This window comes from Neltuma alba, unplaced genomic scaffold (genome assembly GCF_004799145.2).
Source record: "Neltuma alba isolate B1F8T4 unplaced genomic scaffold, ASM479914v2 tig00011280_pilon, whole genome shotgun sequence".
NCBI classification, from domain to species: domain Eukaryota; kingdom Viridiplantae; phylum Streptophyta; class Magnoliopsida; order Fabales; family Fabaceae; genus Neltuma; species Neltuma alba.
In genome coordinates, this window is record NW_021635989.1 from 1 (window position 1) to 63,846 (window position 63,846).

The 63,846-nt window shown below is 33.0% G+C and overlaps 8 protein-coding genes across 11 annotated transcripts; 4 read left to right on the forward strand and 4 right to left on the reverse strand.

Annotated features, from left to right (window-relative positions):
• The first annotated feature begins 7 nt into the window (after window positions 1–7).
• Window positions 8–6,277, forward strand: LOC114711152 (plasma membrane ATPase 4-like). Its single transcript, XM_028895503.1, has 16 exons — window positions 8–46; window positions 1,674–1,793; window positions 1,897–2,133; window positions 2,376–3,137; window positions 3,221–3,343; window positions 3,426–3,530; window positions 3,635–3,779; window positions 3,870–4,034; window positions 4,126–4,364; window positions 4,450–4,482; window positions 4,581–4,662; window positions 4,781–4,941; window positions 5,037–5,210; window positions 5,306–5,488; window positions 5,572–5,753; window positions 5,889–6,277. Exons 3-16 carry the CDS (start codon window positions 1,927–1,929, stop codon window positions 5,983–5,985), a joined length of 2,658 nt encoding a protein of 885 aa, XP_028751336.1. The 5' UTR covers window positions 8–46; window positions 1,674–1,793; window positions 1,897–1,926; the 3' UTR covers window positions 5,986–6,277.
• A 9,266-nt stretch (window positions 6,278–15,543) lies between these two features.
• Window positions 15,544–16,089, forward strand: LOC114711153 (transcription factor bHLH146-like). Its single transcript, XM_028895504.1, has one exon. The coding sequence runs from the start codon at window positions 15,544–15,546 to the stop codon at window positions 16,087–16,089; it is 546 nt and encodes a 181-aa protein (XP_028751337.1).
• A 2,912-nt stretch (window positions 16,090–19,001) lies between these two features.
• Window positions 19,002–21,129, forward strand: LOC114711151 (uncharacterized). Its single transcript, XM_028895502.1, has 3 exons — window positions 19,002–19,188; window positions 19,536–19,706; window positions 20,720–21,129. Exons 1-3 carry the CDS (start codon window positions 19,058–19,060, stop codon window positions 20,961–20,963), a joined length of 546 nt encoding a protein of 181 aa, XP_028751335.1. The 5' UTR covers window positions 19,002–19,057; the 3' UTR covers window positions 20,964–21,129.
• Window positions 21,130–21,826: 697 nt separating this feature from the next.
• LOC114711149 (nifU-like protein 3, chloroplastic) lies at window positions 21,827–24,307 on the reverse strand. Of its 2 annotated transcripts, none has more exons than XM_028895500.1 (4): window positions 24,088–24,307; window positions 23,894–24,005; window positions 23,253–23,551; window positions 21,827–22,219 (listed from the first exon to the last, which is right to left on the reverse strand). In XM_028895500.1, the coding sequence occupies exons 1-4, from the start codon at window positions 24,208–24,210 to the stop codon at window positions 22,028–22,030; spliced, it is 726 nt and encodes a 241-aa protein (XP_028751333.1). In that variant the 5' UTR covers window positions 24,211–24,307; the 3' UTR covers window positions 21,827–22,027. The 2 variants fall into 2 exon arrangements, with proteins under 2 accessions (XP_028751333.1, XP_028751334.1); XM_028895501.1 differs by having other exon boundaries at window positions 21,877–22,219; window positions 23,253–23,558; window positions 24,088–24,174.
• A 16,404-nt stretch (window positions 24,308–40,711) lies between these two features.
• On the forward strand, window positions 40,712–43,479 carry LOC114711148 (uncharacterized). Its single transcript, XM_028895499.1, has 3 exons — window positions 40,712–41,149; window positions 42,033–42,274; window positions 42,825–43,479. Exons 2-3 carry the CDS (start codon window positions 42,035–42,037, stop codon window positions 43,380–43,382), a joined length of 798 nt encoding a protein of 265 aa, XP_028751332.1. The 5' UTR covers window positions 40,712–41,149; window positions 42,033–42,034; the 3' UTR covers window positions 43,383–43,479.
• Window positions 43,480–45,245: 1,766 nt separating this feature from the next.
• On the reverse strand, window positions 45,246–47,371 carry LOC114711155 (peroxidase 16-like). Its single transcript, XM_028895509.1, has 3 exons — window positions 47,126–47,371; window positions 46,833–47,024; window positions 45,246–45,983 (listed from the first exon to the last, which is right to left on the reverse strand). The coding sequence occupies exons 1-3, from the start codon at window positions 47,333–47,335 to the stop codon at window positions 45,411–45,413; spliced, it is 975 nt and encodes a 324-aa protein (XP_028751342.1). The 5' UTR covers window positions 47,336–47,371; the 3' UTR covers window positions 45,246–45,410.
• A 6,584-nt stretch (window positions 47,372–53,955) lies between these two features.
• Window positions 53,956–54,954, reverse strand: LOC114711156 (uncharacterized). Its single transcript, XM_028895510.1, has 3 exons — window positions 54,799–54,954; window positions 54,516–54,694; window positions 53,956–54,076 (listed from the first exon to the last, which is right to left on the reverse strand). Exons 1-3 carry the CDS (start codon window positions 54,952–54,954, stop codon window positions 53,956–53,958), a joined length of 456 nt encoding a protein of 151 aa, XP_028751343.1.
• Window positions 54,955–55,947: 993 nt separating this feature from the next.
• LOC114711154 (putative glucose-6-phosphate 1-epimerase) lies at window positions 55,948–63,832 on the reverse strand. Of its 3 annotated transcripts, none has more exons than XM_028895508.1 (9): window positions 63,569–63,832; window positions 63,135–63,209; window positions 62,305–62,361; window positions 61,622–61,782; window positions 61,338–61,478; window positions 60,308–60,410; window positions 59,837–59,936; window positions 56,998–57,215; window positions 55,948–56,373 (listed from the first exon to the last, which is right to left on the reverse strand). In XM_028895508.1, the coding sequence occupies exons 1-8, from the start codon at window positions 63,713–63,715 to the stop codon at window positions 57,001–57,003; spliced, it is 999 nt and encodes a 332-aa protein (XP_028751341.1). In that variant the 5' UTR covers window positions 63,716–63,832; the 3' UTR covers window positions 55,948–56,373; window positions 56,998–57,000. The 3 variants fall into 3 exon arrangements, with proteins under 3 accessions (XP_028751341.1, XP_028751340.1, XP_028751339.1); XM_028895507.1 differs by having other exon boundaries at window positions 56,976–57,215; XM_028895506.1 differs by having other exon boundaries at window positions 55,948–56,386; window positions 56,976–57,215.
• Between the last annotated feature and the right edge of the window lie 14 nt (window positions 63,833–63,846).

Genomic DNA, 63,846 nt, shown 5'->3' on the forward strand with positions numbered 1-63,846 from the left:
AAAGGCAATCAGCCTTGACGAGATCAAGAACGAGGCCGTTGATCTGGTATGCCTCTTCCTTCCTTCTTTTCTCTTCTACATCTTTGCTGCTTTCTACTATCTCTTCTCTGCTTTCGTGATCTCTTCAATAACCCTCCTTGGTTGCCTTCGTTGCTTGGTATTTTTCACTTCACTTCTCTTTTTAATCATATCGATCGACACGTTCAGTTAGTTTCAACTGCGTCTCTGTTCTGTTCTCATGGTCTGTTTCTGCAAGCAAAGCCATGCTCTGTCTCGGAAAAATTCTTGCTTTCTTTTTTCTGAATAAATTCTTCCATGGATCTCTCACATTATTTTCTTTGTGGACAAAAAATAAGGAACCCAGTCACATGAAAATCAGCTAAACATGCCTGGACAAAGACAGCTACACATGTTCCACAACTCACAATCCTGACCCATCATTTTCCCTGCCACCAAACATGTTCGTTTCTGTTAATTCCCTGCAAGGTTAAAAAACACAGAGAGAGAGAGAGAGAGAGAGAGTTCAACCAAAAAGAGTTCTAGTCGCTTAATTTTTCTTTCCCCAAGTCGTTGAGGATGAGATTTTAACTTTGGATTCTTCTAATTAACTTTATTACCTGTTGGAGAACGAAATTTGAAGTACTTAAGCCGTGTACGCTGGCTTTTTCATTCCTGGAAAGAGCCACCTGATGAACCGTCCTTTTATGGGAACCCTCACGTTCAACGGTCCTGACTCTGCCTGACACCACAGGGTCCACCGTTTTACTTGTCCGTTTTGCCCTCAGATCTCTGCCTGTTTTCTTGGAGACCCGCCCCAGGGCCAGGCCAACCTAACATTTTCGTCATTCCGTGCCGTGAAGATTATAAATTTAACCAAACGGCTATTATCCAAACCGTGATCGGTTTTGCGCGTGAATTACACGCTCCAATCACATGGAGAGAGAGTGGCTATGTCCCACCCCATACTGCGTGGCCCGATAGTCAACGGCTCGTGATTGGCTGGCTCGTCCTTTTATGGCCGTTGCCCAATACACGCATGCCGTTAATCTAAAGTAGAGTTTTTTTCTTAGAAGAAAAGGGAAATATATTATGTAAGCATACGAGATAATCCCGCCGTCAGAAAGGAAAAGACTGATTTGGGCTGGAAGTGGAAATTTTGTTGTAAACACGACAACAAAATTTAGAAATCAAATCTAGATTTTGGCAATTCCTCCAAAAAAAATAATTTTTGTGCTTCATTAAACAAAATTTTTTTATAATATTTATTTAATTATTACTGTGTAAAGTTACTCAAAATAAGTTATTGGTCGTACCATATTTTTATGCTCATTAGAGCAGACCCAGATGCACTCTTAGTATTATCATTTCCCATACTCTGTATTATGTCTGATTCTGTGATCAGTGGCTTCCTTTATATTACAAGTTCTTGAATGATACTGTCTGTTAGAACCGAAAAATGCAATCTATATCAGAAAGAGAATCGCATCATATACCATGTTATATCAAGTATCAGAAACATATGTGCTGTATCATGTCACATGTTTCCTTCACTCTGATGTTTTGTGTTTGTGTCACTGTCTTTGCGACGCTCTCTCTTGGGGAGGAAGATGCAAATGGAAGTCTTGAAAGGGGACTAGAAATAATCCTATGTTTCTAATGTTACTTGTTTATAGGAACGTATTCCCATAGACGAAGTGTTTGAGCAATTGAAATGTACCAGAGAAGGTTTATCCTCCGAGGAAGGAGCCAACCGGCTTCAGATATTTGGACCCAACAAACTCGAAGAGAAGAAGGTCCGATCAATGGCTAATTACTTCTCCAAAACAGAATTTTTACATATGCCACTGATTTATGATGCTAACTCCTGTTTAAAAAAAAAAAAAAAAACTGTTGCAGGAAAGCAAATTCCTCAAGTTTCTCGGGTTTATGTGGAATCCTCTGTCATGGGTTATGGAAGCTGCTGCAATTATGGCGATTGCCCTGGCAAATGGTGACGGAAGGCCCCCAGATTGGGAGGACTTTGTGGGTATTGTATGTTTGTTGCTGATCAACTCCACTATCAGTTTCATTGAAGAAAACAATGCTGGGAATGCTGCTGCAGCTCTTATGGCTAGCCTTGCTCCTAAGACAAAGGTAATAAAAGTATTTTTATATCATCCCTATGTTGGTCTAGTGTGACTCAAAGTTTCCATGAGAATAACATTTTTGTAGAGAATGATATGAAAATGTTGTGAAGAAGTAGCAGGAAGAAGACTTTTTAGTTCAATTTCCTGACAAGGAAACTGAAGTGTTAACTTTTTAGTTGGGACAAGCATGTATAATGTATTGAATTATTTGAGGAATTGCATGAGATTAATTAAAGTTACTTTTGACAGGTTCTTAGAGATGGGAAATGGACTGAGGAAGAAGCTTCAATTCTGGTTCCTGGAGACATCATAAGTGTTAAACTTGGTGACATTATTCCTGCTGATGCTCGCCTTCTTGAGGGTGACCCGTTGAAGATTGATCAATCTGCTCTGACAGGAGAGTCTCTTCCTGTGACCAAGAACCCTGGAGATGAAGTCTTCTCTGGATCAACTTGCAAACAAGGTGAAATTGAAGCTGTCGTTATTGCTACTGGTGTCCACACATTCTTTGGGAAGGCGGCTCATCTTGTGGACAGCACCAACCAAGTTGGGCATTTCCAGAAGGTTCTCACAGCAATAGGGAACTTCTGCATTTGCTCCATTGCTGTTGGAATGTTGACTGAGATCATAGTCATGTATCCTATCCAACACAGAAAGTACAGAGATGGAGTTGAAAACCTCTTGGTCCTCCTGATTGGAGGAATCCCAATTGCTATGCCTACTGTGTTGTCTGTGACCATGGCCATTGGTTCTCATAAGCTCTCTCAGCAAGGTGCCATCACCAAGCGTATGACTGCCATTGAAGAGATGGCTGGTATGGATGTTCTTTGCAGTGACAAGACCGGGACACTCACCCTTAACAAACTTAGTGTTGATAAGAACTTAATTGAGGTCTTTGTAAAGGGTGTGGACAAGGAACATGTGATGCTTCTTGCTGCAAGGGCCTCTAGAATCGAAAACCAGGACGCCATTGATGCTGCCATTGTCGGAACGCTTGCTGACCCGAAAGAGGTATATTACTTCTCTTCAGCTGATGTAAGAACCATACATGTTTGTGTGAATGATTGTATTTAACATGTCTGAGTAATGTGCAGGCAAGGGCTGGGATCAGAGAGGTGCATTTTTTCCCATTCAATCCTGTTGACAAGAGAACTGCTTTGACTTACATTGAAGCTGATGGAAGTTGGCACCGGGCAAGCAAAGGTGCACCAGAGCAGGTAACCTGATGGTTCAGTTTGTGGTTTGAGAAGAATTATGGTTAAGTAATTGATATCATTAATGTTTTGTTTTGCTCAACAGATCATGAACCTGTGCAACCTAAGGGAAGACGCTAAGAAGAAGGTCCATGCTATTATTGACAAGTTTGCAGAAAGAGGCCTTCGTTCACTTGCTGTTGCAAGACAGGTTCTTATTAGTTTTCATGAAATCAAGTTGAGAGTTTGTCTTGGTATATTTATTTCACTCTACAAAACAAATGCCTTATTGGTTCGCTTGTGTCACTTGTGCAGGAAGTTCCTGAGAGAACGAAAGAAAGCCCTGGTGCTCCATGGCAGTTTGTCGGGGTGTTGTCACTGTTTGACCCTCCTAGGCATGACAGTGCTGAAACCATTCGAAGAGCTCTTAACCTCGGAGTAAATGTCAAGATGATAACTGGTGTGTATCTTCTGTAATGCAGGATGTGCATTTATTTCCATGCTTTCTCAATTCTCAATCTGATATCTTGTATTGCTTTTTGACCTCCAGGTGATCAACTAGCCATAGCAAAAGAGACAGGAAGGAGACTTGGCATGGGAACAAACATGTACCCATCTGCTTCCTTGCTTGGTCAAGATAAAGATGCAAATATTGCATCACTTCCTGTGGAAGAGTTGATTGAGAAGGCAGATGGATTTGCTGGAGTATTTCCAGGTTCATTCTCTTTAACGATTTTGTTTCTGCTTTCACTCAAAACAATTGTGCTAGTCCTGACCTTTATGTTATCTATTGCTGTTCTTCACAGAGCACAAATATGAAATCGTGAGGAAATTGCAAGAGAGGAAGCACATTTGTGGAATGACTGGTGATGGTGTCAATGATGCTCCTGCTTTGAAGAAGGCAGATATCGGTATTGCAGTAGCTGATGCAACCGATGCTGCAAGAGGTGCTTCTGATATTGTCTTGACTGAACCTGGGTTGAGTGTCATCATTAGTGCAGTCTTGACTAGCAGAGCTATTTTTCAAAGAATGAAAAACTACACTGTTAGTTTCTCTTGTCCCTTTCTTCCTCTCTCTCTATCTTGTAAAATCAGCACTATCCTCACACATTATATTACTTGTATTGCAGATCTATGCAGTCTCCATCACTATACGTATAGTGGTAAGCAAAAGCTACAATAAAGACTATAGTTAAGCATAATTCTTTATGATAAGGAACGGATACTCATCAGTTTCCATGGTTTTTGTTTCTTAATGCAGTTTGGCTTCCTGTTCATTGCATTGATATGGAAATTTGACTTCTCTCCTTTCATGGTTTTGATTATTGCCATTCTAAATGACGGTAAAATCCTGAACAAATATGCCTTTGAAATATATAGGCTTCTTCACATTGTGTACCTTATCCCTTTCTTGATTGAAAATGGATATCTAATATATCAACTGTGTGATTCTTCTATCAGGAACAATCATGACAATTTCAAAAGACAGAGTGAAGCCATCTCCCTTGCCTGACAGTTGGAAACTGAAAGAAATTTTTGCCACTGGGGTTGTGCTTGGAGGTTACCTGGCTCTGATGACTGTCATATTTTTCTGGGCAATGAAAGAAACTGACTTCTTCCACGTAAGAAAAAAGATGTTCATATTACTCTACCGGTTCCTAAATTTATAGTTCTTTTGACTCAAATTCTTAACAACACATGTAATTTATCATCCCAGGACAAATTCAAAGTTAGACCTCTGAATGACAGTGAACATGAAATGATGTCTGCTTTGTACCTACAAGTCAGTATAGTGAGCCAGGCTCTTATATTTGTGACCCGTTCTCGTAGTTGGTCCTATGTTGAACGCCCTGGATTGCTTTTAATGAGTGCCTTCATTATTGCTCAGCTGGTAAGGATATGAAGTTAATATAAACTTGCATGTTTCTGTACGGATATGATCAGAGAAGAAGGTTGGAGTAAATTTTGAACTCAATGAACTTGCAGATTGCTACTTTCATAGCAGTATATGCCAACTGGGGATTTGCAAGGATCAAAGGAATTGGGTGGGGTTGGGCGGGAGTGGTCTGGCTCTACAGTATTGTCTTCTATGTTCCACTTGACTTCTTAAAATTCGCTATCCGTTACATCCTAAGTGGCAAGGCATGGAACAACCTACTAGAAAACAAGGTACGTAAATTTTACTTTCTGTCATCCTTAAATGCAATTTTGGTGGCCAGATTTGACTAATTTTTTTCTGAAATGCATCACAGACTGCCTTCACCACCAAGAAAGACTATGGAAAAGAGGAGAGAGAGGCTCAATGGGCACTTGCTCAGAGAACCCTCCATGGACTTCAACCTCCAGAAACTTCTAGCATCTTCAATGATAAGAACAACTACAGAGAGCTCTCTGAGATTGCTGAGCAGGCCAAGAGAAGAGCTGAAGTTGCAAGGTAAACCAACCCCACAACATAAATATGAATAGTATTATGAGATTTTAATCAAATCATAGTTTACTGCCACAACATGAACCCAAAAAAAACACTGTACGAGGTTGATTATAATTGGCTTTGTTCTTGTGATTTCAGGCTTCGCGAGCTTCACACGCTCAAGGGTCATGTTGAATCAGTGGTGAAGCTGAAAGGGCTGGACATTGACACAATCCAGCAGCACTACACTGTGTAAGAAAACAGCTTGATAAGATTTATATGCAGATAGCAAAACGGCCAGAGGTTCAAAGGCAAACCTGAAACGAAGTACAAGGACAAGGCCTACCTACTTCATAGTAGGGAGAGAACGTCTCTGTGTAATAGCTCTCCTAATCTGTTTACCTTTTTTTTTTTCCTTCCCTTTTTTGTTTCTTGTTTCCGCATATGCCTTCGTTTTGCCTTCTCTTCCCAAGTCCTGTGTCTTCTTCGCAATCATATCGAAGATGATGATGAAGAACTTGATGTTAGGATTTTTTTTTGACGTGGGAGAATAAAATTTTATGGAAATTACTTGAGCATCACTGTGTTCGAAAGTTCTCTCTAATTAAATTCTCCTTTATATGCTTGCCTATGCGCAATATTGAAGCCATTTTGTTGGTATTTGCGGTAGAGTAAAGTTCATAGAGCTTCATAAGCTTCATATCTTAATCAAAACTTACAAAAACGTCAGAGATTACCTTGTTTGGAGCCTTTCAAGAGCTAATGGCTATTCCTTTTACCGTCCAAGCATGCCTCACCCAGTTTTTTTCCTTCTTAAAAAATGAAAGTATAAGAAGTACTTGGCTCATAGCCAGTACGTTAATATTTTTGAGGATATTTTTCATGGTTTTGATCACATTAATGGATATCAACTCAAAGTTAAAAAAAATGGTCTTTTTGGTTTTCAAGGCACTGATTCAAAACCAACCAAATAATCTTTTGCTTTCAACAAAGAACACTACAGAAATAAAGCAAATACAGTTGGCTCACGTAAGGGTGGAATTAGATTAGTAGTGGCAAAACTGATTTTTGGTCCAATTGATTTTTGTAAACTTTAAATTAAAGTAAAAATTAGTTAGTGTAATGTGATTTATGTTTATGAAAAGTCAGTTGAAAAAACTGAAACTTGTTTGGATGATTAATAAAAAAAATAAATTTAGATGCAAAATAACTAAAAAGGATATAAACTTTATTAAATAGTAGCGTTCTATATTACATGATATTAATATGATATTTTATTTAGCTTTCTTAATCTCTTCAAATTAGTTTATTGGGGTCTTATATTAAAGAACAAAAGTAGTATATTATATGTATACAATTTGATAAATTTAAGAAAATAATAAATTAAAATAATTAAATTTTATTAGATAATTTTTTCTCCTTAGAAAAAAAATAAGTTATTAAGTCAAAATAGGACCCACTTAAATATCTTTATCTTTCTTCTCATTCTTGTTGTTTTCTCTCTCCTTGTTTTCAATGGAAAAAGCTCAAATTTTGAGTTTTATTTGTAACTGACTTTTGTTCCAAAAGCTCATTTGAAAAAAAGTTAATCGAAACAAGCATCATTTTAAAAATAAGCCACCAACACTAATTGTATACAGTCCCATGCATGTTTGGAGTTGCAAACAGCATTCCAAATACACGCTTAACATATTTGAAGCTAGAAACATTTATTTTCACTATAATTTTTTTTAAGAATTTACATATCTTTAAAAATGATTGGGTTGTTGACAGAGCACGATGGCGTCGTGTGATTCATGCAGCCGACCCCACCTAGTGGGATAAGGCTTGTTGTTTGTTTGTTGAACATATCTTTAAAAATGAAAAAGGTGACATAATGAGTGTGAAGTTGTGTGAGGATACTTTTTAGTCATATTTTTTCAGATTATACTATTTGATAATATTGTGGGTGATGAAAATAATGATAGAGGAAGACGTGGAACAACCAAGGCCTTTCATTTCGCTTTCAGATAGGGATTGAGCTATAATTCTTTACCCTCAATATGTTATATGAATCACATGATGTCATTATATTTTATTAACAATTAAATATTTGAATATATTATTAGTTAGAAAGTCTCATTTAATAACTTTATTGTGTCTTCCAAGGAACAAAAAATCGGACCAGTAACTAAACCGGTCTAGGCAATGGGTCAAGGGTTGCTAGTCGGACCGGAGGTCGGACCGGTCATATTAAAATAATACAATTTAATTCAAGATATATAAATACATTCCTATTATTAGAATAAAACAATCCTAATTTAGCAAACGATTTGACTATTCCAATATTCCTCAACGGCTCAACCTCAAATATGAAATTCATATTTCATATATCAGTCAGTCTCACACAATGGAACAAGAGCATAATTAAATTGACAAATTCAGCTACCTATTTTAGTGTTTATACTTTCATTCAGCCTCAGACAGTTAGACGGGCGAAAAACAAAAAATGGCTCTGATATTGGAGAAAAAGAAAATAGCAAATTGGAACAATTGGCACTGTGAAGAAGAAAAATGACTCTGAAGCTATAGTGCTATACACCATATCTCAACCTCACTCTTCAAAATCGTAACAATCAGCAATCGCACAAAGCATGACCAATGAAGGAAAAAGCAAAGCACATCTAACTGAATGAAAGCAATGAACAAGACAACAAAAGCACAGAAGCTGAAAACAAGTAGAAGTAGAAGTAGAAGGAAGAACCTCCGAGCTGCGATAATGATTCTGCCACCGTGAAGAAGAAGCGACGACGGGAGGCAACCACGATGGCCTGCTGCTTCGACGGTTTGACTTGGAGTCTTGGATGACGTTATGAGAAGATCTGCAACCTTTGACGACAAAGAAAAATCCGACACAATGAGAGTGGATTCAGCTAGGGATTTTCGATTTGGGGAGGAGAGAAAAATGGCGAAAAGGCACAGCAAAACTAAAGCTTGGGGGCGGTGGGAGTTGAACCTCGATTTCGACTTGGGCACCTGGTTTTTTTTTTAAATTTTTCATGTTAAACGACGTCGTTTTCTGGGTTGGAGGTTTAAAAAAAAAAAAGTGCCAAAACCGGGCAACCCATCCAACCACTGGGTTGCCCGGTTCTTACCAGTTTTCCCTGTTTGAACCGATTTAGTACTGGTTCAATAAGGCACAAGTTTTTTTTTATCAAACTAGACCGGACCAACAACCGGTTCACCGGTTTTCCGATTGAGCCGACCGGTCCGATCCGGTTTTTTTTTTCCTTGGTGTCTTCCCTTTCTCTCGGGTATTCATCTATCTATCTCTTTTTCAAATGGCTCCATATTCTTGTTTGATTTAGTCCCCTAACTATCACCTCCAACAACGTTTTTTTGTAATATATTTGAGCCGCTCTAAACAATTTTTTACCATTTTCTTTTCCGTGCATCAACTTATCCTCATATATAATATAAAAACTTGAGCAATTATATTATTTACAAATCATAAACAGTATCATTGATTCCTCAAACTCTATACCATGTACAGAAGTACTCAAGAGTTGCTAAAAGTTCTATATATGTTTGTGAGTATGTATATATCGATGGAGTTAAGGGTATGGGACAAAAGCCAAACCAATCCCCACTTGACTCAACTGTCCCTAAAAATCCAACAATGTCTTCTTCTCTCTGTTTTTTTAATTTTATTTTATTTCTTCCTATTCGCCTTCTTTTAAAATAAATAAAAACATAAATGGAATATTGGAATATATAGTTGAAGTATTAAAATCAGTTTTGAAGTTACACGTGCAATTGTATGGACAACGAGTCAGGCCTGGTCCTCTCCTTGAACTACTACCTCCGAAATATAAGACCTTATTTGATTTTTAGTTTGATCCTAAATATAAGACCTCAATCTATTTTATCTTTCATATTTATACATTTTTTTTAAGATAGTCCTTCTAATAATAGTAGTTCTAAACAATACACTTGACTAGCAAGGATATTTTAGGAAAGACAAAACCTATTTAATATAAATAACTAATTTAACTTATTTTCTTAATATTCTCAAATTAGTCAATTAGCTCTTATAATTAAAACCGGAGGTAGTATAATCAATGGACAGAATGAGTTTTAAAACTTGGTAAATATATAATGCTCATTGCGTGTTCTTGAAGAAAAAAGTAAATTTTATTCATTCTTCAGATTCCACATGCAATACTTCATTCATCATGCAACAAATAGGGATGGCTTGATCTACTAAATCGATTTTACTTTTGTACTTTTTTGTTTATTAAGTCAATATGAATCATCTAGCTAAATTTAATATTTTTTTTATATTCATATGTCAGCTTTTATTTTTATTTTGATAGTTATTTTCATATTATATTTCTCATGCTTTGGATATAAAATAAATACTGAAAATAATTATTATTATATTTGAGCTATTTAAATTTAATACGAACAATTTAAAAACAGGTATGGTGTAAAATAAAGAATAGTAGAGAAACCAATTTTCAAGACTTGTCTTCACTTTAACTGGCACTTGTCAGTTTACGCTATATATGTATTATTACATGAGGTATGCTTACTTTGTAAAAATAATAATATAAGGAGGAAAAATCAAGTGTAGCAACAATGAATATGAGTCCATAGATAATGTGACTTATCAATATTTTATACATTTAATCAATAACAATATAAAAATTTAATATGCATCTTTAATTTGTTGTTGAAATAATTATCAAATAATACATTTTATTAATTTAGTATGCACCTCACCATTTTCTAAGATTGACTATTCCCTCCCTACCTTGGATTATAATAATATTACGCCCATGAATCATAGATATATGGTGGCGAAAATTATAATTCCCATGCCATAGAGTACCCAAGGATATTTGGCTTAGCGGAGGACGAGCTAAATCACCAAATAGACAAACTACTTAATATAAAAACTATATAAGTAATTTAAAAAAATTAAAAAATTAGTTAAGTTAGTTATTTATAATAAATATGTGTTGATTATTTAAAATTATTTTTATTAATTATGTGTATTGAAATTATCTTTCAGGGGTTTGTTTGTTATGAAGAAAATGGAGGGAAAGGAAATGGGAGAAAAAACTTTAATGAACTCAATTTAAAAAATTTAAAGAAGTAGGTTAAAAACTTTTAACTAATTTTGCTTACTTTTTTATTTTATATCTTCTCTTTATCAAAAGTTTATAATACCATTTTTTATAATTTTTTAAATCGAGCTTATTAAAATTTTTCCTCCCCTTACAACAAACAAGTTAGTGAAAACCCTTTAATTAACATATAAAATTGATAGAAATACTTTTAAAAAATTATATATTAAAAAATAAAGTAAATTAAAATATTATATTTAAAACTAAATTTAATCTCAACAAACTCTTATATGTAAAGCTCGGGTTAGCATTGCTGAAAAAAATCTAACAATGGGTGATTCCTAATTCTTTTTTAAAAGAAAAAGAAACCGAAATTCCCTTTAACATTGATATGGCAAGAGATTCAGGCCCCAAAAAAAATGGCAAGAGGACCCCACAATAGGATGGTTACTCATCAAAAATATCTTATGAGAAGCAATGTTTGGGTGGGTTTATTAAAATACACTATTTTTACTCAAAAGTAAATGCTATGTAATTGTCTAAAACTCTTTCAGTCCTATATATAGAATACACTGAATTAATTAGATCAAAAAGTTATTTTCTAAATATACTTTTATTTACAGAGATAAAGAAAGATTAATGAGTAAGAAAAGCGGCATGTGAGAGATAATCAATTTTACGATATAACATGGAATTAATTGGAATGGTTAAAATTTCAGATATCCTTTAAATATGTCTTATAAATTATATTAAAAAAATTCTTATATATAGTACTATGGAATTGTAATGATTAACTGATTTGTGAGGTAAAATAGCATGAACTATGGTAATAAAGAATTAATAAGTGTAGCAGAATGAGAACTAAAATAAATTTTAGACCAAAATAATGATGATGTGAGTTCTGAGATTGAGCACATGCATGGTTGTCCCACTCAAATTTAAAAGTTGGTTTGGCATTTAATTATCTTTGCTTCGCTCTTTGAAGACACAACACGTCCCTACTGCTTTAAAATTAAAGCATTTCGCCTTTTGAGCTTAATATTCTTATTCAGCAACTTCGTTCTTTTTTAAGCTTTAGCAGCCTCAAGAGTTTCTTACGAGAAATTCTCTGTTATTCCTAGTATGCAGTTTTATTTCATTTTATCCTATATTAATTAATTTTATCATATTTTTTTATTGTGTTCTGTATGGAGAATATTCACTGTTTTATATTCGTTCCGTTTGGGGAAAAAGAAAATTGCGGACCCTGATTTAGTTTTTTTGTTTATTTTGAAATGGGACAAACAAAAAAATTGCCTTTTATGAATAATTTTTTTTAAATCATCAATTCATTTATCTACATACTATAAGTGTTAGAAAATAAAAGGAGGAGGAAAAGCAACTTATTTCAGATCCAGGTTTGTTATTGTTGCTCTCACGCAGAATTAAATTAAAGTCTAAGTTAGAGTGCAAATATACAATAAGAGGGGACATTTTTCGTATTCACACAAATTTGAATTTGACATCTCACACATAAGTGACCAAGGTCTCTTTCATCACTAGAATCAATACTTACTGGTTATTCAAACAAATTCTGTTAAACAATAAAGTAAACCAACATTAACAATAACAATAAATAAACTGGAACAATGGTTTAAAGTAAATTATACACATTTTTTCGTATAGTGCATATGAAGTCTAATGAATGAACTATAATGTCTATAATTTGTAAACAGTGAGGCTTACAATAAATTTTGATCAACAATCACCCACATCTTGTCTATACTTAAAAGTTAAAACACATGTTTATATAATACTACCTCCGATCTTTATTATAAAATCTTGTTTGATTTTTATTTTGGTCTTAAATATAAGACTCCAATCCACATTATCTCTTATATTTATATATTCTTTTTTCAAGGTAGTCCTTTTAACAATGATAGTTCTAACCAATACACTTGTTTAGTAGGGATATTTTAAAAAAGACAATACCTATTTATTACAAATAATTAACTTAACTTCTTTTCTTAATCTTTTAAAATTAGTTAACTAACTCTTATAATTAAGATTACAAGTAATATAAGCAATTTAGAATTGAGGGCAAAAAAACAAATGTGGAACAGACATATAAAATTTTGAATAGAAGTGATTTGGTAGCTTTTTGAGAATGGAAGAAAGATTTTGACTTTGGTTTCACGACTGCCAACATTTATCATCATTATTTTTCTCTAATCGTCCGTCTGACTCTGGGTACGCACTGCGCAGGGCCTGTCTGCTTTTTTTTTTTTTTTGGGGGGGGGTGTTTTGCCTGGAGTAAGCATGCATGTGTGTGTCTTTAGTGTGTGTGTCTTTAGTGTGTCAACTGTCAAGATCGGTGGAATTTATGGAAGCGTGCAACTGCGAGGCCAATAATAATAATTGTGCATGTGTGTCTGTCATAGAAATGCGTGGTTGCTAGTGTTCCCTCGAAATGTGATCACCATAAAACCCTAGCCAACCTAAATATATTCTCCTAATAATCATATTTATAAGAAAATTTCAACACGTTTTACTATAATTTAAAAAAAATAAATGTTATTAATGACTTTGATTTAAATTTTAATAAATTTTAATTTATTCTTATTTAATATATATATATACACTTTTTAATAAAATCACAATCACAATAAATTAGAAAAAAGAATGTGCATTAATACTACCTTTGGTCCTATTTATAATAACTCAATTGTAGATTCTAAACAAGATTTTATAAATAGGATCGGAAGTATTATAATAGATTTATGGGTTAATACTGTCTTTAATCTTTGAAAGGTGATCTCATTTTGATTTTAGTTTTTAAAATTTGAAATTAGGACACCCAAAAAAAATACTCTTGGCGACTTGGCCCCAGAATTTGTTCCCTGAACAAGGGTTTTAGGGACCAAAAACACTATTTTAAGAACAAAATTTTTTAATCAAATTAAAATGAGCTCGAATTTTAGGAATCAAAACTATTAATTGGTTTTATATTTTGGATACTAAAATCAAAATGAGATCAAATATTAAAAACTAAAGGCGACAATAGTAATGATCCTGGGTTTAATGAGATGACTTGTATTAGTGAGAAGAGAATTACTATTGCTATCCTGCAAAGGGAACCAGAGGAGTATATATACAGGAAGAGGATGATGAGCTGGTTGATTTGAAATGAATTAGGTGAAAAGCAAAAGAGCAGTGCCACAGATAATAAAAGGGAGAATTGCAATTAGGTCCCACTCAAGGGAATTAAATGTAAAAAGGTTTCTTGAAATCATGAAATTATTCTGAAGTCTTAAGAGATCTTTTTGCAATAAATTTTATTTGTTTAATTACCAAATTACCCTTCTTCTTTTTTTTTTTTAAGTTTGCATTGACAACTGAAAGAGCAGTGGTTGACAACTTAGGGTGCAAGGATTGACAACTATCGCGGCTGGTTTGACAACACATTTTCTCAGCATATCACACCATAAGTTGTCAAATCAGCCGCGATAGTTGTCAATCCTTGCATCCTGAATTGTCAACCACTGCTCTTTCAGTTGTCAATGCAAACTTAAAAAAAAAAAAGAAGGGTAATTTGGTAAGTAAACAAATAAAATTTAATGCAAAAATATTTTTAGGACTTTAAAATAATTTCATGATTTCAAGGGACTTTTTCGTATTTAATTCCCTTGAGTAGGACTTAATTGCCATTTTCCCATAATAAAAAGAGGAAGAAGAACAAATTAAGAGGTGACACAAACAGAAACAGGGACACAGAGAGACACATGCAGAGATGAAAGGAGAACATGTGAAAGGTATTAATGGTGGGGCTAAGGGTGTGCGTTTCTTGGAGGGTAGTGGCACATGCAAGAGGGGCAACCCACATGCGAGCCCATGTGCCCTCTCTTACGCCACCCCCTCCCTTCCAATAGCCTTTCATTTTCCCCTCATCATCTTCTTCCTCCTCCTGCTCATTACGTACCCCATGGATTCACTTCTATACCTTCCTAGCTAGCTAGCCTCGTCACCTTCTTTAATTTTTGTGCGTGTTGTCCGTGCGTGTGTCTGCAAACATGTTCATTATTCAATAATCTAGCTAGCTTCCTAGCTAACTCCTTATCCCCCCCCCCCTCTCTCTAATAATTTGCTGCCTCGGTTGGCCTCCAGGTATATTCATACGTGTTGCAAAGATAATTCTTTTTGCGAGACTATTCCTGTATCAGCATACTCTCCATGAATATTCAAATTGTACTTGTACCTTGTTGGATTAGCAGTGACAATAATGAATGCTTTCTTAATTTGGTTCTTAATTGTCTTTCCTAAAGTGATTAACAGCTAATTAATTTGAATAATTCAAGCCATATTAGGACAATCTTCAACTAAACGCACGCATTTTGCTTTTTGAGGTACATACTGTTTTCATTTAATTAGGTTCATAGAAATATTTATTACTTTTGTTTATTCTCTTTCATCCAAAAATAGACTTAACTAATGAGCCATTATAAATAAGCAGGCTTCATGAGTGTATATATATGTATATATAATACTCTATCCGCCACTGTGTCTTGTGTGATTCAACCGGCAGTCTGCACTCAAAGCTTTGGTTTGCACCCATATCTCCATCCTCTCGTCGCTCACACCTTATATCTCCCACATATTATTCCTTCAACCCCATTTTTAATTCCCCCTCCTCCTCCTTCTCCTTCTTCTTCTTCTTCTTGTGTTTAATGGAGGGTTTGGCAGTTAAACGCAGACGGGTTTACTCTGTGGAACCAAACAGAATAGCCGAAGCAGCGTTTGCGAGGAAGTACGTGAGCTATCTAGTTCCAGCCTTGACGAAGATGAAGGAAAGCACTGAGAGTGATTCAGTCAAGAAGGCTGTGAAGTACGAAGTGGACATGGCTCTGGTTTTGTCAGCTCAGGGTTCTGCATGGAGCCACGCCCTAAAACTCAGTCTCCAGCAACAAAACGTCGTCCTCAATAATGGAGCACTGTCTTCTTCTTCCTCATCAGCATCAACCACAACCAAGAAAGCCGCCATGGTGAACGAGTGTGATCAGAATCTGAGGATGGCAGCGGCTGCAGACCACGACGGAGAAGATGGCGGCGGCGGTGAGGAGAAGGAGGCGATGAGGAGGCTAAGAAGATTGGTCCCAGGAGGAGAAGAGATATGCAATGACCAAGAAATGCTTGCAGAGTTGAAGAGTTATGTCAGGTGTCTGCAAATGCAGGTCAATATTCTGCAGTGTCTGGCCCAGTCTCATTCATTTTAATTTCTTCTTTCTGCTTCTGCTATAGTAGTTATTATTTCACAGAACCATATTTTTTACTTTATCAGGTTAATTATATTACGTTATATTTTGTTCACAACGCCAAAAATTTATATAGCTTTGTTGAATTTCCCCCTCTAAACTATGACTCTAGTTTTTTTCACTGAATCAAAGCTAAGTGTAACGAAGGATCTTCCTTTAAATTTGTCGCAGAGATCCATTGATATGAACAGGTTTTTGTTCTTCATTTAAATTTTTAATGAGCAATAGATGTATGTGCGTAATTATATATACACGCGAGAACATAACATGATGTGAAAGGAACCCATTTTAAAACTTTCCACAGGGTGGGATTTTCGGATGATATGTACATTTACATTGTATAGTTTTTTTTTTATTGTTATTGTTAACATGTGTTTTTAGTTGTTGTTGTTAATTTAGAGGTGATATCACCTTGCATGTGTCTAGCATTTGGGGTACATAATTAAGGCTCTTATTTTAAGTTTTTAGATGATACTCATATATTACAAGCTAAGATAATGTCAAAACAATCATCAAAGTTTATGTGAGAATATATTCTCATCAATTGTTGATAGGGTTCCAAAAGAAAATATATTTATTTACTAACAAGAGTTGGGTTTAGCAGAAGTGGCTAGTCCCTCATAGCATGACAAACTAAGGTTCGAATTTTCACTTAATGATGTGCCCATATTTAGTGTCTAGCAATACTTCAAATAGAATTGTCTCCAACAGGATAATATCTGTGCTTAGCAAAAAAAAATTTACTTTAATTAACTTATAAAGGGTAATATATGTCAATAATTTAACTAACAACTCATATTTCTATAATTCAGTAATTTACTGTGGGGTAATTTTGGCTGTGGTGTAGAAAAGGAAATACAAAAGTATCATACAAGACGAATTGGGCCACATGAGACATACACGGAGAGGTTGGGTCTGTGCTAAAGAAACAACTTTGCCTTGCTAGCCCACAAAGTTTTGTTTTTGTTAATTTTGTACATAAATATCTGATTTTATCATTGAAAAATAAAAAACCAACCATAATTTTTATTTTTCAAATTTTAATATAGGGTAAAAATGCACCCAATAAATTAATCTTATTTTTCATATGCATCGAACAGTTTAACTTTTTAGTAGGACAATATTACTTAGCACTAGGTGATAGGGCTGCTTTATCCTTCTAAATGCCAAATCATACTATTTATAATTTATGAAGTTCATGATGCACCAAATTAAACTCACATCTAGCTGCTGCTGCTGCTGCTAAGGCTCTGTTTGGATAGCACTCCAAACCATGGTTTGGGGAAAATGCTACCCAAACAGCCTCTCCAAAAACCAAAACCATGGTTTTGGGTCAAAACCATGGTTTTGACTCCAAAACCATGGTTTTGGAAAAAGCAAAATTTTTTTGCTTTTGGAGAAAAAAGGGAGAGTGTGAGGGCCTATATGATATGTATCTTGTTATTTTTTTTATAAACATATTTTTTTATAAATATATTTAATCTTATATTTTATAAATATATATAGACATTAATTATTTATTAATTATATTATCTTATGTATTATTAATTATGTTGGTAAAAACATATTATTAACAATTTTATTTCTTCAAATTAAAATATATCATAAAATCTATTTTTTCTGTAATTATCATATTAACTTATGTCTTTTTTTTAGTAATTTGTATATATAAAAAGTGCTTCTGATAACAACTATCCAAACACTCTCACTTCTCAGAATCACTTTTTTACAAAATCTATTCTTCACAGAATCTATTTTTTCCAGAATCTATTCTCCAGAATCACTTTTCCAAACCACGGTTTGGTTTCATCCAAACACACCCTAAGTTAAAAGGAAAGTGTTTTCAAAATTAGTAGAAGCAAAGAGACTGCAAGAAGACAAGAACGTTACAAGGAAGGAAAAAACAGTTGTAAGAACATATATTTACCTTTGTTAACACTGAGTCTTGAGTCTTATATTTAAGATTAGAAGAGTAGAAAACAGAGATTATATCAATACAAATATTGGATCGTGGAGATTACACCACCTTCAGTCATTAATATAAGACTTAGTTAACTAATTTAAAAAGATTAAATAAATTAAATAAATTTTTTTAAAGTATTTATAATTATCATTTTTTTAAATTAATTTGTCTGGCTGATAAATTAATATACACAACATAATGATACATAAAACTATCATAAAGAAATCACATAACATATATTTTACTTAAATAATTTATTTAGGTTTTTAATTTTTTAAATTAATTAACTGAGTCTCATATTAAAAATTGAAAGTAGTACACATATTCATCTGGTTCTATTTATAGGGTATTGAGAGAAATTTTTTATATGGATATACAATTTCACCCTTCATTTATTTTTGTGTTGATTTTGTTTAGATAATATATAATGTATGTTCAATAAAGATAAAGTCAGAAAGTTATTGAATTTTAAATGAGATTTAATAAAATTTAAGATTTTCTTGACCTACGTGAAACATTTTAAAAGCGACTTATAAATAGAATCAGATAAATATATAACAAGGGAGGTTTGTTAAGCGCAGCTGAATGGTTTCCAATGATATGAGCATTAAGAGCAAATTAATTAATTCAGACATTCATTAGTCTTTCTAACCACGTGCCAAAAAATGTCTAATTTCTTCAATTTAGTTAATCAAATAATAAAACCTTGTTTATCTGTGAGATCTCTAGCACTTCAACTGAGTCAAGGGCAAAAAAAAATCTCTGCCTTGTTTGTGTGCGTGCGTGCGTGTGTGTGTGTTTGGACGGAACACGAAATATCGATTCGTCTAATTCTATGGCGCCACGTGGCGACTTGAGGATCAGAAAATGGATTGGCAGTTCAGCTTTAATCCCAGGAAGGCGCACTCATTTTGAACTCGTTCACCGAAGAAACAGAGCAAACCGGAGACTCTGCAACTCGTTGATATGTGGTCTCGCCAAAGCTTCCTCACCAACGCCCTCATTCCCCTTCCCCACAAACCCTACGCCCCACCTCCTACTTCCCATAAATTCATCTCTTGCAGTTATTCTCAACGTGATGGACAAGATTCCCCCAGGTGTCTATCGAATTCCTTCAATTCAATTGGTTCACCGTCTTCTAGATTCAAGGGCTTTTTTTTTTTCCCCCAGAATATGACGCTGCTAAATTTTCGAATGCTCTTTATGTTGTTTAAACTATCTTACACTCAATGCTGTTTCTCGTGATTGTGATTATTCAGCATGCCAATGTTTCCTATTGGGGAAACGTTTGTCGTAAGTGAAGCTACAAATGAGCATTTTTCACTTGAGATTTCATCAAATCATTATTTTAAGTTAAATTACGTGGCAAATTGGCGATATAGAGATAACAGTAGTGCTGGTGTGCTTTGACATGTTGAGTAATTAACGGGGTTGATGTGGTTAGGAAGAAAGAGAATAAGTTGGCCAAGTTAGCACTAGTCGCAGTGGCTGCTGGAGTGTTGACACTGGGGTCAGTTCATGATGCATCAGCTGCCAAGAGTGGGGGTAGAGTTGGTGGCAAGGCCTTCAGATCTTCGGCTCCTCGTTCCTCACCCAGAATCAACAACAACTCCAGGTAAAAAAATTCTTTACAAGTTTCGATGAATAGCTTCGCCAATGTAAAATCTGTCTGTTAATGATCTTCTCTGATGCTTGGACTGCTTGCCTCCCATCCTTTTACCTTTGCCTTCACTTGATCATTTTGTTCGTATCGTGACTGAAGTTGTTAACTGTCCCGGTTCATTGACATTTTATTGGTTAGCTTCTGGGAGTAATGCTACCATGTCCACAAATGAACTGAAGCTATAATTTTTAATTAATTAAATCTACAAAGGTATGGGTACCGTCATGCTAGTTTGGGACACTACATCGTAAGAATTGAAGTGCCATGTATGATATCACAATGTGTGTCGTAATATGTTCTGACATATATCATACACAGTTCAGTGTGTTCATGATTCATGGCCGTGGGTAGATTGAGCGTAATAGTAGCTGGTGTGTGAAATGTTTGTGTACAAAAGTAACTGATGTGTTACGTGTTTTCGTCTTCACATCTCTCTAGCTTTAAAGCAATTGGAGTTTGGGAACCAAGTAGGAATATAGTGAACTCTTTTGGGTATTAGAATGTAATTGAATTCACAAACGCGACACACATAAATCTTATTAATGCAGGACAGTAAAGTTCATTGATCCGTCTTTCTATATTCCAGTAATTTCTGAGAAATATGCTAGTTTGATCATATATGGTCACGTAGATTCTTATTTAGTCATGAAAATGTTGTTTTCCACATCAGATATTGCATGAATTTATGTGGCCTTCTTACGTAGTTGGGTCCAAACTCTTCCATATATGATTTAATCCCATTTTGGCTTATAGTTCATTTTATTTACTCCTTGGAGTATTATTTGAAGACCATATTAGAAGAAGAGGAAAAAACAATAGCCTTATATGTATTATGTCTGAATGATACTTGTTTCTTCCTAGTAATTCCCTATTAAGTTACATATGTGGGCATGAGATCAGGCATTCTGTTTACAGACCTATTTCTGGATAATCTTGTTTCTGAAAAAGAAAACTTGCATTGGCAGGACCAACATCTATGTGAATCCCCCTGTGGCGCCTCCTTTGGTCGGTGGCTATGGCTACGGTTATGGCGTGCCGTTCTATGGTGGGTGGGGCTGGTCTCCATTTTCGTTCTTCGCACCAGGCCCAAGTGTAGCAGTTGGCATTGGAGGTGGGTTTGATGCTATAGTGCTGTTTTTGGTTCTTGGTGCTGCTGCTGCGGTTGTGAGGAGATTCTTTAGGTCAAGAGATGAAGAGGATGACTACTAGCACCAGAAGAAGGGAAAAAAGAGAACAGTATTTTTTTTTTTCCTTAAATATTTTCAGAGAATGATACATGTATGTAAACTAGAATAGTAACCATGGTCGATATCCCAAAAACTTCATATCAGAGTAAGGAAAGGATTCTTTTTTTTTTAAAAAAAAAAGAAAAGAACAGCTTATTTGGTATGCCTCGCGTGACAAATCTGAACAAGCAACACCAATCTGTTCAGAGAACTTGCATAAAAATCATCTGCCATAAATACGACACTCGCTTTGGTGGCATAACTATGGAGGATCCATTTTCACAAGAAACAAAGCAAGGCATCATAAGAATGTAGAACTTTCTAGATGCACCTTTACCAACGACAGATTTTGAGGCTCTCAACCCACGCACATGAAAGGAAAGAAAAGATATGATTGTGGGGAAAAAAAATCTCGGAAGTTGTTGTAGAACTGTGAATACGGATGAAGCATCAGGGCCAGGAGGCGAAGTTGCGCAACTTATTAGGGTTTGAGTGGAGACTGATTTTCATGCGGGCTCTTGCTCTTGGTTGCAGGCTTACAGGCTTACTGCTATGTGAAACCATGAGGGTACAGTTGTAATTTTGTCTAATTGAACATTCCTTTCCCTCCCCAATTCCTCATTTTGGAAGAACAAAAGTTAGTTGTACCTGGGAATTTTTCAATGCATTGTGATGTGGATATCGGCAAATCAGGGGGAGGGTCGATGAATAAATAAATGTGTGCCATAAAGAGAAGAGAGACTAAAGTTTAATTAAGTATTAGCCGTCAAATATTTTAATGAAAGTATAAGATGTGACCAAATATTTTTCTCAAGGATATTTTACTATAAATGTCTATAGAATTTATAGACATGAAACATGAAAATTCGGTAATTCTGAAGAATACAACGATAAAGTGAGAGTGAGAGGAGAAATACATATAATCAGTTGTACCCCAATGGGTTGAAATGGTGAGGGTAAAACTAAAAGTGAGGCAATGTTGAATCCTGTATGACGAAGACAAATGCACATGTTCATCTGTTTGGTTTAAAACGGGTATGGAATCCATCACTCTATTAGCTGCACAGCTGCAATGGAAGGTATCTTGTCCCTCAACTTTTGAGTTAGGGCCACACGAACAGTCATAACTTTTGCAGCAGGTCCAGTGAGCCGAACTTTGACGACATAGTCATTAACCTGAACAAGTTCCAGTGTTCCTCCCCCAGTGCCACTAAGGTATGGTCTAATCTCAGCAAGAACCTGAAAACATTATAAGCTTCAGAATGCATTCACAAAGCAAAAGGAAGCTCTAAGCAGAACATGATTAGCTTAACACAGAATCCCAAAGCTCTAAGACATATCTGTGTTTTATGCAGAGACGATTTCTGCAAAATTAAGGCAACATAAAATAGTTGGGGCGGAAGGCACATGTAATATTTGTATTCCGTCTTGTTATTTAGCTCACTATCAGAATTGTTCAAGAAATAAGGAGAGACTTCCAACTTTCTGGCCCAACTGAGAAGAGTGCTTTTTAACCTTTTTTCTTTTAAACTGAATTAAAAGAGTAGGTATTAATGACATGAGATTACAAGCAGAATGGAACCCACAATCTCTCACTTAAAAGCATGAGGGCTTACATGTTACTACCTCCAGTCCCAGTTGACTAATTTGAGTATATTAAGAAAATTAGTTATGTTAGTTATTTGTAATAAATAGATATTGTTTTTCCTAAAATATCCTTACTAATCAAGTGTATCGATTAGAACTATTATTATTACAATAACTAACTTGTGAAAAAATAGATAAATATAGGATAGAAAATGTATTGGGCTATTATATTTAAAGCCAAAATAAAAATCACACAAGCTTTTATATTAAAGACCAGAGGTAGTATTCAGCCACAAGGACATTGGTGGAGAGTAATCTTTATGGTTTTGCAGAATGTACTAATCACTCATTGTCATTTTCAAGATGATGCCTATGAGTTTCAAACTTTCAATTTATTCTGGAACCTTTCATTAATAAAACCTACACTCACAACCCCTGGGAAGAAAAAGAGGGTTCGATTGTCGATATGAAAACCTACAGGAAATTGGATGGGATATACTCAAGCTTGTGAAGCAAAAACAACAGCCTTTTTCAGTCTTAGACCTTGAGGGTGCGGGTGGGTGCTGCAGTGCAAGTTTCTAGCAGATGACTTCCTTTTACTTCTTAGACTAAGAGGCCATGAGGATGCATAATATTGATCAAATGATATAAATGCTGGAAATTAATGCATAAATAAAGTTCGTACACTTTCAACATTATCCTCAGTTAATTCAAGTCCAGTCTCAGTGTCAACTATCTGCTCCACCTCCAGGATTTCAGGAATCTTATCTTTGAGGCGTGTTTCAATTCCCATCTTTAAGGTCATGGTTGAGCTAGGACATGACCCGCATGCTCCTTGTAGCTTGAGTATAACAACAAGGCCATCTATCTCATGTAGAGCCACATTTCCTCCATCAGCCATCAAGCTAGGCCTTACCTCATCCAAAACCTTCTCTACATTCTCTTCCGTAAGTGGTAGCACACAGGTTGGTGAGACCACAACTCCTGCAGCCTCCAAATGTTATTGCTATAGCCAGTTATTTTCTCCACATCATTTGCGGGCTAATTTGATAAATGAAACTAACAAGTATTATTATAAGTTGCTCAGACACCTTATCCTTTCATTTTAATCATGTGTTCATAAACACCAGAATAACATATGACAAAGTTTTTCAAGACAAAGATGTGTTATTTTTCATATTGCAGCGTAAAATCATATTTCTAAGGCAATGCTATATTCTATACACATTCTGTTCAAAATTCCATAGTCAAAATGCTCTACAATTTCTTGCCCATAATCAATTCAATGTTACTCAAATTCATAAGGTCATACAGTGCATTCGATACCTGTTCTGTTTCGTCGTCGAGTACGCCTAAAAGACCGCGCGAAGTTGATTTGGCGACCTCCGCTAAAAGAACTTTGTTTAGCGGATAATCCTCTGGCATTTGAAATGGGTTCCTAGAAAAAAACGAACATAATTGAGTAATTCTGTAGAATAAATAGTATGAACAAGGGCAAAGAGGAGCAAAATCAAGAGCACCTTCAAGAGAGATATAGGGGCGGAGGATAATCTATCAGAAGCTATGAGCGAGGAGTTGAGTGCAGAAGCTGAAGTTGCTGCATTGAGGCCTTGAGATTGAGAAGAAAGTATACCACCCAACATTTGAAATCTACCATAAGAGTAGTGGAATGCAAAATCAAAGTTTAAAACTTCATCATTTTTGGTTTCTGGGTGAAGTTAAATTCTGAATTCTGATATTCGCGTTGCAGCGCTGAATGGTGAAGATGCTGATAGAAAGCGTTCACTGATTGGCTCAAATTTTGTGATGATTTTAATAATTATTTATGTATAAAGAGGTGAAAGAAAATGAGGGAGCCAAGTTTGTGGACAGAAGTGAAAGATGAAGGATGGGGAAGGAGGGAGAGACACGTTGTGTCAGACTCAGACCCAAGTTAAATTTGCGTAGTTGAAAACTTGAAATTATATTCGAGATATATTTATAGCAAGTGATTTTTTAAGAATCATATTATATTCTTGAAAACTTGTAATACCCAGTTTGTTTTAAAAATGGATAGGGTATAATATTAAGACATCAAAATATATTTAATTGATAAGATTTGAATAATATTTTGATGGGGATTTATGTATATTGAATTAAATGAGGAGTATCGTTATTAAATGGGATTTCAATTTAAGGGTCAAATGAAGGAATTAATAATTAATTTTGAGTTTAAATGATATCTTAATTAGGATTTGAATATATTAAATTAAATAAAAAACATCATAATTAAATACTACGTCAATTGGAAGCTTAAATAAAGAAATAAATAAATAATTTTAAATTTTTATATAGTCTTCTTAATTTTGAATATCATTTGAATAAATAAAAAAATTACACTTCTATAAAAAGTGAATATAATTTTAAACTGTCTTAGATAATACAATTTATTATCATTTAAAATTTAATCAAATATTTTAATTCGTGCATCGCACGGGGAAGAAATCTCTAGTTGAGCTTATAAATAGTGTGATTCGTGATAAATTTTAAATTACATATTGATTGATAGACTAATATTAATATTAGTAATTCATTTTAATAAATTGAAATAATTTATGCATAAACAAATTTAATATAGATCATTTTCATTTGTTTGTTTGTTAGTTATTTTCTCGTTTTTTATACTTAGGGTATGTTTAGATCAGTGATTGAAAAAGTCGTTTATTGTCAATTTGGCTTATAGAAATTAAGTTAAATAAAAACTAAATTGGATAAGTTAAATTGTGTTTATATTAGAGTTCTGAAAATTAGTTTGCAAAAGTGAGATTAATAAAGAGTTGTTTGGATTATAGTTGAATAAAAGTAAGTTTGGTTGTAAAATAACCAAAATGGGTATGAGTTTTAATAAATAATGAAACATGATTAAAAAAAATAATTTCACATAATACAATGAAATTAAAATAATTTAATATGAGGAAGTCAAATTTAATGGGTGAATTAAATTTTAAAATTTTAGAGAAATCATAAAAAAAATTTAAATATAAAGTGAAACATGAAAATAAAAATATATTTCTAAGAGCATATTTAAAAACAAAAGCATATTTCTAACTTATTTATTACTTTCAACTGATTTTAACTGATTTTTTGTTATCTACAAATTAGTCATTTGAGGTTTATAATAAGAATTAAAGAAGGTAATAAATTTCTTAACTTTTTTCTCTCCATGTTTCAAAAGTTATAAGTCATAAACTGTTAATTTTAGTTTATAACTTGTTGTAATTTTTCATGCAAAAGCCAGATTGTCCAATCACCCATCAAAATAGCATCCAAATTTCTAATCAAGCTTTTGCCCAATTTAAGCTACTTTTCATCCCTGAAAAGCCCAACCAAACAGGCACTTAATCATTAATATACCAATCTCAATATGTGAGTCAGAGAGAGATACACACACATTACAAGTTATAAATAGTGAAGTTTATTCCTTAAACTCCGTATTGCGTGGGAACATGCTTTTTTTTTTTTTTATGTAAATTACTTTGTAGATTGTTGCATTGCATGTTTAGACACAACATGGCATTATATATTTTTCATTTTCTATTAAGGACAAATAACCAAAAAAAAAGTTAAAAATTACTAAATCCTAAATTAGGTTTAATAATAATACTTTATTTGATATTGACAATACTGAATTTGTAAACGACAATAAATTTTTGTTAACATTTCTTAATTGGTGTTTAATAATTTTCTGCTTTTTTGTTTTTTGTCATTTTCTCTTCTATTAATGTTTTACTCACATTTACTCTCTTCTGTAAATAGGGGGAAATCCGAAATAATCTTCATGGAATTTCAATCCCTTGCAAGTTACAACACAATAAAATCAATTTTTTGTATAAAATTTTTAAATAGGGATTTAAGCTCAACTCAAACCAAAACCAAGTGGCAAGTGCAAGGTGTTTGATTTTACTCCTCGTAGATCATACTAGCTGGGCAAAACAAGCCAACAGTAGACCCTTGGGTGTTCATCCAGATGCCCCTAGATCCATGCGTTTACTGTAAAGAGTAAAACCCAAAGTTTTGGCCCAAAACCCAGTTGAATTTTAAATAAAAAAAGGCTGGGCCAGGTTTTGGGACCACGGTTGGGCCTTGACTTGTGACAATTGGATGGTTTGCTTTTAATTCTTCAGGAAAAGAAGTTTTATTGGGCTAATTGAGGTTTTAGAAATGGGCCTGTGTGATTTTTAAGTTCAGGTGCCTTCAAATTTCATTTGTGTCTTGGGCCATAAAATTATAGCAGGGAAAATTAATTAATCGGTCATGTACTTTACACTCATTTTTACGTAACTCCCTATACTTTAAATTCTCAGACGGAAAAAACAATATATTTAAAATGGAAAAATAATGATATAAAAAGTATGCCCGCTTAAATATACATGAGATTTATTAATTCTTTTTTTTTAAAATCGTTTTCACTTTAATAAAGGATATTTGTGTCAATTTCATTAAGTCTGACAAGCTCTTTATTTTCATTTTCTCTATTTTATACACCTTTACAATTTTTTTTAAATTTTTTTACGTTTTACATTTTTATAATTTATTATAGTATATAATTACACATTGTTAATTAAATGAAATATTTTTTTTAAAAAACACTATTGTCATTTAACTTGTGAAAAAATTGACGACTAATCATTTTTAATATTCATCCGGTCTTAAATATAAGACTCTCATATAGTGTATATAAGGGTCTTATATTTAAAACCGGAGGAGTAATATTTTTTGGGCAAAACTTATATAATTACTTACTCTCATATACCTGACATCATTTTTTCCAATTATATGTTTACATATGTATGTGTTTTTTTCCTACCCAATAATCTAGTCATTAACATTCCCTTAATTACAAAGATCTACCAAGCACTATTAAGCTTATACTCCACTTTGTGCCCCAAAAATTAATTATGAGCCCAGTTGGAATTTTTCAAGGGCTGAAATTGAAAGTTAGGCTAATTTTTTATTTAAATTAAAATTAGAAATATTCTTTGAGATTAGATGTCATGTCACAACTAGTTAGTAGCTACTTTCCTTAGTAAGAAGGACATGCATCCAAAATAATGCACTTGGAAACCAGAGGCCCACCATCTTGACATTTTGATTTTCAGCACGCAAAAAAATATATGAATTATGATTATAAAAACTTTAGGACCGTCTATTAAATCAATCTATAAAATTAAATTTTTGAAAAATAAATATACTAGTACTCAAAGTTTTGAGTTCAAAATTTCAATTTCAATTATTAGAATAATTTACAATTTTTTTTAAAAAAATATGTATAATGTTTTCTTCGATTTAAAAAACTTAAACCATCGTTTTTCTCATCAATAAACAAAAATCAAGCAATAACATTTTTATCTTTTTGACCAGTTAAAAGCAAGCCTATCTTTAATCTTATCCAATATCCCCCACCCAAAAGCAAAGGCTTTCCTTTTTATCAACTAAAGAAAACTACTATGCAAGAGTATCACCTTCTTTTGGGCAGAAAATGTTTGTTTCACTGGGCAAAAGCATATACTCCTCCGGTCCTAATTATAAGACCCAATTGATTTATTTGAGGAGATTAAGGAAGTAAGTTAAGTTGGTTATTTATAATAAATAAGTGTTGTTATTTCTAAAATATCCTTGCTAATTAAGTATATTGGCTAAAACTATCATTATTAGAAGGATTATCTTGGAAAAAAATGCATAAATATAAGAGAGAAAATGGATTGGGTCTTATAATTAGGACCAAATAAAAAGTCAAATTGGGTCTTATAATAAGGACCGGAGGAGTATTATATAAAATTCAATTTTGGTCATAAAAAGCAAATTAATGACATCCTAACAGAGAGAGAGAGAGATATATATATATATATATATATTCATATGTTAGATGTGAATTTAATATTCGAATCAAATAGAGGGATGTACCAAATTCAGGTTAAAATTATAACTCACTTGCCGTGTGCATATGCTGCTTCCTCGACATCAAGTTAAATATTTCACATTAAGTGAAATAAAATAATAATGAGTTACCAGCAAGTTATTAATTGAGATAATAAACGGTCTCACTCTTACCTCTGTAAAAAGGACAACACAAATTTGAATTTTCAGAAGCGTACTTGTTGGGAAGGTTTTAACTTTAACGTTTCAGACACGACAGAGATTAATCTCAAGCCTAATTAAAGTAATTTGAGGATATCCTGAATTATAAGAAAAATAATAATAATGATTGGGTCAATAACTCAATATGCTACTTAAAATTTGAGTCTCAAATTATTGGATTGTCAACTTTTCAACTATATATCAGATTTCATTAAATTATATTATATAACTATGCTAAACTCATTTTAGTTACATTATACCAGGTTAAGATCTATTGGACGAACAAATGGGCAGATGATCGGTGATTCCAATAAATTTCATTCCTAAATTTAAAAAAGCTTTTACTCCAAAATTTGTGCGTCAACAAAAGAACAACACGCAATCAAAGTTTCAGATTCTTGTCTGCTGTTTCGTCATTAATTCTAAATCACAATTATTCAATCCTAAACTAATTTATTCTTCTTGCATTTGATTAATCTTAATCCTAAAATTAAATCGCTTTCGTTTTTGGGATCTATGGGTAAACAAAAGATGATCATTATATAAATTATTGAGTAAATAGTCTCAATACCCCAGAGATATTAATAAATTAATTACCTGCACTCATTTTTCTTCATGCAGGGAAAAGTTATGGTTAAGAGAGTAATCATCTCTTTTTCGGCTAATTAAAAACTTATTGGTGGAATTATTTAGGAATAGTTGAATTAAATTATGAAGTAACCAATCTCGAGTCTTAGCTTATTATATATGCAGACCGATAAAGGAGTAAGGAAGGAGTCTACACTCAATTATTCAGAAGGAAAAAAAAATTTCAATGCAAGACAGTGAAAGAAATTGAAAGACCTTTATCCGGGGAAAATGTATGTAAAGAAATCCAAAATTTATATATCAATGCACAGTTAAAAGTTTTAAAATTTAAAGTTTTTTATTCATCATATAAATAAGCTACCACGTAATTTTTTTAAAAGTAAAATTATCAATCTCATTCCTTAGGTTGTAATTTGTTTTTCCCTCACAAAAAATTCAATTCGGTATTTGGATGTCATAAAAATTATTTAAATTTGTAGAAAAAATAACTATTAGGAACCTTGTAAGGAAACCAATATAAAATAAGGGCTTATTTACAATTAAGATTTCAAAATTTATAACTTAAATTCTATATTTATAATTTGAAAATTTTTATATTATATTATTAATTTTAAAGGGTCCTTAATTTTCATTCTCCTAATTTTGTATTCATAAACTTACAATGTTTTAAAAATCAATTGCAACTCTTGGAAGCATGAAAAATATCTGTCGAATGTAAATTATAAATCTTGATTAAATTACACAAAACTCTCTCTAAACATTAAACTATATGCAAATAATTTCCCTAATTTTTAAAATTTAGTGATGAACCTTCCTAAACTTCTAAGTTTTTGCACATAACTCCAACTATCAATTATACATTCCTTAAACTTTATTTTATGTACATGTAACCTTCTTAAACCTTGAGTTAGAGGCAAATAATCCTTCAAAATTCTAATTTATGTACAGATTGTGAACGAAACTCATACCGGTAATAGGGGAGTTATTTAAACGAATGTAAGAATTTAGAGGATTCATTGTAAAGTTTTAAAAGTCAGTAAGGCTATTTATACGTAATACAATAATGGAATTATGTACAGTTTATAGCCTAAATAAAGTATGTGAGATGATAACAATGATATGAAACATTGGTGATACTTAGAGTTCAAACCTTTCCAGTGCTTCAAATAAAGAACAAAGAAATCAAATAAACACTCATTGCATACAATATTAATATAAAATATAAAATCAATAAAATATCGTATTATTTAGAGAGAATTGCTATAAAGTCTCAATGAAGGAATATGATTATTAAAAAGTTCTGATGATAACAGAACAACCCGTAATGACAGTTTTCAGTGTAAAAAATAATAACAGCTCACTCGTTATTAGGTAATTCTTCCTGTTACACATTTATAATAGGAAAAATCACTAACAGGTCCCACAGAAGGCAATTTATTACTCTGAGGTCCCACGAAATGTCAAAATCACTGACAGGTCCCAAGGGACCTCAGAGTAATATTTTCGTTTTGTAAAATGACATTACTGCCCCTCATATTCTAGATTCACATTTGCTTTGTCATTACGATTTACAACCTCAGCAGCGACTATTAACAACCTAATGAGAGGGCGTTAACAACCCTAGCAGTATCCGTTAACAACTTACTTTATAGAATTATATAACCTCTACATAAGAGTAAATTATAACCAAATAATATAATACAACAACTTTAATACTAAAATGGGAAGCTTTTTGATATCATTAAGAATTTTAACTAGATCCAATAGGATTATAGTAATATTTTAATGCGAATATCCATTTACAATCTCAACAGCGATTATTAACAACCGAATGAGAGGGCATTAACAACCTAAGCAGTAGCCGTTAACAACTTACTTTATAGAATTATATCACCTCTGCATAAGAGTAAATTATAACCAAATAGTATAATACAACAATTTTAACACTAAAATGGGAAGCTTTTTGATATCATTAAGAATTTTAACTAAATCCAATAGGATTATAGTAATATTTTAATGCGAAGATCCATTTACAACCTCAATAGCGACTATTAACAACCAAATGAGAAGGCATTAACAACCTAAGCAGTATCCGTTAACAACTTACTTTATAGAATTATATAACCTCCGCGTAAGAGTAAATTATAACCAAATAATATAATACAACAACTTTAACACTAAAATGGGAAGCTTTTTGATATTATTAAGAATTTTAACCAAACCCAATAGGATTATAGCAACATTTTAATGCGAAAATCCATTTACAACCTCAACAGTAAGTATTAATAACCTAAGGAGAATTGTTAACAACCTTAGTAGTGTCTGTTAACAACTAACTTTATTGGATAATATAACTTCTAATTATAACTAAATAGTCTTAAAGTTAATCTTATATAGTTGTTAGAGGTTATATTATCCTATAAAGTCAATTGTTAATAGATACTGCCTAGATTGTCAACAGCTCTCTTTGGGTTATTAATACTCACCATTGAGATTGTAAATGAATCTTCGCATTAAAATGTTGCTATAATCCTATTGGGTTTAGTTAAAATTCTTAATGATATCAAAAAGCTTCCCATTTTAGTGTTAAAATTGTTGTATTATACTATTTGGTTATAATTTACTCTTATGCAGAGGTTATATAATTCTATAAAGTAAGTTGTTAACGGCTACTGCTTAGGTTGTTAATGCCCTCTCATTCGGTTGTTAATAATCGCTGTTGAGATTGTAAATGGATATTCGCATTAAAATATTACTATAATCCTATTGGATCTAGTTAAAATTCTTAATGATATCAAAAAGCTTCTCATTTTAGTGTTAAAGTTGTAGTATTATATTATTTGGTTATAATTTACTCTTATGTAGAGGTTATATAATTCTATAAAGTAAGTTGTTAACGGATACTGCTAGGGTTGTTAACGCCCTCTCATTAGGTTGTTAATAGTCGCTGCTGAGGTAGTAAATCGTAATGACAGAGCAAATGTGAATCTGGAATATGAGGGGCAGTAATGTCATTTTACAAAACGAAAATATTATCTGAGGTCCCTTGGGACCTGTCAGTGATTTTGACATTTCGTGGGACCTCAGAGTAATAAATTGCCTTCTGTGGGACCTGTTAGTGATTTTCCCTTTATAATATGTCTCCAATGACAAAACTTAGAACATATTTCATATGATGCGTACTTAGTTGGGAACTAAATGTAGGTATAAGGAGTTTAATAATTTGCAATAATATAATGAGTAATAGTTTAATTGAAGAAGATGATGAAGCAGTGGGATGATAGTGATAAGGATATTATTGAAAATGAAGGGGAGATGGCATTGGATCCAGGGAAGATAAGCTTGCGTCCTCAAACGCAGAGATTCCTTTTGGCTTCTTTATTTAATGCTAATTAAGTAATTCAAACCTAATTAATATATATATCTTTCATGTTATTATTATTATTATTTTTTATTCAAATAAAAATGGTAGGTAAGTCATACTCCGAATCTGATGCATAATTGAATGTGGGAGCTGAATTGGATCCGTGCAGACTTTTCTTTCCCTTCTTAATTCAATGTTTAATCCACAATTAGAGGAATATGCTTATTCTAATCCTTTTCTCATTAATTAGTTACCTCAACTATGATCCTATGCGCATGTTTGCATATATGATATATGTTCTCTCTCTTTTTTCCATTTTCTTTTTATTTTTAATTTAAAAGAGAAATTTAGTTAAAATAACTGTTAGTAGATTTTATCAACCACAAGAACATAGTGCAGCTCATATTTAACAAACACAACTCTTGTTTAATTATAACTTATCTTCAAATAAATGAACAAAAAAATCAAAACAGAAACTATTTGCATACAGTCAAATACCCGCTCAAATTCAGGTCTTTCCAGTAAAAAAAAAATAAATCAAACAATATTTTCAACCCAATTTTTTTAATTTTGAAATCATTTTTTTGGATGTAGGTACACACAAAACAATGTTCCATGAGGTATGTATTTATGTGTAGGCCACGTCTGAAAATTCGAAAGAGTTTTTTTTTTTTTTGTAAAATTTTTCAACATAAAACTATTTTTTTCATATTATTTTAATATTAACAAGTTTCAAAACACACATTATTATTGCGATGTATACAATAAATATGATGTATTTTAGAAATTATATGTGCAACAAGTATACATATGTATTTTCAAACAAGCCGCCCATTTGGTGAAGTCATATAAATATATGCCTACCATATGCATTTGACGCGTATAGTATCCAATAGGAAAATACGTAGATATGTTTATTTTGTAACAGTATGGATGCGATGGGCTATTGGACCAATCAACAATAATTGGATGGGAAATATTTACAAGATTCTGATTCACTTCACTTGGCCGAGAAAATAATAAATTCATGAGCTCAATAATTAATAGAAAAAAATGATATTGTCAAATCAATAAATATTCTTCTGTTTTTTTTGGGGGAAAACTTTCAAAACTGGATGCTCATATTTTTATAAACATTAGATCTTTTTTTTGGGCATGACATCACTCGTTTTATTATTGATATTTTTGTGAGATTTACATGATGTCAACGTGTTTACACTCTCAATGTATAGAAGGAAACTCAAGGGATTTTAATATGTGTGTGTGTGTGTAATTTTTCACTTCTTTTAGATAATTTACTGTTTTGAAATATTTTACTTTAGATTTTTATAAAGTTGTTATATGGTTTTTGGGTGTAATTATTTTCTTCCATTAATTTAAACCTATTTTCATGACTTTGTGTGCGCCCTTCTTTGTAGGGATTCCGCAAACTTCAAAGTTCAAAGACGAAGATGGAATTACAAATATTTTCTTTAAAATGGACAAATTTAATTATCAAAAATTCAATATATATGTATGTATGCATACCAATATAAAATAAATCAAAACTATTGCTAAATTGCGCTTCTTGATTTCCTTTATTTCCTTGGCATTTTTAATCTTCTTAAATAATCATTTAATAACTGTTTAAAACCTATATTAAAACCCAATTCTCTCTTAACATTTATTTTTTTAAACAAATTGCCATTCTTAATTTTTCTTAATAATATTAAAATATAAATTGGTAGTATTAAGTAGAAGGAAAAATTGGAGAAAAATCTTACATTAAAAATTTTATTAGTGAGAAATGACCTCAATCAGAATATTGATACTCTATACATAAAATTTATACAAGACTAATATTTTTTATTTATCAAGATTTATAAATTCATTCTCACTAATAAAATTATCATTGGGAGAGTTTTTCCCAATTATAAAATTCCCTTGTTTAGAAAAATTAAAAAAAAACAAAAAGCAGGCGCGTGAGTTTGATGTGATGGAGTTTTCTATGTGAAGCAAAGGGGAAGAAAAGGAAAAGAGAAAGCAGAGTTCAATATTAACTTAGCAGCATCAATCACCAAAAGCTATATATCTAATTGGTCAATTGCTTGTTTAATCAGTCTCCTAATCACAATCAATCAAGTCATTATCATAAAACTGACCCATGATCAAACCCCATTTGCTCGGTTGGGATGGCGACACGTGTCATTTTCAAAGACCCAGATGGAACCCACCTGAGGCACATTTTATATGGCCATGTTGTGTTGGATCTGCCTTATCAAGGAGCAAAGTGAAAATGACTATCTTATATGAATCAGAGGGATAATTGTGTATTGCAGCACTTATTGTGGCAACCCATTTGATGAAATTCTAAGTCTTCCATTTTTAAAATTCCCAATTGGGTCCACTTTAGATTCCTTTTTATAGATAAGCATGATTGAGATCCCCATGGAGTTTTATGTCATCACCCCATGTTTTGTCATTATATTCTCAATATATACACTTCTATCATCTTATTTACAACACAGTAATAAAAAAGTAATTTCTTCATGTTCAAAATATAAATATCAAATAATTGACCTATGTAACTTTAAAAGATCAGTTAAAATTAGTTAAAGATAATAAATATATAAAAAAAATATAATTTATTTTTCTAAAATACTCTTATTCATGGAGAAGGTAATTCAAAGAGAGAATGAGCAAAAAAAGAGATGAGAGAGAATTGGTAAAAAAAAATAGATGAAAGAGTCATATAATTAATTAAGGATGAAAATGAAAAGAATGTAGTAAATAATTAGATAAATCCAAATTATAGCTTGTAAAAAAAGAAACAAACGATTTCAAACTTTATATGCTTATATTTTGAACTGGAGGAAGTGCTTTTTATTTAATATAAATTATCTTATTAAATTTCTTGTATAAGCATACAATTTTACTTATAATTTATTATTTTATAGACTATTATACAATGAATAAAGATAAAATTATTAAATTATTAAAATTTAAAAACCAATTAGTGAGGTTTAAATTTTTTTAAGTTTAAACAAGTTGGAAATGTCTTATAGATGCAAACAAAGGAGTGTATTATTTTTTTTTTAATAATAAAAGACTAGACTAGATTTGTAAGTAGTTTTTTTTATTATTAGACTTTCAATAAAAGTAATTTTTTATACATGACCGAAATATTCTCAAAAGTTTAATTTAATGCTGAATTGTATTACTACTCAAGCAAATGTTAATGAAATTTGTATATCACATAGGAACAAAATTGTTTGTCATTAACAAAGCATATATTATTTGTTAAGGCATGTATCATTTAGTCATAGATTTCTCTTTTTTTGGGGGGGGGGATCTGTGCTCTTTTATACTCAATTTGTAAAGGAATATTCAAATTGAATATTCCTGTGCATGCATTTGAACAAGGGCAATTTCCATATATAAACAAGATATGAGATGTTTTAATATATAATCAGAATGCTGTCATGAATCTTACAAGGCCTTCATTTTGTAATTGTAAGGCAAGAATCCAACACAAACTTAGTTCGACACGATAACTGGTTATAAAAAAAATTAATTTTGAGCTAACCAGGGAGGAGGATTTAAGAATGGGGCAATGATATTTAAGTTTTTAAAAAATTAAATCAGTAACAGTTTTTTTTTTTAAAAAAAAAAAGAGTTGCCAAATATGGATTCAGGTAGTTCTAGTTCTAAGCGGTTATACATAAAAGTTAAATATATTATTTATATTGAAACATTTGAATTTACAATTATTTAAATCAATATTTATAACTCATATTTCAGGAAAAGATTGTTAAGAATGCAAGCATCATAATCAATGTATGCCTTTAAATGAAACCCCACTTTCATTCTTCATTCAACAACATATATAACACACACATATCATCCTTGGATTTCACAACTAAATATGAATTAGAGCAGAGAATCCCACAACTGGTTTGATCAAGTCTATGTGCCTGGATTAGACATATTGTGTATCTCTATACCTATAATTGAATCTGTGTCTCTGAAATCTAAATAATAATAAGTTAATAAATGGGATTAGGAAACAGACAATATAATCACATAGGGAATATCATCAAATATATAATCCCTCCAACAAACTGGTAATAGCCCATCTCTCTATGTATATATGATACTATATATAATCTTCTGCATACACTTACTTTTACAATTTAATTAATTAAGAGTTTCTCTTCCCTTGTGGATCAATAATCCTCACATGACTAACCCATTAATTAATTACTTAATTAATTAATTTATCTCTCTTTCTTTTTCTTTCTTTATTTTAACTCAACCTTCATGAATCCCCAGGCCAAGATCATACACATGATCCATCTCCAACTTTGACAGGCTTGTAACACTTAATTTATTTCGATAAATCAAACCCCATTTGTGAGTTTTTAAATATAGCAAATTAAACAAACAGGGGTTTCACTCATTTACAAGACTCTATGTATGGCCATGATCTCTTATGTCTTTGAATTTTGACTAATTAATATTCCCTCAAGCGAAAAACTTGTAACTCAAGCTAAGCCTATTATCTTATTAATCAAAATTAATGGGCATTATTTATTTATTTATCCTTTCCTTACTATTTCACTGCACCAATTGTTGTAGGAAACAAAAGCGCGCGACAATTCTGAATGACACAATTTTGGTACCATGTCTATTTTTTCTCTGTGTTCATTTTGTCCTTTTTTAATATATAGGACCTCTGTTATTCTTTTAAAAGAATAAATACCTATTTTCTTAATATTAAGAAAAGTAGGTTAATTTAGCTAAACATTTAAATGTGCTGATGGATGGACAGAATGTGTTTTTTTTTCAAAAATACCCTCATGAAATTTTACTAAAGTAGTTCATTTATTAATTCTTTTTAATAAAGTATAATCAGAAATAAACAATAATTTTGTTAGATAAAAGTAAATTATTTCTTATGACAACGCTTTTATTCTTTATAAAAAGAACAGAGGGAGCAGTTTTGTATTTAGACACAATAGAACCAGGATTAGGGCCTATGCATATACTCACATGTACTCACATGTACGATGAAAGTAAGCAAAGTATGTGTACCAAAAACCGCGCAGTTTAAATTTTTCTTTAATAAAATAATACAATCTCCATTTTTATATTTTCTGTGCGAAAATTTTTTTTTATAGAGATTAAGAAAAAAAAATTATATTTTTGGAATTTTGAATAGATGAAAAATATTTTTTTTACCAGCTAAATTGAAAAGTATTATGGAATATAAAAAAGAAGAAGCAATATTTCTATGACAAATAATATGAAACCTACAGAGTAGAAATATTATGGGCATTATTTAAGAATGATCAGAAACATAAATTATTATTCGTGGAGTTCAGATATTTGCGGGTCAACATGTCGGATTCGGGATTCCTCATTCTTGAAAGCTTTCAATGAGTTATTTCTAGTCTGAGCTCTTTATTGCACTTTGGCTTTTATGGCAAAATTATGATCGTGATTTTCTTTTTCCTTTTTTTGCTTTTTCTAATTTTTACTTATAAGGAAGTTAGAAAATTTAATTTGTCATGAGATGGACTTTTTAGGGGCTTATTAATAAGGAAGTTAGAAAATATTAGGGGCTTTTATAGCAAATGCTTGATTAGATCAAAATTTTATTTAATTATCATCAAATCAAATTGTGAACCTTTCTTTATCATTAATGTCTAGTTCATCAATTTTATATTCGATGCATCTAAATCTAATCATCATTTGACCAATCTATCTTTTTCTTACTTTTTTTTTCCAGCTGTCTCATAGATATATGCACATTCTTTGATTCCTAGATGAGCCTTTTGTGAAACGTATATTTACTTGAATGATATTGATAAGAAAATAAATAATACTCCTCCGGTCCTTAATGTAAGACCCATTTAACTAATTTGATTAGATTAAGAAAGTTAGGTAAGTTAGTTAATTATAAAAAAAAGTGACACATTTTTCCTAAAACACCATAATCATCTTTTTTAATACCTCATCTCCCTCTTCTATTTGATTATGGTTGAGGGAGTATCTATAGGGATAATTTAGAGAAAATTGATAAATATGATAAATGGGTCTTATATTTAGGACGAAAACCAACTCAAGAATTGGATCCTATATTAAGGACCGGAGGAGTACTTTCTTTAGTTCTAATTATAAGATTTTATTTGTGATCTATAAACAAAATCTCATAATTAAGATCGGAGGTAATAATAATAATAATAATAATAATAATAATTCTAGGAGAAGAAGAGAAGGAGACATGCAAAATCTTGATAAAATAGAAGAGGAAGTAGTCAACATGAAAAATCACAAGGTTCGAGAAAAAAGGTGATGATGGGGAATCCCAATGAGATCTGGATTTAGTTCTGAATTAGTTAATTAGAATTTGATTAGACATTAATTCATTAAATTTTAGACGAAATCACATGTACGGAAAAGAATAATCAAATCCCAGAGGTTGAAGTTAATGAAAGAAAGAAAAATGAAAATAAAAAATAAAAACAGAGAGAAAGCTATTGGAATTGGATAACGTAAATTTGTCTGATTGTTGAATTTTGATGATGTTTAGTTGTTGGACAATGACTATGGGTGTGTTTGGATGAAACCAAACCGTGGTTTGGAAAAGTGATTCTGGAGAATAGATTCTGAGAAAAATAGATTCTGTGAAGAATAGATTTTGTAAAAAAGTGATTTTGAGAAGTGAGAGTGTTTGGATAGTTGTTATCAGAAGCACTTTTTATATATACAAATTACTAAAAAAAAGACATAAGTTAATATGATAATTACAGAAAAAATAGATTTTATAATATATTTTAATTTGAAGGAATAAAATTGCTAATAATATGTTTTTTACCAACATAATTAATAATACATAAGATAATATAATTAATAAATAATTAATGTTTATATATATTTATAAAATATAAGATTAAATATATTTATAAAAAAATATGTTTATAAAAAAAATAACAAGATACATATCATATAAGCCCTCACACTCTCCCTTTTTTCTCCAAAAGCAAAAAAATTTTGCTTTTTCCAAAACCATGGTTTTGGTTTTTGGAGGGGGTGTTTGGGTAGATTATTCCCCAAACCATGGTTTGGAGTGTCACCCAAACACACCCTATGTCTGGAATGCCTTGCCACTCGCCAAGCCCCAAAAAACAAAAATTAGGATCTCCTCTTACATGAATTATTCTATAATATACAATAATATTATTCAATTATTCAATTTTTTTTATATACTATATGACTAGATCAAATTTCAATATTGTTGGATCTAATTAGGAATAACTCTTTTAAAAACATTTTCTGCATTCATACAAAATGGAACTCAATAGTAAACAGTCAAAATTCTTCCCACTAAAACCAAGAGGATGTTATTCAATTATTCAATTTAAACATTCAAGTTTAACTTCATTTATGTAGTATCCAATTTTAATTTCTCAACACCAAATTATAGAAGAACATTTCATTTTAAGATATGTTTAGTTTTCATATATGTTTTAAAAATAAAAACATTTTAGATGATCTCAATTTTTTTTCATTCTTTTGAAAATGTACTCTTTACTACGGTAATTATAATTGATTAGTCAATACGAAGTTAATGTTTTCAATAAAAAATATCATTTAAAAATACTGTAATTATATTTTTTTTGGAAGTACCCATGTATATTTTCAGGAGAGGGAAAAACTTCTATGGTTTAAATGTTTCTAAGAGCAGGTAGTATTCCCCCAACATTTTGTAAACTATCCTTTGTGTCAATTATAACTGTGTTTGCCAAAAATGAAAAAAAAAAAAAACACATAAAAGTTAAAACTCTGTGGTCCCCTGGCTTTCCCAAACATTACAGGGAAGCACAAGTATATACAAAAAAAAAAAAGGAAAAAAAAAAACAATATCACCTATACGGATACTATATATATATATATATATCCGTCTGTCTCTTTCTCTCTCTAAATATGACACAGGTAAGAGGCACTTGTTCATTCACATACAGACACATTGCTCCTTCGGCCTTTTTAAGTTTTTTTTTTTTTTTTATAAAAATGTTTTTCCTCTTTTCTTGCCTGCCTCCTCCTCCTCCTCCTCCTCCTCTCACAGCCTGTCAAGCCTGAATTATTAAACCCACGATTCTCTGTTTTTGCTTCTTTTTAATTAGAGCTGGTGGCTTTCTTGTTTACAAGTAAACAATGGAATGGTATTGACCTGCCAAGAGATTTTCCGCTGTCTCTGAGCTTTCCTTCTCAGGACTCCATCATCATCAGGTGGCCTTCATTCATGCACTTCTTAGAATAATCCGTCCTTCTCTCACTACTGATTCTTCCACAACCCTCACAGAATAGCTTATAACTTATAACTCCCCTGTTTCTCCTTCTCTCACTATGTATAAGCTTGGTTCTGTTAACAAAACTGTGACTTATGGGTAAAAGTATTCCCTTCAAGCAGCAGCATGTTCAATGAGATTCATCACAGAAACCTCCAATTCTGGTGCTTCTTATCTCAGGTGTGTTGTGTTTGTGTATTATAACTTCTTCCCATAACTGTGAAAGCTTCATGCTGTAATTCTTTCTTGCCGTGTGATGTTTATTCAGTCTCTGTTTGAGTGTCTTCAGCGGAGGTGTGTAGAGGCTTAAAGGTTTAAGCTTATATAAGGAACAAGAAGTGGGATTTTTTTTTTTTTTGGTTTTGAATATGTGAGGCTAGCTTCTAGGAGTAGGAGCTGAAGGCTACTATTTTGGCTATGCCTAACGGCCAGATTCCTTGTTTCTTCTGTGACCCCAGCAATGTTTGATTACCCTTTTGAATGTTTCAATGCCAATTCTTTTTGTTCCCTCCTCCTTCACTTTTGGATAATCATTCACGGGATAAACTAGTATCATTTCCTTTTTTAGCTGAATCAAGGATAAGCTAAAGACGCAAACCTAATCATGACCTATTCTCAGGACTCAAGTTTCAACTTTCAACATGTGCTATTATTTCTAGTTTCTTCTTGTTACTCGTCAAAGAAACATACAAGACACGGCTATCACAGACAGTACGATGAAACGGATACATAAGCCTAATTGTCTGTTGGCTAGTTTTGGGTCCTAATATTCCTGGGATTTGAGTTTTGAGTTTTGATTAGGCTTTAAACTTTTGGTTAACTAAAGTTTGTTCTCACGTTTCACATTTTAGATTTTCGAGATGATAACCCCATTGAGTGTAACATGAAAAACAGAGAAAGGAGGGTTGTTTTGGTTTGGTTTTCTAATCTACTTCACTTTTTCAAGCGCTTGTACCATAAAAGTAAATATTTTCTTTTCAATCGCTGGGGCAACAAAAAGTGCACAGCTCAAAGTGTGATGATGTTGGGAAAGAGCTTAACAACTCTGCATTTTATTATTCAGGCATGGGGACCAAAGTTGAATATTCTGTAAATCTTCTAGCAGCAACCTCAGTAGACAGCAAGAATTTGAGTGCGAAGAGTGTGGATGTGTGGGAAAATTATCAGAACAACGGGTTGAGCAATAAGGTTGACCAAATTGGAACCAAGAACCTCAAATTTCCTATGGAAAGAATGGTTGACAGAAACAACCTGGAATTCATCAGAAAGACAATGCAGATGCATGAAGACATCTTCAAACACCAGGTATCCTGGAAATCATACACAGTCATTGAGTCAAGCAAATGTCTTATTTAACTTTTTGTTTCTTTTAATTGTTAGTTTTGAGGCTTTCTTTTATGTTACCTTTCATGATACTTGTACCAAAATGATGTCAGGATCAGTCTATCTGATATGCTTCTTTCTTTCATTCATTGCCTTTTATCATTCTTTAATTAAGTTGCGTGCTTATTCAATGGTCTAAATCCAAGCAGCCTCTCTGTAAGTCAAAATGCTTCTGTCAAATGTTTGATTCTTTTAGTTGTAACAATTATGAATATTATAATTATAATTTGGATTCGTCTGAGATGATAGTCTCAGTCTGAAGTCTCACCCATCTAGACGTTGAGAATCTCTAATAGTCTGTTTAGCTGCTAAGCGATATGTCAGGGCCAAAAGGCAGAGGTCCATCGTACCTTCTGATATAGTGATATCTTTTCAAAAATGAGTTCAGTCTAAAGAGGTGAAACTGTCAAATGAAGGCCTATGGATAACTTTGATAAATAATGTCTAACAAAAAGATTCCATAAAAATGCAGGTTGAGGAACTACACAGAGTATACAGAGTGCAAAAGTTGCTGATGGATGAGCTGAAGAAGGAAATCAAACAGAAGAAACTATGGAACCCCATCGATGGAGAAGGTAAGAACCAACCTGAAACAACAAAAAATCCAAATGGAGCTACAGATTTCCAGGCCCAAAGTTTCAAAGACGATATGTGTTCAAGGGATAGGAGTACTGGAAGCTGCTCAGCAGAAGACATAATCATCAAAAAAGCAAGAGGTTTTGATCTTGAAATGCCTGCTGAAGAAGGCACCTTGGATGAAGGCGAAGCGGGCCCTAGTTCCTACACTGATGAAGAAGTAGAATTGGACTTGACACTAAGTATCGGTGGAGGCAATGAGACAAAGAAGAAGAGGAATGCGAAACCTCATGTGCTTGAGTTAACCAGGAAGCTGAACCTCTGTGGCTCTTTTAAATCAGATAGAATAGGAGAATGCAGTGATCCCACTACCCCAATGAGCAGCTCTAGCGTCACATTTGAACAGGAAAGAAAGGAGTCACATTGGCTTTCTCAAGGTTTAAAGCTTAGATAGAAGTTTTTAGTTTAATGGACTAACTGATTTTCTATGGTTCATGAATTATGTTTGCTAGATCAGTTCTTACTTTATATGAATAAATGGACTTTGTCTACCAGACCACCCCCATCTTCTGTTCCATTTCAGTATATAATTAGTGATGATGAATAGCATTTGTCATTTTCTTCTTCAATCCAATGATATTTGCAGAGTTTGAATATCAAATATACGAAGATTTCTCAAAGAATATGTCTCAAACTGCACTGAATTGAAGTGGGGTTGCAACACTAATCCTGATATGCAGTAATTATACTGTGGTAGCCTGAAAGGAGATTGTCACTGAGCTATTCACTTTTATATCAAAGCCACTCAGTCACAAAATGCATCATTTTTTTTTGCTTTTACACAAAAACTGGTTACTTGGTTTCGAGTTTAGTAAGGAGTTTTGGAAGAATGTTGCGAATTATGATCTGATCGGGACAGCGGTATTGATGAAGAACAGAGATCCTCTGTTGTTGTTGTGCAGCTGCAAGTTAATGCATAATATAACAAACAATACTCTGGTTTTTGAATGGAGAGGTCAAAAAGATGATGTGAGAAATGTTGAAGGGAAGTAGTACTTGGAGAAGGAGGGGTGGACAAAAGCTGAGCGGAGAAAGCAAATAGTTAAAGTTGTCGGAAACAACAACCCTGTTATAATGTCATATTCCCATCTGCACCAAACCATTGACGTGACTCTGTTCTGTTGCGTGCTTTTTAATCCCCCATTTTTACCAAGTCAATGCCTGTGCTTTCCCACCTTTTTTTTTTTTTTCAAAAATTTCATTCGTGAACTATAAATTCAAATCATAGCATCTATGGTTATATATAGTTATGATATAAATTTTAAAAAATCTAACTATTGGAAAGTCCCCCCAGTTGGCAAAAGAAAAGAAAAGAAAAGGAAAGTCACCCCATACTCATGCACTTATTGGATTATTTACTAATTATTTAAATTATTGCACCAAAAAGATATTATTTATATAATTCGATGAAGGGTTTAAAAATGACTTGCATTTAGAAGAAATAAAAAAGACATTAAAATTAATAGTAAAATACACTATAGTTTCCTCTCTATTTCATCTTAATTACTATACTCCATTATATTTAGAACTCATATAAATCTTTCTTTAAATCAATATTTATATAATACAAACGTCTCATCTACTTTCAAGATCTTATTTCCATTCATCTAATTGATGGTTAAATCATAATAATCAAACCAAAATAGCTTTAGAAATTATTTAGGTTACCCAAAAAATAATGCACATATATTTTACTTTTTATTTATAGTTTAAATTTTTAGGTGTGTAAACTTATTCCTTTTTTAATTTTTAAAATTTAAATATATAAATTGGATAAAATAATATTTTAAACACGTATGTTAAAAAATTAATGAATTAGAAATTCAATATTTTTCATAAAAAGATAGAGATTGAATATAACGAAAATCTCATAAAAAATCCTGATAAATACTAATTTAAATTAGGAATTCTTATAAACATGTGTTATTATGTTCTTATCAAGTGTAATTTAAACCTATTATTAAGGTATATGAATAAAGACTGATTTGAGATTTAGTATTTTTCATATTCTTTTTGTCCAATTCTTCCTTCAATATGATAAGAGATGAGTTAGTCAATATAATTTATGCTTATTTAAATTTAAAATTTTTTAATATAATTACAAATAAAAAAGGAGTATTTTGGAACTTTTAATAGAATATTCCTAATTTTTTTAAAATGTAAATATGTATTTTAAAAATAAAAAGAACGTCCATGTAATCTTATGTAATTTTACCGAAACAAAACAAATTTCACTTTAAAATTTTATTCTCTAGACTAAAAGAACCAACATATGATATCTTATTTCTCAACCAATTTCTTCACAACACTTGAGATCATGAAGAATTGTGGTTATTACAAAATGCACCAGAAAAAAACCTATCAAACCCAGAACGGAAAAAAAAAATTTCGATTAAATAGCACGATTGCACCTTCTCTACTTCTAGTTCACTCTGCTGCAATCAACCCTAATTTCACCCTGCCTTCCAGTTTTAACTCCAACCCTTCCCAACTTGGTCATAGCAGAAACGAAAGCAGAGTTAAAAGCAGCTTCATTAGAAGCAAACAAGTTAACAGTAGCCCTAGATCTTCCATCAGTGAAGAGAACTTGGTCAGAAGTGAAGAGACCCATCCCGTTCTGAAGATTCTTGAAGTACTGGTTATCAAATTTCTGGGGAGTAACAGGGTCCATATTAATGGCGATCCTAGGGTCAACCTTCGAGGGACACATGTTCCTGAGTTGAAAAGCGTATTGAAGATTCAAGGATGGGTCTATTCTGTTCCTGGGGCTGAAGTTGTAGATCCTGTTGGAGAATTTACTGCAGTGAGAAAATCCTAATGTGTGAGCTCCTGATAATGCGACGAGATCAGTCTGAGATAGGCCACGCCTGGAGAAATGAGAGTTCAACTGATTCAAATTGTGAAAAGGTTGAGGAAGACTGTGTTGAACACTGGCGATTGTGGATATCCTTCCATCACGCCTTCCCAGTTCTACTTCATAGAAGGGCCCCCCAGCCTGCACCATTATGTGTGTGTGTGTGTGTGTGTATTAGATTCCAGGAAACAGTATCAAACAAAACAACTAAAGCTTGGAAGTCGTAGGCATGTGGCTCACGAGCAGCTCTCATTTGTTTGTTTGTTTGTATTTCCCATTACATTTTTTTTAATGTCTGCTTTGGTATATGTACAAATTTAAATTATACAATACTTAATATAAGAGATAGTTTAACATTCGATTTGGTTTTAAATATAAGACTTCCAGCTACATTGTCTCTCATATTTGTCTTTTTTTTTTAAAGTCGTCATTGTACTAATTGAACATGTCAAAGATTTTATTAAATGATAATTTTAGTTAATACATATTATTAGTAAGGTTATTCTAAGAAAGATAATACATATTTAAATAAATAATTAATTTAATAAATTTTTTTAATCTACTCAAATTAATTAACTAGCTCTTATATTGGATAATGAAAGTAGTTTTGTGGTTTCACATGCTTTTTTCTCTCTCGAAAGACTTGATTGTCTTTTCTGGAAGTACAGTTTGGAATTTCAAACTGGTGTTACTCATGTGACAGCAAATATATAAGGGTGTAAGGAGGATGAACAATATTAAAACTTACTCCGTACAAATTTGTGATAAGAAACTTTCACTTTCAGCAGGTAAGTTGACGTGCGCAGGCACATGAATGGATAAACATTGGTTCGTTTTTTTTTTTTGGGTAAAAATAACTATATATAAGGATGGCAGGACTCTGATTTATAAGAGATTAAACTAATTAAAATGAAGCTATAAGTGGGGTAGGGTTAAACATATAAAGAAGAGAGGGTTAAATATATAAAGAAGAGAGAGAGAGATCAATACCAAGTTGACGACATCCCTTGTAGCGAGAGCAAGAATGTCGGCACATGAAACTTTGTTACGGCACTGTGGATCCCTGTCGACGGCAGCCTTGGCTTTGACGACGGTGTCGAACCCATCTCCGGCGAGAGATATATCATCTGGATGATCCTTCTCTGCGTTCTTATGCCCCAGCAACACCGATGCATCACATCCCTGTTTTCGTGTGTGTATATATAAGTATATATTCGTCAGTATATATATAAAAAACTAATTAAAAGATGAATGATCTATGTATGTATGCATCTATAACAGACCCGAACGAAGCAGTCGTGGAAGAAGAGTCTGAGAGTGCCAGGAGCAGTGACGAAGGTCTGCTGGAACTTGGTTGATACAGCAGAACGAACATACTTCTCGAGATTAGGGCATGTTTTGCTGTAGAATCCCTTCCTTAGCTGAGCCGAGCAACGTCCACTTAGCAGCAGCAAGAGACAAGACAATACCACAACCAACCTTGGAGCTTCCATGGCTGCCGGCTGCCTTTTATTCTTCTGTGTTGGTGATGCTTCATCAGGATTCTGCGTGTGCCCTCTATTTATAGTTCCACAAGGTAACATGTAATGACAAATCAATTCAGGAGTCAAAACTCAATAGTTGGAGATGATTTAGGAAATTGAGTATTTTATATATATCCAAAGTCTGCTTCAGTACACAGACAGTCTGGCTCTCTCGTGAGTGTATAAGATGAGGCTGATACAAGCCACTGTAAGAGGATTTATTTATTGCCAAAGTAGCGTCTTACCACCATGATATTATATACTAGCTTTGTATTTATTATAATAACTAGTTGACTAATTCGAGTATACTAAGAAAATTATTTAAATTATTGGTTTTAATAAATAGTATCGTTTTTCCTAAAATAACATTGTTAATTGTGTGTATTAACTAGAATTACTATTTGATAAAAAATTTAATATGTGTAACTATATGAAGACTATCTTAATAAAAATAGCTAAATATAAAAAGCAAATAGATTGTAGCGAGCAAGGAATATTGATCAAATTGATGCATTCTATCTATTTTGATTTTGTTAAAGAAAAGGGGGAAGATTAGTTGCGTGAAGCATTTAGGTGCTTTGAGAATAATGCATGTGTTGGTGGCTAATTGGGCCGTCCTTCCAATGGGCTAGTGGGACCTACCTATGTAGGATCCTCACATGGGTATATAAGAGAGTTTATGTTAATTAATTAATTAATTAACCACCCTTTTTAAACTTAAATCATTCAACCATTGGTTCTCACCGATGATATAATAACATTACGTTTTGTCATCTCCTATATTAAACTCTTGCTGGTCTTCTTTTGAACCTTTTTTTTCTTTAATCCTAATTAATTTCTTTTAGGGTTAGACTGGTGGGTTTAATTTAACTTCTTCGACAAAATTCGACACTACTGCTGATCATTGCAGGCCACAATTCCAGACTCCATTAGCTAGCTAGCTACTAATAAGTTTCTGGCTGAAATTTCATATTTTGTAGATCTAAAATTATATTATAATTATAATTGTTAGCAATAATTCCAAAGTCAAAACTTATATATACGTTGAAGTATTCCACTTTAAATGACTATATATATTGATTGAGCACCAGCACCACGTTAATTTTTATATAAATTATATGGAAAAATAATAGTGATGATACAGATAATGTTATTAGAAATTGAATAAGATAATGCACATATAAACACAAGGTGGCTTGCACACAGAACACATATATATAGTTGAACTGAAAAGGGAAAAAGAAATTATATATGCTAAAGTCATTCTTCTTGAATGACAAGCTGATATGTTAATTAATCCAGAGTCAGTAATTAATTAATTATATATGAAAATAAAGATGATAGTGATAATAGGTTATGAATTAATAGGAAGTAAAGAAATAGTAATTCATATATACGAAGTGGGCACGTAGTTGAGTTGACATTCTGATTAATCATTCTCATATGATGAATGGTTTATAACATTCCTTATTTTACTTTGTAAAATATTAGTTAGACGTTAATAATTAATGTAAGAGACTAACTGTGTTAAATTGAAATTGAAATTATGACAGAATATCAAAATATGAATTGTTAATAAACTCAATTTTACATGATTCGCCAACTCAATATGGCATGTGAACAGGTGGCAATTAGTAACATTAATTAATCACTTGCCCATATTGTTTCTTCCCCACCCTCTTTTTTTTTTTTTCCCCAACGGGAAAATTTATTATTTGAGGTGGGTTTTAATATCATGGGCTAATTATTGTGGTGTGACTTATGGATTATAAGGAGAAAATTTTTGGCATGCTAAAGTTATGGCGTAAACTTGAGAGTTGAGAACAATGAACATAAACTATATTATTACCAACGGGATTGGGTCTGGTGGAATGAGCTAGTTTCCCACAACGTGGTGAACCAAGATTCGAATCCCTGTTGGGAGAAGTACCCACATTCAGTGCCCGACAATGCCTCAAATAGGATTACTTCCAATAGGAGGACGCATATGTTTTAGTAAAAAAAATAAACTATATAATAATATTCATGAGCTGTCATCTGCCTCTTAATTTCTTGTAAGCGACGTAAAGAGAATGAAGAGGGAAGATTGGCCTTTAGTTTCTTAAAAAATGGATAAGACCAATTATTATCGGCGTGAAAATCGGGTTTTGCAAGTACAGAACAAATAGTGGCCCTAATTTTCAGAACTTGAATCATGTATCTAAAATAGGGAATTGACTGTTACAATATGAAGAAACAAAATTCAAATTTTTATTAGGAGATGTGCTCATATTTAATATTTGATTGTATTTCGAATATAATTACCTCTAATTACAGGATATTTGTGTTTAGCAAAAAAAAAATCAGTAGAAAATCGGGCTATTCTATTTTTTTGTGATTAATAATTCATTGCCATCTGAAACTGAGGAAGGATGTTGTAGTACCAGCCACATCCTCAATAAACAAATATCAATGGGTGGCATGCCACCTGATATAATAGTAACTCCTAAATATAAAATTTGGACCACTTATTTTCGGACATTAAGAAAATTAATTTAAAAAAATATGTTTTTGATTATTTACATTGAAACAACTCTGTTAATAAAAATCTTGTTTAAAATGAACCATCAAGATAATTTGGGAAGAAAAATAAAATTCTGAAAGATAAGACAAATTGAGGCTTTATAGTTAAAATTAAATAATGTACTTAACTAAGTCTTATATTAAGAATAGGAAGAAGCAAATATATAAGAAGAAATTGTATAGTTTGGGAATTGCTAATTAAGAGGTGTCTCATTTTTTTTTATGAGCTTCAATGTATAATCTGTGACAACCAACGTGAGCATGATTATTCGTTCTCCAGCGCCTCGTAGAGGTCACCCATAAATCCAATTCATCGTGTATGATCATGCTCCCAAAATATATATTAAATAGAAAATAATATTTATATCCTTGAACAAATAATAATAATATTAATGGTTAATAGAACTTTTGATTCTCTAAGTTTGCCCTCATTTAACTTTTGATCCCTTAGGTTTTGATACCTCAAAAAGTAAAATAATCTAAGTTTTTATTGGATTATATAAGCTAATATTTTAAATGAAAAAAAATTTGAGAAACCAAAATCAAAATGAAGACAAATTTAAGAGACTAAAATTATATTAATCATAATAATAAATACTACCTCCGGTCCTTAATATAAGACCTTGTTTAATTTTATTTTGGTTCTAAATATAATACCTCATCTACTTTATCTCTCATATTTATTTATTTTTTCAAGATAGTCCTTTAATAATGATAGTTCTAGATAACAAACTTGATTAACAAGGATATTTTAGAAAAAAAATACCTATTCATTACAAATAATTAATTTAACTAAGTTTTTTAATCTCTCTAAATTAGTTAAATAAGTCTTATAGTGAGAACAGGAGGTAGTATATCATATCTCATTGTCGATTACTTTGGTCCGAGATTTTTGTATCCATCCGTCATGTTCCATCTCAATCAGAATTGGAAGGCTTAAGAGATGCGCCAGCGACTTTTGTTCTAGTTTCTGCCTCCAGCGTTTTCTTTTACTCTCTTTTTGAGTGATTCTCTCCACCTTTTTCCAGGTGCACTAAACTCATTCATACCTTCAATTTCTTTTGATTTTTTTTTCAAAGAAAAAGTCGATTTTATTCAACACAAGTAAAACAATTACATAAAAAAGACTAGTGATCAATTTGAGCTAAGCTCAAATGAACCAAAGGATAAAGCCAATCCGGAACATCCCCAAAAAAAAAAAAAAAAAAAAAGAGACAAAACAACTATCAACAAGACAAAAAAACCAACAGCAGAAAAACATAAAAAACATATCCTACAACATCGACCTCCTAATGTAAAGTCAGCAAGGGAGATTCGAATCAAAGTACAAGTCGCAGCTCACACCCACTAAAACACCGCTATCTATGATTCTTCTGATAGTCCCAATAACCACAAGCATCTTTTGCACATACTATTGTGTGGATCAGACGCCATCGAATTACGCCACTAAGAGCCGCAGCTCACGTGTGGGTACCCACTGGATGTTGAAAATGTCCCTGGCAAGATAAACCGGAGAGGAAGGCTTTGCCATGAAAGTCAAAACTGAGATGTGCCAAAGAACAAATAGCAAGGCCAGTGCTTAAGGAGGTAGCTGACAAGATATGATGAAGGAGCAACATCTGCAAGAGATAAACAAACACAAGAACAGGAGTGACACACACCACTTATTAGCGAAATATAACAACCAAAAAGTAAAATTTTTTTTGGACATATTCATATTACATATTTACCATCTTGTCATTATTTTCCCATTCACATTTTTTTGTATTGTTGTTAAAAAAAAGTGACTTTTATCTCAACTAATGTTTGCAAGTTAAAGCTGGGGTTACTATTTATATTTGGACATACTTTTATAAAAGTTAATTTGACAGAAATTTATTTAGGTTATATATTGAAAAATCAGTTTGAGAATGTTCAAGTTTGAAGAAAAGCCAAAAGCCAAAGCTTACAAGGTACTACCTCCGGTCTTTAGCATAAAATCTTGTTTGACTTTTATTTTAATCCTAAATATAAGACTCTAATCCACTTTGTCTCTCATATTTATACATTTTTTTCCAAAGTAGCCTTTCTAATAATAAGAGTTCTAGTCAATACACTTGATTAGTAAGAATATTTTAGGAAAGATAACACCTATTTAGGACAAATAACTAACTCAACTTACTTTCTTGATCTCCTCAAATTAGTCAGCAAGCTTTTATAATTAGGACCGGAAGTAGTAGAAAACATTGTTTCAAAAAAAGTCACTTGTCAACAAAATCATGTCAAACATAATTTTTTTATTTAACTAATCTTTTTTATCCCAACTCTCTTCGAAGACTTCTAATCGTTATCCAAACATGCACAAATTCATATAAAATCACACTGCAAACCGCTTTTTCCTTAAGAGTAAAAAGTAAGGAGGTGTTTGGATGGAAACCAAACTATAGTTTCAGAAGTGATTTTACAGTCTACGAGGTAAATTATACTTTTCTCACCTGTTTTTTTAAATCCCTAGGTTAATGCAATCTGTTCACCTGCTAATTGAGCTAATTTAACTGAGTTATTATTCTAATATGAAAAGATAATATATTGACCATGTATTTATCATACTTACTTTATTTATTCACCGGAAAAGACATATTTATCATGTTCCAATAAATATGCTCCATCCTCTCCCTTTTTACCCCATCATATTCATACTATATTCGTTCTTTAGGCCATTCGCAGTGAAACAAAATTTACAGGGATAGAGCCTTCCTAAAGTGGAATTACATGCCGGTCAACGATCCTACATTACCACTTTGATAACCTCTCAAAACTTCTACTTATTCAACTTGTTTTAGCGCTTTTTTATTTGTTTTGGAAGTCAACTTTGCAGGAAAAGAGTCTGAAGCAAGTAAGGAAGAGAGATCAGAAGTAGAGAGCCTAAACAAAGACAAACCGTCGTGGCGCATGAAGCCAAATGCCACGGCGGCTCAGACAGAAAGCAAGGGAAGCAATTTTGTGTAAGGCGCCGCGGCGCCTGATCACAACCGCTGCGGCGCCCTCATCTGACCCAAGGGATGCCTATTCTGTGTAATGCGCTGCGGAGCCTGATCACATCCTCCGCGGCGCCCAACTCTTTACAAGTGATGCCCATTCTGTGATATCCACCGCAGCAGATTACCACATCTATCACGGCACCTAACCCCTCGTAGCTGTGCGTTTTATGATATAACTTAAAAATTAGGACTTGTACATGGGGAGACTCGGTTTTTCAAAGGACACTTCAACTTTGGGGAGATTTTGGAGGCTTGCTCTGCTAGGGTTTGGAGGTTTGGAGGCTTGAAAACTTTGGGCTCGAAGCTAAAAGAAATTCAAAGTTTTTCACTCGATTTTTTTGGGTTTCCTTCTTCTTCCCTTCTTGTTTCTGTAATGACTACTAGCTATTCTTATAGTTGTAGCTTCTTACTAAACATGTATAGCTAAATCAGTTTTTCTAGGGTTATTTTGATCTATTTTATGGATTGAGACTTGGTTTTACTATCTCTTGACTCTTGAGTATTAATGATAATGTTCAGTTGTTTTTACCTTGAGCTTAATGCTTCCTTGTATCTGGCCATCATTTGGATTGATTGTTTGATTAGTTTAAACTTGAGAAAGTTAAGTTAATCTGTGAACTTTGGTAAAAACATACTAGTTTGAAAATTTAACTGAGTAAATAGACAGTTTGTTAATAGAACGAAGATGTATCTGTTAACCTAGCATAGACTAAATGGGTTTTGGTTTACAAAGTGCAACCTTTTCAAACAAATGCAAGAGATTGCTATGTCTTATTGTGAATGCAAACATTTGGTTTTGACTTGAGAAAGCTTAATCAATTCTGTGAACCCCGACTAACTAAACTTATTATTAAGTACTACTTGAGAAGTGATTAATCCATTTTTATAAAGTATTTTAGTGAAAAATAACCCTAGTCCCTTAATTGTTTCAAAGTCAAGTTGATTTTATATTAGGGTTAATACAAATTTTGGTCCCTCAAATTTTAAACGTGCAGTATTGGTCCCTCATTATTTCCGTTTGAGTCTGTTGGTCTCTGGGTTACTGACACTGTTAAAATTGTCTGATGTGGCATTAACACCGTTAATTGCTGAGGTGGACACATTAACTGGCTTAAATGTGGCATATGACCTGGACATAAAAAAGAAAAAAGAAAAAGAAACCACATGCAAGCAAAATCAACACGCACGGACGGCCACTAACTAAACACCCACGCACGGACGCACACGACAAAAGCAAAACGCGTGCCACTGGAAGGGGAAAAAAAGGGGAAAGGGCTAGGTCAAGAGGACCCACTTGTGTCGGCAATTACTGACGTGGCCATCGCCAGAAAAGTGAGTTCACCGGTGGCCATCATGGGAAGAAGTTGTATAAGCTATTTTCACTTGCTTCTGTCTGTTGAAAGGTGAGGAAGAAACCGTAGATAACCATTGTGTTCGTAGCTTTCTGGTTGAAAGGTAAGTGCTACAATGTCATGCAAAGATCAACCTTTAAATGTATTGCTTGAAAGTCTTGTCCTCTTTATCCAGCAATCTTTTCGAACAGAAGCATCCTACTGAATTTCTACTACATCAGCAATTTACAGAACAACACTACATTCACCATAACAACTACAAATATAACACGTTCCAATTTCTTCATCCTTCTTCTCATATCATCACTATTTTTCTTCATCTTCTTTAACTCCTCCAACATTGGATTCTCAACCAGTGCATCAATCCAATCAAAATAATTGCATGACCATTGCTCCTGAAATACAAAAATTCACACATCCAGGAACTCAAACAAATATAAAAATTCACACATTTAGGAACTCAATCAAATGCGACAGAAAATTTTTTTCACCAACTAACCTTGTGATTTGAGCACTTAAGAAATCTTCTACCATAATTTTGTTCAGTCCATGAAGTGAAGACTACAATATCATCCCCGCATCTGCATTTTTCACATCCTTTTTTTCCCATCTTTCTACCCACAGTCAATGCCAACGAATTCCTACTAGAAGCCATTCGGTCTCACCACAACCTAAGTTGAATTAGATGTTGAAGATGGGTAGAAGACAAGATGGAGAGATATTGCAAAAATTGAAAACTTATACCAACAACTTACCCTTCCTCGCCTCTGCCAAATCTTCGTCACCTTCATGAGATCTATGTTGCCTTCGCCGTATCTTTGTCCTCAATAAACTAATACTTGCACATCAAATCTTTGTTGCCTACACTAACGGAGATTTCATCTGAACCCCTTAGTCCCCCCCAGTCCCTTTTTCTTTCTCTTGTGGAGATTTCGTCTGAACCCCTTCCCCCTTCTTTTTCCTTCCAGTGTTCCTGTGCGTAATTTGCTTTTGTGGTGTGGGTCTGTATGTGTGTGTTTAGTGAGTGTCCAACAGTGCGTGCATGTTGATTTTGCTTGCATCGAGTTTCTTTTTTTTTTTTAATGTCCAAGTCATATGCCACATATAAGCCAATTAATATGTCCATAAGCCAGTTAATATGTCCACCTCAGCAATTAATGGTGTTAATACCACATCAGACAATTTTAACGATGTCAGTAACCCAGGGACCAACGGACTCAAACGAAAATAATTTGAGGGACCAATACCACACATTTAAAATTTCAGAGACCAATACCAAAATTTGTATTAACCGTTTTATATTACCTTAAATCATTATTTTCTTAATTTCATTTCACAACTCTTTTACAATATTTATCTCACTTAACCTAATCAAGAACACATTTATGATTTTTAACTCATCTAGCCTTGGTCTCTTAGAGAACGATACTTTTTATATTAATTACGATCCGTCCGCTTGCGGTTTAGCTAATCGGCGAACACACTCATTAGTCAGTATTCATTGAGTGTATAATACTAGGAACGCTTTTATATCTCATATATATATATATATATATATATATATATAACAACCTCAATAACCGAAGCTAAACTCCAGAAAAAGGCGAAAAATGGCAAAAGAGAGTGATGTAATAGCACAACGCAGAAATAGTTCATATATAACCAGTCAACAGTTCTTGTACAAACCCTTGTGTATTATAAGATATGCTTCAAGAATACAGTAGCCTAGAACATGTAGAAATAAACAATTTATGGGGGGGTCCAAAAACCCAAGCTAAGAAGCGGATTCAAAAAGTAATCCCTCTGCGCCACTGAATTCAACATGAAAATCTGTTGAATTTAGGCTGTAATTTCAATCTGCCATGACAATAACTGACGACAATTCTGTTATATGCTGTTTCAGTTTCAATTCGCCATGATCAAACTAGTCATCCATCATTACAGGCAAAATATTAACTAACAAAATGCTATTCACCATTTGTATCCGTCCAACACAGGTTCAATTGGAACATGAAGGAGGTAAGCGCCAGGAGAAACTTTCCTGTCGTGATCCATCCGTGTCCCAACAAGATACCTGCAGAATAAGTCTGACGAAACTAATTAGTTACACAGTAGCATGTGCACGCGGAAAGGACAGCTGAGCAGTGATCAATCCCATTTTTCTTTTCTCTTTTTTTTTTGGGGGGGGGGGTGTGGTTTCAAAATTGAGCAATCCGATTAAAACCAGAGTAAATAATAGATTTCCCAGTAGCTGACCCAATCAGATATCAAATTCCAAATATCAAAGCGCAGCAACGAAACTGAAGACCACTCTATAATAAACTGAAGACCGCTCCACTGTCCAATGAGAGCCGAATTCCAGAGTAAAAATGGATTGATATGTATCATATTAAACAACTGAAAAATTTGGAATTCGATGAAAACACACCAGCATTATGAAAGTATATTTCCAAGTATTTGTTCATAACTTCATTATAATAAAGAACCATGTCAAACAATGAAGACAAATAATTGAAATCAGAATTTCTCCTCGCTACATTTAGATTTTCCAAGGCATGGCAATGTCCCGCTAAAGCTTTTGTGATTCATTAATATTGTACGTTAAAAAAAATATTTACATTTATTGATCAACTATGATTACCGGTACTTTTGCCAAAACACAAGAACCATTATTACCGTGTAGGACAAAGTAATGGATCTTTCAGATTCCCTGAAGAACTCGCTGAGGATCCAATTGCCCACTACAATAACTAGAGGGAACGGCCGAAAGCTCTAGTCTCCCTCTCCATTCTTCACCAGGTTTTAAAGTGATAGATTTTTCAACAGCAGCAGCCTCTACACAAAGCATATGTTTATAATCATCATCCGCAAAATCAGCCATAGCCTTTGCTTTCTTATCCCAGGGGTTCCATACCACTGCATATATGAAATAGGCGTGTTTGTGTGTGTGTGTGTGTGTGAGAGAGAGAGAGAGAGTTATATCAACAGCTACTGTAGTGAAAACAATTTCAAACATCAAACTCTAGAAAGCAAACCATATTTTTATAATTACAATTCTTAAATGTGGGGGCATACAATTCAATTGTTGCAAAGTTTACGAAATAGACTACTTAGTAGACAAAGCTGTTGTGTCAGATGAAGCTATCATTTTTGTTCTTCAGATACTACCATTTTTTTTTTTTTTTCAGGGATGGCATTTCGGAACCTCATGTCGTAAAATTTCAACTCAATAAACATTTCAGATCATGGCATCAAATGTATCAAGTTTAAATCGTAGAAACGTCATCATTTAGCTTATGTAAGCAGTGCTATGCTTGAAACCGATAACGCAGAGATGAAGATGAAAAGCAGAAAACTCCTCCAAGCGAGTCTATTTACGTATCTATGAACTACAGTAAAATATTCAAAATTCCCTATTTTGGTCATTGAAGGCTAGTGTTCCATTCTGGTATTCCATATTTTTTTATATCCCCTTAGCTCCTTCATAGTATGATTTCAACCCAATTTCACCCATGTGATTCAAGCTATTTTCACTTCCTTGCGCTGTGACTGACAAGTTAATATTCCACTACCCTGAGTTTGGTTCTGTCAGCACAAAATTATCCCACAGTTTAATTTTATTAAATATTATGAACCCCCCCCCCCAAAAAAAATAAAAATAAAAATAAAAGTCCTATCAAGTTTTCCAAAATTTATTACAATTCCATCTCATATAATTCAACCCTTTCTTTCCTGCCAAAACACACAATTCTTGGCCCATCCTCAAATCTTATCTAATTCCCCATTTTCTCCCAAATTTCACTATCACATCAGAATCTCCAACCCCTTTCTCAGACTGAACTCCCCATCTCAAAATGTGAGATCCCCAAAATTTTTTCAGTTCGATCCTAAAATCCAAAACCCCCGTCCAAAAAAAAGAAAAGAAAAAATTCCACTCTCCCTATTCTAGCCTAAACTGTTGAATTAAACATCCTTAATTTATTTATTCCCAAGTAAGCTCTTCAAATTCTTGTTGCCGCATCCTCAAACAGGATTTTTGTTTGATTCTTCAAATATAAATATTTGACAGGAGAAATCACCAGCCAGTAAATTTTATAAATACAACTAACTTGGGCTACGATGTTGTTGGAACAGCGTAAATATGTGATAGCTATTTTAAAATAAGTGTTTTGGTCACAATTGGCTACACTAGCTGATTGAAACAGGGAAGAGGGAGGAGGGGGCGAAGAGAAAAGGAGGAGAGATAAAAGAAAGAAGGAAGTAACGAAATTGAGGGAGAGTGCACACAAAATTCTCATCTTAATCCAATTCATCAAAATGGCCTAACAACTTAGAGCTTAGGGCTATTTAAAGACCCCCATTATTATTATCTAAAATAATAAAATCTAATCTAAATCAATTAAAAAAGATAATATAAAGATAAATAATAAAATCTAGGGTTAAGATAATATTTAGTCCATCAAATTTGCCCTCATTTTAGTTTTGGTCTCTCAAGTTTCAAATCATAGGTTTTCGTTCCTTAAGGGGCAAAATGGTCCAAGTTTTTATTGGATTATAAGGACCAATGTTTTAAATAAAAAGAAACATGATTTGAAATTTGAGGAACCAAAACCAAAATGAGGACAAATTTAAAGGACCAAAGTTTGTATCAACCCTAAAATCTAAAACATTCCTAAATAAGATAATCATAGATAAGATAGAATCACAGGATAATCTTAATCCAAACTAAATTTACTTAGATCAATTTCTTGAATATCATGCTTTGAGATTTTGGCGTGTGGCATAAAAAATGCTTTAGCGATAGAGTAGCCTTCTGTTGGATGCCTTGGTCTGCAACAAAAGTAGAGGGGACTACCTAGGAGAAGTAGGTTGTCATGTTGATTTTAAGGGGGGTTAAGGGTAGTTAGCTAGGGAATTAGTGCAAGAGGTAGTTAAGCAAGATATTGTTAGGAAACCTATCCACACCTCTTTTATAAATAGGGAAGCGTATGCAAATGCAATGGCTGAATGAATTCTGTTGGTCAATTTATTTCTAAAGCTTTTATCATGTATTGCAGGTCAAAGATTTCTAAGAGTTAGGTCGATTGTTCTCCTAGAAGACAGCTAAGAGAGTTGTTCATAGGAAGCAGGTCAGAATCTGGGGAGATGCTTGCCTGGAAAGAATGTTGCCAGAGAAAGTGTTGGTTGCTAAATTTTTTAACTGGAGTTTTGATACCACGAGTCACGATGCTTTGTCTAAGTGTTTAGGTTTACAAGTCTGGATATGTTTGTTTCAATTTAATTTATTGCTATAATCTATTTGGAAGAAGCTAAAGTTTGACAAACTTCAGCCGGCCGAGTGCTATAGTGTGAGTACATGATGACTAAGCTAAAATAAATGTGCTGATACTCATAGTTTGGACTCTTCCTAGTTGCACTGCCAGTGTGCTTAACCTAATTAATGATTATAAATGGATAGACAAGGAGCCTTGCTTAGTAAGTAAATGATCTCATTCAAATTACTTTTTCGTTCTTTTTCTCTACTTGATAATACTCACCAGCATCAGGAAGTCCATCTTTACGTAGCACAAATGTTCTTTTTTTCTCATGATCAAGAATTGCAATCTTTGTGGGAGTGCTGAGATATATCTTGTCCACCTATGATGCCAAGAAATGCCATAAAATCAAAACTTATTACATACCGATAGGCAAAGTGGGTACAGATATATGCAAAAAGGGTTTTCCTTCTAAAAAAATTAAGATAAAAATGATTACGGGCTGGCTGCAGCCAATGTCCACGCATGGAATGGGAGGCATGAGTTGAGCTATCGTGGACAATGAGCAGTGGTTGAGAAAAGAATACACATGTGATATGAAAGAAAGGAAAATCAAGGGGAAAAAAAAAATCAAGATAGAGCTGCTGCAACCAGCTTCCAGGTCACAGGCAGTTGGCTCTGAGAGTGATCAGCACTAAACAGGACCCATTTTTGCATCTCTTCAACTTTGCAGAAGGGGAGAAAACAACTTACTTCAGATTCAAACGTTAAAGCATCCCCCTGTTCAGTAAAACGCTCCTTGTTCTGCAAGTTGTCAAGATAATCCAGCGTCTCTAATCCCTCAACCCGAACTTCACTGAATACAAGCAAATAATGAACTAGTAAGAAGCAAGTCAACTGCTAGCCACAAATATATCTATTCCTGAGATTAAAAAGAAGGTAAATATATGAAGAGTGATTAAGTTAAATTAGAATTAAAAAAAAAAAAAACATAACAAAACATATATATACAGAATCAAATAAAATTCATCAGGTAAATTTTGATAAATTAACAATAGCCTGCTTGAATATTTCACAACATATAAGGAACATTTTTGTTCAAGTGTATAATACTGAAAATTTACATTGACAGAGCTATAGGATTTGAATGCCGCAAATTTAATCCCAGAAGTTGCAATTGCAAATTATTTTGACGTCAACGAAATTTCCAAATATGCATATCAATACTAGGGACCTTCATTTAATAAAGAATATGACAAGTTGAAACCAAAACTAGCTTTAAAAGTTTCTTGACAAAATTTCACATCTTAAGCCTGCGACAGATCTAAAAAAATTGCTGAACTACACCCAGGTTATAAAATGATATGGTTTTCTTCGCCTTTTAATACTGATATTGTTTAGCTCTTGACTGAAAGTTACTTTCAAGAATACCAAGACACAAGAAGAAAAGTACAGGGAGTTCAATCAGGCACCCATACAATATAACCAACCTCATCCCCCTGCCAAGACTTATAAGCTAGTGGTTGAACTCAGCTTTTATCATAAAATTCACTCTTGGAATACAAGTGGGATGAGACAAGCATTTGGACCTACATTCTGAACACCTATAACAACTAAGAATTACGAGTTTACACTTCAATAAGTTTCAGCACAATATTCATAAACAATCTTTCCACAGAAGCAGACTGAACAAAGTGACAGAGTGATTTGTAAAATTTGACATGCTAAATAAAAACAATAATATAGAGGAGTAAGGAAAACTTGTTTCAAGCACTTTACCTACCTTATGTCTGACACAGAGAAATATGTATGATAAGCAAATGTGAATGAAAATGGCTTCCCATCAGGATTTGTATTCCTAATCCGAGATGTTAACATCAGGTCTCCTCCTGGTCCAAGAGCTACCCTAAGACGGAATTCAAAACTAAATCCAAACAGAAAAACATATAACATCAGAAAGGCTGTAAATTAGAAATCCAAATAGCGAAAAATTAAGAAAAGCAGTAAAAAGCATGTGATCCTAAACATCAACATAGTGCTGAAAGTCTCTACCCTCTCTATATATACCTGTGAGGCCAAATCTTTGCATCTTCTTCAGAGGGTTTAAGGATCAAATCAACAAAAGCCTTGCTGGAGGTATTTGCTGGGAAAGGAGGAGGATCAGTGTCAATGGCCCAGAACCGGTTTCTTGCGAATCCATGCTGCTCAAGTGTACCATGGTTTCCAAACTGCAATTACAGTGCAAGTTTCCTTGAACATGTCATTAGGAATTTAATAATCATTATAAAGCATTTTGAAGAAGGGAATTTAAAAAACATTTATCTCTATATTCAGATTAGAAACTAGGACTTTCAATTGCATTAATAGCTACTAAAGATTTCAACATAGTTTCAAAGATAGTGACTTAAATTGTGACGTTAGAGTTTCACAATATTCCAGGAATTTCATCAACAGGGTATCCTACTATGGGTTATCCATGAATTTCCCAAAAAAAAAAAAAGATTCCTAGAGATGATGTTAGGGTTTCTTGCTATGGTAAAATCATGATTATTAGGAACTTAATAACAGAATCATTTAGTGTATGCCAGAGCTTAAGTTTTATGTTTACATATATATTAAAACTTAAAACTGCATCTATCAATTTTATCTGCTAACTTTTCTACCCGTCCTCCACGTTTTCCTCCTCTCCCAAATGGCATTGTCACAACAAAAGCAATTATGGGAACTATATATCCCGAAGAAATACTTACTTGAGGAAAGCATATTGGAATCCCTCCTCGAATGGACTTTGGAGGCTTAAATATAGCCTGTAAAAGGAACATGATAACACTCCATCAAGAGATACAAATTGAATGACTCCTAATAGAGGTTATTTATCTATCTTGGATTCCAGTCATGGAGTCATTAACTGGATGTTAGCACACAATTTGTAGATCTAGTGGCTCTCCACATTCCACAAAATTCCTTAATATGCTTAGACAACAGCCAGAATATTAAATTTCAAATGCATAGTCCTATAACATTACACATTAACTAGGAAGGACACAAGTGTATATAACTGATATCACTGTATACATTTGGACGAAAATAGATAAAAGGCATTTTATTCATTTTGTTTGAGGCATTCCTGAAGCTGAAAACCGCTAATACAATATTTTAGAATAATTGCAGTAAATTTTGATAAAGAAAATTGAAGGAAGCTCTGTCAAAAGCTCCGTTTAAAAAAAAAAAATGATCAGATAAAATCCTAACTGCCTTTCACGCATGGCTTGCAGCATATCATCAACTCCTAACTTGTGATGTAGCTGCCAGTGGATGTTCAGAACTTAAGATCTACGCAAAGATTATTTGAAATGGGATTGTCGTATTAGCATCAAGAGATGACAGCATTTCATAATCTTGCAGCTATTGAATATTATCTGAAAAGCCGTTTCATCTTATACTCTGACTGAAGATGCTCATAAGGAGGGGAAATTGAATTGGCAAATCCTCACTCAAATGGTGAGATCTGAAGTATAAGATTAGGAACAGCTAACAGTTTTTATGCGAGTGACGAAATAAAAAACAATCGAGTACTGACCTTGCTACTGAGGAAAAGCAGCTCCTCCCCATGGTCATTCTTCCAAGAGGTCACATGACCACCATATAAGTACACCTGAAAGCCACGATCAATGAAATAAAAATGTCGCCGCAGTGAACATTTTATTAGTTGTCCAACTATAATGACAGATATCACAGGGAAATCCTGATCCTAATTGATCGGCACTCTCCGACTGAGAAGAGCACAAAATTGGACTGAATACGACATCGGGAAACCAAAAATGACAACAGATAATCAGGAATCTGAAGGAATGCATGAATCCGTACCAATAAAGCAAAATCAAGCATCGGATCAGTTCAAGCACCTTAACATCATACTAGAAATTGAGCAGATGCAGATATTACAGAAACAGACAATCATAAGAGACAGAAAAATAGATGAACTCAAGAGAAAATGGAAGACGAAAAAAAAACCTCAGCGGAGCTGCCCCGGGACTCACGAAGAAGGACCTTCTCAAGGCCATTGACGCCCTTGCAGAGCTGATAAGAAGGAGACGAAGAAGGGATAATTAGACTTGGAACTGAAGAAGCAGATGAAGGAGGAGGCTGTTCGGTGCTCATAGCTGGTCGCTGGCTTTTTCCTCTAGTTCACCACCACCATACGATACTCAAATTACGCAAAAAATGCAATTCTGAAACAAACTACGAGCCTGCAACTGCAAGAGCCTCTTCTATGGCTCGTTCTATTTCTT

Excerpts from the sequence above, each read along its gene's own strand:
- LOC114711152 (XM_028895503.1), top strand. The coding sequence starts at position 1,927 with ATGTGGAATCCTCTGTCATGGGTTATGGAAGCTGCTGCAATTATGGCG. Across the intron at positions 4,663-4,780 it reads TATTGCCATTCTAAATGACG|GAACAATCATGACAATTTCA; the intron begins GTAAAATCCTGA and ends TTCTTCTATCAG. Across the intron at positions 5,211-5,305 it reads CCTTCATTATTGCTCAGCTG|ATTGCTACTTTCATAGCAGT; the intron begins GTAAGGATATGA and ends ATGAACTTGCAG.
- LOC114711153 (XM_028895504.1), top strand. The coding sequence starts at position 15,544 with ATGGAGGGTTTGGCAGTTAAACGCAGACGGGTTTACTCTGTGGAACCA.
- LOC114711151 (XM_028895502.1), top strand. The coding sequence starts at position 19,058 with ATGTGGTCTCGCCAAAGCTTCCTCACCAACGCCCTCATTCCCCTTCCC. Across the intron at positions 19,189-19,535 it reads GATGGACAAGATTCCCCCAG|GAAGAAAGAGAATAAGTTGG; the intron begins GTGTCTATCGAA and ends TGATGTGGTTAG. Across the intron at positions 19,707-20,719 it reads AGAATCAACAACAACTCCAG|GACCAACATCTATGTGAATC; the intron begins GTAAAAAAATTC and ends TTGCATTGGCAG.
- LOC114711149 (XM_028895500.1), bottom strand. The coding sequence starts at position 24,210 with ATGTTGGGTGGTATACTTTCTTCTCAATCTCAAGGCCTCAATGCAGCA. Across the intron at positions 24,006-24,087 it reads CCCCTATATCTCTCTTGAAG|GAACCCATTTCAAATGCCAG; the intron begins GTGCTCTTGATT and ends GTTTTTTTCTAG. Across the intron at positions 23,552-23,893 it reads TCGACGACGAAACAGAACAG|GAGTTGTGGTCTCACCAACC; the intron begins GTATCGAATGCA and ends TGGAGGCTGCAG.
- LOC114711148 (XM_028895499.1), top strand. The coding sequence starts at position 42,035 with ATGGGGACCAAAGTTGAATATTCTGTAAATCTTCTAGCAGCAACCTCA. Across the intron at positions 42,275-42,824 it reads AAGACATCTTCAAACACCAG|GTTGAGGAACTACACAGAGT; the intron begins GTATCCTGGAAA and ends ATAAAAATGCAG.
- LOC114711155 (XM_028895509.1), bottom strand. The coding sequence starts at position 47,335 with ATGGAAGCTCCAAGGTTGGTTGTGGTATTGTCTTGTCTCTTGCTGCTG. Across the intron at positions 47,025-47,125 it reads TCCACGACTGCTTCGTTCGG|GGATGTGATGCATCGGTGTT; the intron begins GTCTGTTATAGA and ends ACACGAAAACAG. Across the intron at positions 45,984-46,832 it reads CAAGGGATGTCGTCAACTTG|GCTGGGGGGCCCTTCTATGA; the intron begins GTATTGATCTCT and ends ATAATGGTGCAG.
- LOC114711156 (XM_028895510.1), bottom strand. The coding sequence starts at position 54,954 with ATGGCTTCTAGTAGGAATTCGTTGGCATTGACTGTGGGTAGAAAGATG. Across the intron at positions 54,695-54,798 it reads TTAAGTGCTCAAATCACAAG|GAGCAATGGTCATGCAATTA; the intron begins GTTAGTTGGTGA and ends TTTGTATTTCAG. Across the intron at positions 54,077-54,515 it reads TTGTTCTGTAAATTGCTGAT|GTCATATGCCACATTTAAGC; the intron begins GTAGTAGAAATT and ends TTTTATGTCCAG.
- LOC114711154 (XM_028895508.1), bottom strand. The coding sequence starts at position 63,715 with ATGAGCACCGAACAGCCTCCTCCTTCATCTGCTTCTTCAGTTCCAAGT. Across the intron at positions 61,783-62,304 it reads TTCCAATATGCTTTCCTCAA|TTTGGAAACCATGGTACACT; the intron begins GTAAGTATTTCT and ends CTGTAATTGCAG. Across the intron at positions 59,937-60,307 it reads CTTTAACGTTTGAATCTGAA|GTGGACAAGATATATCTCAG; the intron begins GTAAGTTGTTTT and ends TTGGCATCATAG.